The sequence below is a fragment of the Scyliorhinus canicula genome, chromosome 11 (assembly GCF_902713615.1).
Source record: "Scyliorhinus canicula chromosome 11, sScyCan1.1, whole genome shotgun sequence".
NCBI lineage: Eukaryota > Metazoa > Chordata > Chondrichthyes > Carcharhiniformes > Scyliorhinidae > Scyliorhinus > Scyliorhinus canicula.
This window is the reverse complement of record NC_052156.1, coordinates 82416315-82487923: the sequence shown is the minus strand read 5'-3', so window position 1 is coordinate 82487923 and position 71609 is coordinate 82416315. Positions and strand designations below refer to the sequence as shown.

At 47.8% G+C, this 71609-nt stretch overlaps 1 protein-coding gene across 3 annotated transcripts; it reads left to right on the top strand.

Annotated features, from left to right (window-relative positions):
• The first annotated feature begins 14016 nt into the window (after positions 1 to 14016).
• Positions 14017 to 52840, top strand: trh (thyrotropin-releasing hormone). Of its 3 annotated transcripts, none has more exons than XM_038812033.1 (3): positions 14017 to 14086; positions 49462 to 49694; positions 52058 to 52840. In XM_038812033.1, the coding sequence occupies exons 1-3, from the start codon at positions 14031 to 14033 to the stop codon at positions 52639 to 52641; spliced, it is 873 nt and encodes a 290-aa protein (XP_038667961.1). In that variant the 5' UTR covers positions 14017 to 14030; the 3' UTR covers positions 52642 to 52840. The 3 variants fall into 3 exon arrangements, with proteins under 3 accessions (XP_038667961.1, XP_038667963.1, XP_038667962.1); XM_038812035.1 differs by lacking the exon at positions 14017 to 14086 and adding an exon at positions 48707 to 48926; XM_038812034.1 differs by lacking the exon at positions 14017 to 14086 and adding an exon at positions 48708 to 48960.
• Positions 52841 to 71609: the final 18769 nt, after the last annotated feature.

Sequence of the window (71609 nt, the reverse complement as noted above, 5' to 3'; positions counted from 1 at the left end):
GTTGAGCGCCGATTCTCCGGCCCGGATGGGCGGTGCGGCCTGCCGAATCCGACAGGTTCACGCCGGCGCCAACCGCACCTGGTCGCTGCCGGCGTGAACATCGCGCGACCGCTGCGTGTGGGGCCTGTGGGGGTTGGAGTGAGGATCGAGCACCAGTGGCGTGCTCAGGAGGGGTCTGGCCCGCGATCGGTGCCCACCGATCGTCGAGCCTGCGTCTCTGAAAGATACACTCTTTTCCCTCCGCCGCCCCGCAAGATCAATCCTCCATGTCTTGCGGGGCAGCGGAGGGGAAGACGGCAACCGCACATGCGCGGGTTGGCGCCGGCCAACGTGCACATGCGCGGGTGACATAATTTAGGCGCGCCGGCCGTGTCATTCAGGTGGTGCCGCTTTGCCGCAAGCGTCAAGGCCCGGCGCGCAAGATTGATGCGCTGCCGCTCCTAGCCCCCCAGGGGGGGCGGGAGAATAGTGGGCGAGGAGCGGCCTCCGACGCCGCAGTGAAACACTCCGGTTTTCACTCCGGCGTCGCCACTTAGTCTCCCTTTGGGAGAATTTCGCCCAAGATCAAGGGCGGAATTCACCGCTCCTGGGAAAAATCGGTCGAGTTTCACGACGGCCTCGGAGGCCGCTCCTCTCACCGTATTCACCCCCATCCTGGGGGATAGGCGCGCCGAGAATGACGCGGCCGGCGCGCCTAAGTGACGTCAGCCGCGCATCCGCAGGACGGCCGGATCCAACCCGCGCAGGCGCGGCTGACGTCACGACGGCTAACGGCTCAAACCCGCGCATGCGCGGTGGCCGTCTTCCCCTCCGCTGCCCCACAAGACGTGGCAGCTTGATCTTGCTGGGCGACGGAGGGGAAAGAGTGCGTCGCCTTGAGACGCCGGCCTGACGATCGGGGGGCACCGATCACGGGCCAGTCCCCTCCCGAGCACGGCCGTGGTGCTCACTCCCCTCTCCGCCCCCCACAAGCTTCAAACGGGCCTTTGGCGCCCATGTTCACGACGGCAGCGACCAGATGTGTTTGCCGCCATCGTGAAACGGTCGCGATCGGCAGGCCGCTCGACCCATCCGGGTCGGAGAATTGCCGGTCACCGTGAAAAACGCCGAGCGGCGATTCTTCCGAGCAGGGGGTGGGGGAATCGCGGGGGGCGCCAGGGGTGTGTGAAATGAGTCGCCCGGCCCTCCCACGATTCTCCCACCCGGCGTGGGGAGCGGAGAATCGCGCCCCAAGTTAGTAAACAAAGGAAGCCAGTTTAGCTCAGTTCTCTGGACGAGAGTGAGAGTGGCCCGACCCACCGGTTCACGGAGAATCCCTCTCCTGATGTCTATTTTGGAAGAGCAATTAGTTACTCAAATCTGTAACCCCACTGTGGCCTTTTATCCATGTCAATATATGCACATGAAAGGTATTACTCCTTCCGAACAGTCTGAAGGGTAGAATAGGGAGAGACTGTTATTCTTCAAAGAACTGAATATCAGGGCTCAATTATAGAAAATGGCCAATTCATAGAAGTGCAGAAGGAGGTTATTGAGCCCACTGAATCTGCACTGACCCTCTGAAAGAGCACTCTACCTAGATGCGCCCCCACCCTATCCCCGTAACAAGGCTGCAATATCCCTCGACACTAAGTGGAAATTTAGCATGACCAACGGCATGGTGGCAGAGTGGTTAGCACTGATGCCTCACAGCGGCAGATACCCAGGTTTGATTCTGACCTCGGCTGACTGTGTGGAGTTTGCATGTTCCTCCCGTGTCTGCGTGGGTTTCCTCTGGGTGCTCCAGTTTCCTTTCACAGTCCACAAATGCACAGGTTAGGTGGATTGGCCATGCTAAATTGCCCCTAGGTGTGGTAAGGTGGATAAAGTGGGGGATTGGGCCTGGGTGGGCTGCTATTTTAGAGGGTTGATGCAGACCCGATTGGCCAAGTGGCCTCCTTCTGCACTGTACGGATTCTATGAATCCACCCAACCTGCACACTTGGGACTGTGGGAGGAAACTGGAGCAGCTGGAAAAAACCCACCCAGACACGGGGAGAATGTGCAAACTCCACACAGACAGGGTTTAGGGAGCTCAGTCCAAGATCTGCCGCAGACTGAAAGCCATGATTAACCCGCCCATCGTATCTAAGCGTGGGCCAATGTTGACTCACTAACATCCCACCTGGAATCTTTCTCGTTTTATTTTTTTCTGCTCCCCTGCTCCTTCCTTACCTTCTTATTTTGACGGGTTTTGCATTTTTATCTCCTTTCATACATAAATGTATTAAATAAACATTTAACTTCAAATTCAAAAAAATGCCTCTAACTCATACATAACGAATTTGTCAAATTACCATTGTGAGCGTCCTGCGCACAAAGCTCTGATTGCTGCATAATGAAATCTCAACACCACGAGCAGTCTGTCATCTCCAATACTGACATCTGTCAATACTACAGTAAAATGGGGATGCAGACATCATTCAAAGAAGCTTGTATGCTAAATCTGTATTTCTGCCTGGATGATGTGTCTGTAAAATACAATCCCTTCTATGCTTTGGATAAATGGAGCCACATGTTTCACTTGATTCACTAAAGTGAGACTATACATTACTTGGAAGGGAGATCAGGAACGGGTCCCAGGGACAGCCGGGGCAGCAGCTGCTCCGGAACTCCTCACAACATGGAATTGGCACAGAGAGAAAAGAAGAGAAGGAATGAAGATGATAACAGAAAATGCTGGCAGGTCTGGCAGGATCAGTGAAGAGAGCAACTGTGTGCAAAAACAAGGAACTAAATTGAATGACAGACAGAAATAAAACAGAGCAAGGAGAATAGGAAAGAATAACTGGTCAGAGGTCACTCACTCCCCAAGGCCTGAGGTCCCTCACTCCCCAGGCCTGAGGTCACTCACTCTCCAAGGCCTGAGATCACTCACTCCCCAAGGCCTGAGGTCACTCACTCACTGCCCTGTGAGGCTGCCTCACACTGGCCTGAGGTCACTCACTCCCCAAGGCCTGAGGTCGCTCACTCCCCAAGGCCTGAGGTCACTCACTCCCCAAGGCTTGAGGTCACTCACTCCCCAAGTCCTGAGGTCACTCACTCCCCAAGGCCTGAGGTCACTCACTCCCCAAGGCCCGAGGTCACTCACTCCCCAAGGCCTGTGGTCACTCACTCCCCAAGGCCTGAGATCACTCACTCCCCAAGGCCTGAGGTCACTCACTTCCCAAGGCCTGAGGTCCCTCACTCCCCAAGGTCTGAGGTCACTCACTTCCCAAGGCCTGAGGTCACTCACTCCCCAAGGCCTGTGGTCACTCAATCCCCAAGGCCCGAGGTCACTCACTCCCCAAGGCCTGAGGTCACTCACTCCCCAAGACCTGAGGTCACTCACTCCCCAAGGCCTGATGTCACTCACTCCCCAAGGCCTGAGGTCACTCACTCCCCAAGGCCTGAGGTCACTCACTCCCCAAGGCCTGAAGTCACTCACTCACTGCCCTGTGAGATTGCCTCACACTGGCCTGAGGTCACTCACTTCCCAAGGCCTGAGGTCACTCACTACCCAAGACCTGAGGTCCCTCACTCCCCAAGGCCTGAGGTCACTCACTCCCCAAGGCCTGAGGTCACTCACTCCCCAAGGCCTGTGGTCACTCACTCCCCAAGGCCTGAAGTCACTCACTCACTGCCCTGTGAGATTGCCTCACACTGGCCTGAGGTCACTCACTTCCCAAGGCCTGAGGTCACTCACTACCCAAGACCTGAGGTCCCTCACTCCCCAAGGCCTGAGGTCACTCACTCCCCAAGGCCTGAGGTCACTCACTCTCCAAGGCCTGAGGTCACTCACTCCCCAAGGCCTGTGGTCACTCACTCCCCAAGGCTTGAGGTCACTCACTCCACAAGGCCTGAGGTCACTCACTCCCCAAGGCCTGAGGTCTCTCACTCCCCAAGGCCTGTGGTCACTCACTTCCCAAGGCCTGAGGTCACTCACTTACCAAGGTCTGAGGTCACTCACTTCCCAGGGCCTGTGGTCACTCACTCCCCAAGGCCTGAAGTCACTCACTCACTGCCCTGTGAGATTGCCTCACACTGGCCTGAGGTCACTCACTACCAAAGGCCTGAGGTCACTCACTTCCCAAGGCCTGATGTCACTCACTCCCCAAGGCCTGTGGTCACTCACTCCCCAAGGCCTGAGGTCACTCACTCCCCAAGGCCTGTGGTCACTCACTCCCCAAGGCCTGAAGTCACTCACTCACTGCCCTGTGAGATTGCCTCACACTGGCCTGAGGTCACTCACTACCCAAGGCCTGAGGTCACTCACTACCCAAGACCTGAGGTCCCTCACTTCCCAAGGTCTGATGTCACTCACTTCCCAAGGCCTGAGGTCACTCACTCCCCAAGGTCTGAGGTCACTCACTCCCCAAGGCCTGAGGTCACTCACTCCCCAAGGTCTGAGGTCACTCACTTCCCAAGGCCTGTGGTCACTCACTCCCCAAGACCTGAGGTCTCTCACTCCCCAAGGCCTGAGGTCACTCACTCCCCAAGGCCTGAGGTCTCTCACTCCCCAAGGCCTGTGGTCACTCACTTCCCAAGGCCTGAGGTCACTCACTCCCCAAGGCCTGAGGTCACTCACTCCCCAAGGCCTGAGGTCTCTCACTCCCCAAGGCCTGTGGTCACTCACTTCCCAAGGCCTGAGGTCACTCACTCTCCAAGGCCTGAGGTCACTCACTCCCCAAGGCTTGTGGTCACTCACTCCCCAAGGCTTGAGGTCACTCACTCCACAAGGCCTGAGGTCACTCACTCCCCAAGGCCTGAGGTCTCTCACTCCCCAAGGCCTGAGGTCACTCACTTCCCAAGGCCTGAGGTCACTCACTTACCAAGGTCTGAGGTCACTCACTTCCCAAGGCCTGTGGTCACTCACTCCCCAAGGCCTGAAGTCACTCACTCACTGCCCTGTGAGATTGCCTCACACTGGCCTGAGGTCACTCACTACCCAAGGCCTGAGGTCACTCACTTCCCAAGGCCTGAGGTCACTCACTCCCCAAGGCCTGTGGTCACTCACTCCCCAAGGCCTGAGGTCACTCACTCCCCAAGGCCTGTGGTCACTCACTCCCCAAGGCCTGAAGTCACTCACTCACTGCCCTGTGAGATTGCCTCACACTGGCCTGAGGTCACTCACTACCCAAGGCCTGAGGTCACTCACTACCCAAGACCTGAGGTCCCTCACTTCCCAAGGTCTGATGTCACTCACTTCCCAAGGCCTGAGGTCACTCACTCCCCAAGGTCTGAGGTCACTCACTCCCCAAGGCCTGAGGTCACTCACTCCCCAAGGTCTGAGGTCACTCACTTCCCAAGGCCTGTGGTCACTCACTCCCCAAGACCTGAGGTCACTCACTCCCCAAGGCCTGAGGTCACTCACTCCCCAAGGCCTGAGGTCTCTCACTCCCCAAGGCCTGCGGTCACTCACTTCCCAAGGCCTGAGGTCACTCACTCCCCAAGGCCTGAGGTCACTCACTCCCCAAGGCCTGAGGTCTCTCACTCCCCAAGGCCTGTGGTCACTCACTTCCCAAGGCCTGAGGTCACTCACTTCCCAAGGTCTGAGGTCACTCACTTCCCAAGGCCTGTGGTCACTCACTCCCCAAGACCAGAGGTCACTCACTTCCCAAGGCCTGTGGTCACTCACTTCCCAAGGCCTGAGGTCACTCACTTCCCAAGGCCTGTGGTCACTCACTCCCCAAGGCCTGAGGCCACTCACTCGCTGCCCTGTGAGGTTGCCTCACACTGGCCTGAGGTCACTCACTCCCCAAGGCCTAAGGTCACTCACTCCCCAAGGCCTGAGGTCACTCACTTCCCAAGGCCTGAGGTCACTCACTCCCCAAGGCCTGAGGCCACTCACTCCCCAAGGCCTGAGGTCACTCACTCCCCAAGGCCTGAGGTCACTCACTCCCCAAGGCCTGAGGTCACTCACTTCCCAAGGCCTGAGGTCACGCACTTCCCAAGGCCTGTGGTCACTCACTCCCCAAGGCCTGAGGTCACTCACTCACTGCCCTGTGAGGTTGCCTCACACTGGCCTGAGGTCACTCACTCCCCAAGGCCTGAGGTCACTCACTCCCCAAGGCCTGAGGTCACTCACTTCCCAAGGCCTGAGGTCACTCACTCCACAAGGCCTGAGGTCACTCACTCCCCAAGGCCTGAGGTCACTCACTCCCCAAGGCCTGAGGTCACTCACTCACTGCCCTGTGAGATTGCCTCACACTGGCCTGAGGTCACTCACTACCCAAGGCCTGAGGTCACTCACTTCCCAAGGCCTGAGGTCACTCACTCCCCAAGGCCTGTGGTCACTCACTCCCCAAGGCCTAAGGTCACTCACTCCCCAAGGCCTGTGGTCACTCACTCCCCAAGGCCTGAAGTCACTCACTCACTGCCCTGTGAGATTGCCTCACACTGGCCTGAGGTCACTCACTACCCAAGGCCTGAGGTCACTCACTACCCAAGACCTGAGGTCCCTTACTTCCCAAGGTCTGATGTACTCACTTCCCTATGACCTGAGGTCACTCACTCCCCAAGGTCTGAGGTCACTCACTCCCCAAGGCCTGAGGTCACTCACTCCCCAAGGTCTGAGGTCACTCACTTCCCAAGGCCTGTGGTCACTCACTCCCCAAGACCTGAGGTCACTCACTCCCCAAGGCCTGAGGTCACTCACTCCCCAAGGCCTGAGGTCTCTCACTCCCCAAGGCCTGTGGTCACTCACTTCCCAAGGCCTGAGGTCACTCACTCCCCAAGGCCTGAGGTCACTCACTCCCCAAGGCCTGAGGTCTCTCACTCCCCAAGGCCTGTGGTCACTCACTTCCCAAGGCCTGAGGTCACTCACTTCCCAAGGCCTGAGGTCACTCACTCCCCAAGGCCTGAGGTCACTCACTTCCCAAGGCCTGAGGTCACTCACTCCCCAAGGCCTGAGGTCACTCACTCCCCAAGGCCTGAGGTCACTCACTCCCCAAGGCCTGAGGTCACTCACTCCCCAAGGCCTGAGGTCACTCACTTCCCAAGGCCTGAGGTCACGCACTTCCCAAGGCCTGTGGTCACTCACTCCCCAAGGCCTGAGGTCACTCACTCACTGCCCTGTGAGGTTGCCTCACACTGGTCTGAGGTCACTCACTCCCCAAGGCCTGAGGTCACTCACTCCCCAAGGCCTGAGGTCACTCACTTCCCAAGGCCTGAGGTCACTCACTCCCCAAGGCCTGAGGTCACTCACTCCCCAAGGCCTGAGGTCACTCACTCACTGCCCTGTGCGGTTGCCTCACACTGGCCTGTGGTCACTCACTCCCCAAGGCCTGTGGTCACTCACTCCCCAAGGCCTGAGGTCACTCACTCCCCAAGGCCTGAGGTCACTCACTCCCCAAGGTCTGAGGTCACTCACTCCCCAAGGCCTGAGGTCACTCACTCCCCAAGGCCTGAGGTCACTCACTCCCCAAGGCCTGAGGTCACTCACTCACTGTCCTGTGAGGCTGCCTCACATTGGACTGAGCTCACACCCTCTCCAAGACCTTTGGTTACTCAGTCACTGCCCTGTGAGGCTGTCTCACACTGGCCTGAGGTCACACTGAGCACACTACACCTCCGTCATTATATCTGCATTGGTATGTGGGTAATATAGAACAGTTGCACATTTAGTCGGATGGTGTTGAAGGGAACTGATCAAAACAAGTAATACTCAAAACAAGTAATACTCTGGAGCAGTAAAGACTGCAGCACTGACAGAGATAGGGGAGGTGGGCAGGCTGGGGCAGATTTGCACACCTTTTCCACACCCATGCCCTCATGCCATTTCATACAAGGACTGCACTGCTAGGCTGGTTAAGGTGGATGGAAGCTCCCATGGAGAAGGAGCACCATCATGGATCTATTGATCTGAATGGGCTGTTACTGGGAAGTAAAATGCAATATCTTTCTATGTCTATCCATGATTGTTACTTATGAATGAACAACTTTTCTAATTATTTTTGAGTCCTTACTTCTTGTTTCTAACTGCAGGAAAAGTGGTCGTGATCATCTATGATCAACCTATTGAAAATATATGGGCTAACAGTGCTGTGAAAATAATTGCCCGAGGAATGTTATTCAAGCTCACTTAGTGTTTACTCGCTACATTCAATAACAGTGGATTATAGCTTTGTACGTTAGATTGCTATTGTGTGCCTTGAGATTAAATTATAGCGTTCTTGACTTCCTTACTGTGCTCACTCAGTCTCTTCAACCAATGAGATCATTAGATTTCTGAATGGGGTATGATGCTGGAACTGCTTGAACAGTATAGACCAACAACAGTACCACGGATGTGCTCCAACAGCCACATCACATTTCATTCAGTGAAAGGTTACTCACTATTTAATCATGAAAGGTTCTGTTTCATTCCCAGCTGTGGCTCAATGGGCAGTGCTGTTCAAAGTCAGAAAGCGTTGGCTTCAAATCCCTCCTCAGGGTTTTGAGCATGCAGCCTAGGCTGACACTTGATTGGAGTGCTGCACTGCTGGAGGTGCCATTTTACTGATGAGGAGCTCAGCCCACGGACCCATCTACCTTCCTGGATGGAGGTAAAATCTCACGGGAAAGTATTTGAAAAAGAGCAGCAATGTTTTCCTCCATGTGACGGTCAATATTTATCTTTCGACCTTCATCATTAGTACAGAGAATCTGCCATTGATATCACTGCTGATTGTGGGTTCTCACTGTGTACAGAATTATAACATATTATAACAGGGACTATACAGCAAAAGTACCACATTGGCTGTGCAGAACTTTGGGATATCTTAAGGCTGTGAAAGGTGTTATACAGATGCAACCTTTTCTTCATATCATTTATTTCCATCTTTTCAATTGTTCCCAAAGGAAAAGAAGTATCTGGAAGATTGAAGAAAACCAATTCAGAAATCGATTAAATATTTGTGTTGTTCTGAGATTTATTATCCAAAAGTATTTTTAATTCCTATCGTTAGGATTTTTTTTGCTCCACTTTATCCGAATGTGGCAAACAAGAGAACTGAATCAGTAAATGGAAACATCTGTCTGCCTGCCTGCCTGTATGTGTGTATCAATGAATGTTTGTGCAGGTATGCATGTATTTATGTATATGTAAGTGTCTGTGTATCTGTACATGTACATATGTAACCACATACATGTTTCTGTCTGTGTATAAAGCTGTGTGCATGAATGTGTTTGCGTGCAACATATGCATGTTGGTGTATGCCTGAATGTATATGTTGGTGTATGACTACATGCATGTGCTGGTGCAAGTCCATCAGTGTGTTGTTGATATATCTAGTTATGTTTATATGTGCATATCTGTACCTTTGCTCACAAATGGATACAAGAATGTGTAAATGCATGTGTGCATGAGCAGATATATAGATGGGCAGCTATGTATAGATATCCACATGTGCGCATGTATCTGTAGCTATGTCTGTATGTGCAAGTATTTGTATAGTTATGTGTGCCTGTTTTTATGTAAATATTTATATCTTTCTGTGTCGTTCTCTCCTCTCTCCCTATATAAGCACGCGTGAGAGCTTGTATCAGTGTGCAAGCTCGTATTTGCACGTGAGCTGTATTCGTGTGTGAGCTTGTATCCTTGTGTGAGCTTGTATCCTTGTGTGAGCTTGTATCCTTGTGTGTGCTTGTATCCGTGTGTGAGCTTGTATCCTTGTGTGAGCTTGTATCCGTGTGCGAGCTTGTATCCTTGTGTGAGCTTGTATCCGTGTGCAAGCTTGTATATGCAATTGAGCTACGATCTGCGTGAGTTTGTATCTGTGTGTGAATTTAGACGATAGGATATAGGAGCAGAATTAGGTCATTTGACCCATCAAGTCTACTCTGCCATTCGATCATAGCTGATATGTTTCTCAACCCCATTCTCCTGCCTCCTCCCCGTGACCCCTGATCCCCTTATTAATGAAGAACCTATCTATTTCTGTCCGAAAGACACTCAGTGACTAGGCCTTCACAGCCTTCCACGGTAATGAATTTCACAGTATTAACACCTCTGGCTGAAGAAATTCCTCCTCATCTCAATTTTATTACAATCCCAGACCAGACCCCAACAGTGGCTAGGATGCTGGATCGAAACCCCAATATTTTATTTTGTAAGACTTTGCTCCAGGAGTAATTGCACAAAGAAATAGGGATTTAGTATTTTAAAACAAAACTTTATTGTTAACACAATATTAAACTCCTGAATAACAAACCGGTAAATTGGTTACAATTACCTCTTAACAATGCTACTCAATGCAATTAATACAATACCCTAAATTACTATCTCGAATTTTTCCAATTAAACAACAAGAAAGGAAAACACATACAGCTCTCTATCTATTCCATATCCCAATGACTCAGATTAATACTTGTTTTCCAAAACAGATTTGGCTCCTGTTAGATCCCCTGCAGACTCTGGCTGGATGTCTTCAAAAGGCTGTTTCAACTGGTTTGTTTCAGTTTTCCTCTTAGCCTCAGACAAGTCTGCTCTGCTTTAAATATTATTACTTTTTTAACTATCCTACTGTGGGAGCAAAAGACATTACTTGTGTTCTAAAAGGGTAGCCAGATTAGGACCCAAGTCAAAAGGATTTCTCAAAATGTGTGAACACCTTAATTCCACCAAGCAATGACAATCACCCTATGCTGAAAACAAATTAACTCCCCAGGCTGAAAACACATCATTACCTCTCCAGGGACGTCCCCATGTCCAACCACATTGCATTAGCCCAGGCTGTTTTCACTCCGGTCAATTTCACTTCTGGCTCCTAAAAGCTTTCTGGTTTTGCAAAACAAGATTATTTTTAAAAACAGGACTACTGCATTCAAACACACTCTAACCCAAGGCTTTTTAACCCTTAAATTTCCAAATGTTCATAATCATTCATCACAGTTTTAAAGGATCGTCCCTTCAGTCTGAGGCTGTGCCCTTGGGTTCTAGTCTCTCCCACTGGTGGAAGCATCTTCTCCACATCCACTCTATCCAGGCCTCTCAACATTCTGAACTCGGACTCCCAGGTCCCTTTGTGCTTCAGATCTTTGAAGCCTTTCCCCAATTAGAAAATAGTCTATACCTCTATTCTTCTTACCAAACTTTTCCACATTGCATTCCATTCATTATTTCTTTACCCACTTTCCTAGCCTGTCCAAATCATTCTGCAGCCTCCCTGATTCCTCAACATGACCTGTCCCTCTACATATCTTTGTAATATCTGCCAACTTAACAGCAATGCCCTCTGTTCCTTCTTCCAATTCGTGAATGTATATCGTGAATAGTTATAGTCCCTACGGAAAAATACTAGTCACCATGCCATCCTGCAAAAGACCCTTTATCCCCATTTTCTGCCTTCTGCCAGTCAGCCAATCCTCTATCCATGCCAATACCTTTCCCCCTAACACCATGGCCTCTTTTATTGAGCAGCCTCCTGTAAGGCACTTGTCAAAGGCATTTGGAAATCAGACAAAATCAGAATGGATTTACGAAAGGGAAATCATGCTTGACAAATCTACTAGGATTCTTTGAAGATGCAACCAGCAGAGTTGAATAGGGAGAATTGGTGAATGTGGTTTATTTGGACTTTCAGAAGGCTTTCGGCAAGGTCTCACATAGCAGCTTACTATGTAAAGTTAAAGCACATGGGATTACGGTTAGTGTTGTGAGATGGATAGAAAGCTGGTTAGCTGACAGGAAGCAAAATAATTTGAATAAATGGCTTTTTTCCAATTGGCAGGCAGTAACTAGTGAGGTACCACAGGGATGTGTGCTGGGACCCGAACTATTCTCATTACATATTAATGATTTGGACGAGGGAACTAAATGTATTATCTCCAAATTTGCAGATGATACAAAGTTGGGTAAAGCTGTGAAGAGGATGCAGAGATACTTCAGCAGGATTTGGACAGGATGAATGAGTGGGCACATGCATGACAGATGCAGTATAATGTGGATAAATGTGACGTTATCCGCTTTGGTAGAAAAAAATAGGAAAGCAGATTATTATTTGAATGGGCGTAAATTGAGAGAGTATGATACTCAGTGAGACCTTGGTGCCCTCGTGCATCAGGCGCTGAAATTAAGTGCAGAGGAACAACAGGCAGTAATGAGGCCAATGGTATGTTGGCCTTCAGAGCAAGAGGATTTGAGCATAGGATTAGGGATATTTTACTACAATTGTATGGGGCATTGGTGAGGCCATACGTGGAGTATTGTGTGCAATTTTGGTGTCCTTATCTGAGGAAGGATGTTCTTGCCATGGAGGGAGTGCAGCAAAGGTTTAGCAGGCTGATTTCTGGGATGGCGGGACTGTCAAATGAGAAGAGATTAAGTCAGTTAGGATTATATTCACTGGAGATTCGAAGATTGAAACTTATAAAATTCTAACAGGATTAGACAGGTAGACTCAGAAAGAATGTTCTTGATGGTGGGAGAGTCCATAATTAGGGGTCATAGTTTGAGGATAAGAGGTAAACCTTTTAGGGCTGAGGAGATGAGAAATATCTTCACCTAGAGAGTGGTGAAACAGTGGAATTCACGACCACAGAAAGTAGCTGAAGCTAAAACATTGTGTAATTTCAAGACGGAATTAGATATTGCTCTTGGGGTTAAAGGGATAAAGGGATATGGGGGGGAAGGCGGGATCAGGGTATTGAACTTGATGATCAGCCATTATCATAATGAATGGTGAACAGGCTCGAAGGGCCGAATGGCCTCCACCTGCTTCTATTTTACATGTATGTTTCTATGTAAATTATTATTATTTTTAAAAATATTCTTATTGGTATTTCAAGTAACAGTTACTGAACACAGTACAAAAAAAAAAGAAAAGGAGAGCTGGGTTTCACCAGTAGAGTGTCATACAACAACAAAGAAGAAAACTGTACATAGGTCTGAACAACCAGCCACAATCTCCTCGTTGTCACCATAGCCGTGACTGGGCCTCTAACGCTGGATAATATTTACATTTTTACATCAGTCTTGGTGAGCTGTGCTCTGTGCACTATCTGAGCTGTATCAGGCTTAGCCCGGCACAGGAGGAGGTGGTGTTGACTGTGCAGCGTCGCGATGCAGAGTCTGTTCCCTATCTCCCTGCTTAGTTTCTCGCCCCTCTTTCATCTGGTCATCCTGGCCTTTTCTATGAGTCTCCTGTATATGTTGCCGCACTCATCATGTCCTAACCAGTCCAGCCCATCTATCATGTCCAGGAATCTGTACGTGTATCTTTGGGGGAACTTTTTCATCGCCTTGCGGAGAAAGTTACACTCATTCTGAACTTGTTCCTTTCTGGAGTTGGAGCTTCTCTGTGAGTTCCGCCAGGGTTGCAAGTCTGTCATCCACATACATGTCCTCTACCATCAGTGTCCCTCTGTTCACCCCCCCCCCCCCCCCCCAGGTCCCAAAGGTAACATCCATTCCTGCTGTTTGCCAGTGCAAACTTGTGGTTATTGCAGATGGGGGCCCCAATGGACATCTTACCCAGTTCAAAATGGTGCCTGAACTGGTTCCACGTCCTCAGGGTGGCTACTATCTCTGGGCTCCTGGAGTGTGTATGGGGGGCTGACGCTCGGAGAGAAGTCCCTGTGCAGCAGGCCTCCTCCATTCGGATCCAGTCTGCCTCTGGCTCCCTTAGCCACCCCCTCACCCTCCCCGTGTTGGATAAACAGTGATAGAACAGAAGATTTGGTTGGGCCAGGCCTCCCACATGCCACCTTTGTTGTAAAATGGATTTCCGTATTCTAGGCTCTCCACCAAGGCTATAATTAATTTGTCAACCTTGATGAAGAAGGATTTGGGGATTGTTATAACCTTGCATGAGACTCATCCAGCTAGGGGCGTTTATTCCCTGGTGCTGATTGGGTTATGAGTTAACCAGCACTAGTGTAACAGGTCAGCCGCTGTAGCAGTTGACAGAAAGGAGTGAGGATCCTGAGATGTGTAACTGGGTCCTGTGTAAATACTGCTGTTATGCCGAATAAATGTCTTTCTTATGAACTCTTCAGACTTCCCTTTGCCGTTTACTTCATTGGTGAACAGGATGAACCTGAGCTGTCGGACGCCTTCCCGAAATTTTTTTGAAGAGTGTGGCCTGAGGTACGGACATTTGTTGCTGCGAGGCCTTTTTTTTTGGAACCTGTATTAAAATGGCAGGTGAGCACTGGGCCGAGGATTGATGATGGCTTGTGGAGCGTGTGTGTGCTGGGAGAGTTCGGGGGTCTGCTGTATCTGGCTGTACTGGAGGTGACGTTGACAGGGTAACTTCTAGTGTTGGTCGCACAACGTTTTTGTCTGTTTTCCATTTGCGGCCGTTTTGCGATGCTGGCTTGCTGTGGCAGAATGGCTTACTGGGGAGTCCTTATTGGAGTTGGCCGCTGCTCTTTTGGACTGTCATTAGGGTTTGTGAGTGTGGTGCTGATTTGAAAGACTGTTCCATGATGGTTGGGACTATGAGATGGACTGCAGCGGTATTTCACATAGCTACTGATGTTGCTGCATGGCTGCACGTTTTGTGCCTACAGACACTGTTGGGCTACGTGGACCCAATTTTTATTTGTGTGATGTGCCTGATTGAATCGATACTATATAAAGTCAGGAGCGAAAGCTCCCTGGGTGTTTGGTGGGCACAGTTAATTCCCCTTTTTTATCTGTACGCTGTGGCGAGTGTTTTATGGCGTATATGGGGTGTAGTGTTGCGTGTTGTCCCCTGGTCTCTTTGTGGCTGAAAGAGATGCGTTGCTGGTAAGGCCTTGGGTCGATGGGTCAGGCGCTATGGTGCGCGCTGTCCCCAGGCTTGGCTGTTAACAGCTTTGCCCTTTGTGTGGTTAGTAGGGATGTTGGGCCGGACATAACGTTCGGTGGAGTGCATCCCGGTCCATCCTGTTCCTCCAGTTTTTGTGGCACCCTGTTGAGTCCGTTAGGGTTTTTTTGTTGTTGTCGGCCGGCCATTACGGTTTTGTTGTGCTAGTTTTTTGTCCTTTTTGTTCTCCTCAAATTATTTTGGCCTCTTCTCCATGGTCATTTTGTGAGTTTTCGGACTTTCTGGGGGGTACGGGGGTTGTTATAACCCCGCATGGGACTCATCCAGCTGGGGATGATTGTTCCCTAGTGCAGATTGGGCTGTGAGTTAACCGGCACTAATATAACAGGTCAGCTGCTGTAGCAACTGACAGAAAGAAGTGAGGATCCTGAGATGTGTAACTGGGTCCTGTGTAAATACTGCTGTTATGCTGAATAAACGTCTTTCTTATGAACTCTTCAAACTTCCCTTTGCCGTTTACTTCGGGAGCGATTTATATACAAAGAGGAACCTCGGCAGCACATTCAATTTGAATGTCTACTCTTCCCGCGAGTGAAAGGGGGATCGAGTCCCATCTTTGCAGGTCCCTCTTCATCTCCTCAATCAGGCTGGAGAGGTTCCATTGGTGGAGCTTTCCCCAGGTGTGGGCCACTTGTATCCACAGGTACCTGAACTTGGTCTGGGTCACTTTAAATGGAAGTTACTCCAGCTCCGCTCCTCCACTTCGGGGGTTTTCTGGGGAGGATTTGCTCTTTCCCAGGTTGAGTTTGTAACCTGAGAAGGTGCCGATCTCCCTGAGGAGTTTGGTGATCTTTCCCATGCCGGCTTGGGGTTTCGACATGTAGCGGAGCAAGTCATCCATGTGGATGGGCGGCAGCATGGGAGCACAATGGTTAGCACTGCTGCTTCACAGTGCCAGGATCCCAGGTTTGATTCCCGGCTTTGGTCACCGTCTATGCGGAGTCTGCACATTCTCCCCGTGTCTGTGTGGGTCCCAAAAGACATGCTGTCAGGAGAATTGGACATTCTGAATTCTCCCTCTGTACCCGAACAGGCGCCGGAATGTGGCGACTCGGGGCTTTTCACAGTAACTTCAATGCAGTGTTAATATAAGCCTACTTGTGACAATAAAGATGATTATTATTAGAGTAAAACTCTATGCTCTCTGCGCCCTCTTTGGATGCCAATCTGCTGATCTAAGGGCGGTGGGCAGTAGTTCGATTGCCAGTGCGATCAGGAGCGGGGATAGTGAGCACCCCGGCCTCACTCCCCTGTGGAGCTGAAAGTATTCAGAGCTGGTGGCATTCATCTGTACGCTTGCCATAGGAGCACTGTACACCCACATGGTGAATCCTGCTGCGAACCCAAACCGTTCAAGCACCTTCATGAGGTACCTCAATTTTTCTTGATCAAAAGCTTTCCCAGCGTCCAGTGTCTCTCCCCCGATGGTCATTATTACATTCAGCAGGTGTCTGATGTTCACTGTTAGTTGTCTTCCCTTAACAAACCCATTCTGATCCTCGAGGATCACAGCTGGCAGGCAGCTCTCCAGTTGCCTCGCCAGAGCTTTCGCTACGATCTTCGTGTCAGTGTTTGAGAGAGAGATGGGTCTGTCTGATCCACACTCTATCGGGCCCTTGTCTTAGTTGGGGATCAGTGAGATTGAGGCCTGTGCCAGCATGGATGGCAGGGCCCTCTCAGTGAGCCATGGAACATCTTCCACAGGTGCGGGCCAGCGTTGCTGAGAACGTTTTTGTAAAAGTCTGCCAGGAACACATCTGGTCCCAGCGCTTGCGCTGATTGCATGGAGTTGATGCGTTTTATGATTTTGCCCAGCCCTAGTGGTGCTTCCAGTGCCTGTTTCTGTCCAGTCTGTCAAGGAACTGTTCCCTGATCGCCGGTATGTCCAGTCTGTCAAGGAACTGTTCCCCGATCACCGGAATGTCCAGTCTGTCAAGGAACTGTTCCCCAATCACCGGAATGTCCAGTCTGTCAAGGAACTGTTCCCCGATCACCGATATGTCCAGTCTGTCAAGGAACTGTTCCCCGATCACCGGTATGTCCAGTCTGTCAAGGAACTGTTCCCTGATCACCGGTTTGTCCAGTCTGTTAAGGAACTGTTCCCTGATCACCGGTATGTCCAGTCTGTCAAGGAACTGTTCTCCGATCACCAGAATGTCCAGTCTATCAAGGAACTGTTCCCCGATCACCGGTATGTCCAGTCTGTTATGGAACTGTTCCCAGATCACCGGAATGTCCAGTCTGTCAAGGAACTGTTCCCTGATCACCGGTTTGTCCAGTCTGTCAAGGAACTGTTCCCCGATCACCGGAATGTCCAGTCTGTTAAGGAACTGTTCCCTGATCACCGGTATGTCCAGTCTGTCAAGGAACTGTTCCCCGATCGCCGGTAGGTCGAGTCTATCAAGGAACGGTTCCATCTCTGAGGGTCCCTCCGGGGGTTCAGAAGTGTAGGCCCTCAGTAAAGTTTGTAAAGACCTCGTCAACCTCATTTGAATTTGCATTCATCCTACCGTTACTGTCCCTGATCTGAGCTATCTCTTTCGCGGCAGCCTATTTTCTTAGCTGATGTGCCAGCATTCGGCTGGCTTTGTCTCAGTACCTCTGTGTTCACGGGAAGGACCCAAATGCCTGGTGGAACTGGTGGACTACCTTCCATGTGGAGAGCAGGTCAAATTCCATTTGCAGTTTTTCCCATTCCGCCAGTAGTTGTATGGTTGGGGTCGTACAGGACTGTCGATCTACCTCCAGTATGGAGTCAATCAGCTGCTGCTTGGTTTCCCTCTCCTTCCAGTCCCTAAGGGCCCTATAAGCTATGATTTCACCCCTAATCACTGCCTTCAGTGCCTCCCAGAACTGCAAGGGTGAGACCTCCCAAATTTGGTGGGGAGGTGTTGGGCCCATCCCTTCACCAACTACACGTTGCTGCAATGTGGCGCATGGTTGGAGATTATTCCGCCATTGTTACTCCTGGAAGCACCCTCTTCCATACCACAAAAAAGTTTATCCGTGAGTAAGCACGTGGGAGAAAAGGAGAAAACTTTTTCCCCGAGTGGTGGAACCTCCACAGGTCTACCCCCACCTCCCCCAATCTGTTACATAAAGGTGCTCAGTTTGCGTGCCATGCCTGACACGTTACCTGCCCTGTGGTTGAATCTGTCTAATGTCAGGTCCTGTAAACAGTTAAAGTGCCCCCCCCCTCGCATGATTAATCAGTGGGTGTCCAAGTAAGGGATTTCAACCACCATTTTCTTGATGAACTCCCAGCTTGGGGCATATATATTCACCCTTCTAGGGTCCCGCTAACCATAACAAATCACCCACCTGGATCCGTTTCTGTGCCCGTCGCCGTGAATGAAACCATCCTGCTAACTAATATGCCCACCCGCCCACCCGCCGACCCCCCCCTCATCCTGGTATCGAAACATGAATGAGAACTTTGTCCCACTCAGCCCTTCCTAACACACTGTTGGTCCCTCTCTCTGTTTCCTGTAGGAACACTAAGTCCACCATCAGGCTCTTGAGATGGGTGAGGACTCTGGATCTTTTCACCAGCCCATTGAGGCGCCTCAGGTTCCACGTAACTATGTGAATGGGGGAGGGGGGGGGCATGCTGCGGCCTCCTCTTTCTGGGCTCCCATACACCTGTTTATTCGCTAGTGTAGTGGCTCCTCTGTTGATCTGCTTCCGCTATTTAATCCCCACTTGCCTTCCCCTGCCCTCTCTGCCCGCATTTGTACCCTGCCTTCTCGCCCATGTGCGCTCTTACTGTCTGCCCAGGCCGTAAACTTGGACAAGTATTTTGGCCATCTCAGTGGTGTTGAAGTAATGCTCCTTTGCCTGGTATGTGACCCATAACCTGGCAGGGTAGATAGAGCATGCCAAACTGCACTTCTCTCTTGTAGAGAGTGGATTTGGTGCTGTAAAATTCGACCCGTCGCTTGGTCAGGTCCACCTCAATGTCTTGGTCTAAGCGGATGGAGTCCCTCCTACTTGCACCCTTTCACACTTTTCGCCCATCTCAGGATCTGCTCCTTATCCTGATATTTGTGGATCTTCACAATCATCACTCGAGGAGGTTCCCCGGTTCTGGGCTGCTGCCGAAGCGACCTCTTGGCGCGATCCACCTATGGTGGCTTGGAGGATCCCTCTTTGCCGGAACAACTCCGAGACATATTCTGTGGGTTTTCTCTCCTCCATCCCTTCCGGCAGGCCATGATTTTTACGTTCTGGCAGCAAGACCTGTTCTCCTGGTCATCACCCTCTCTGGGTCTTGATCAGACCACCTCGGTCTCCAATGCTGCAGCTGTGATCCGGTCCTCTTGGTCTGTGGTGACTTTCTCCAGGTCTCTCATTTTCGATTCCTGGGCATCCAGCCGCCGCTCCATTTTGGCAATCGCCTCCCTCACGGGGACCGTCGTTGTCTCCACCGCTGTCTCAACAGCTGCCAGGAGACCCCTTTTCTGCTACTGTCTGTGCATCTGGAGCTTGGTGGTATTAAAGCCCATGAGCTTGTCCGTCAGTGTCTGGATCTGCGCAGAGAACGGTCCTTCCCATTTCCGTGCCACCTCGTGTGGCTGCCGGGAGAGAGGTCGAGGATTCCATTACCCCGTCCATGCTGGCTTTCCTGGTGGGCGGCTAGCTCTTTCCCATTCTCCTTGCTTCAAATTTATCTTCAATCTGGTCTGCACATTGTAGGCTGGGGGGGACGGGTGTGTGTGGATACTTTTGGTATCCTTTTGATGGGGTTATAAGGTAGTTTTCGCTGTTCTCATACGGGATCCACCTTGTGTGTGACCGCTTTGATCATGGCCGCCACCAGAAGCACATGCAAAGAATTCTAACAGATTTGTCACGAATGACCTCCCCTTGAGGAAGCCATGCTAACTCAGTCCTATTTTATCATGCTCTTCCAAGTACTCTGCAAGCTCATCTTTAATGATGGACTCTAAAATCTTACCAACGACTGAAGTCAGGCTGACCAGCCTATAATTTCCCGTCTTCTGCATCCTTCTTAAACAGGGGTGTTAGATTGGCCAATTTCCAGTCCTCTGGGACCCTCTCTGCCTCCAGTGATTCCTGAAAGATCACCACCAATGTCTCCACAATCTCCTCAGCTACTTCCATCAGAACCCAGGGTGTAGTCCATCTGGTCCAGGTGATTTATCCACCTTCAAACCTTTCAGCTTCCCCAGCACCTTCTTGTTCGTGATGGCCACTACACACACCTCTGCCCTCTGACTCTCTTGAAGTTCTGGTATGCCACTGGTGTCTTCCACCGTGAAGACTGATGCAAAGTACCTATTCAGTTCCTCTGCCATTTCTCTGTTCCCAATATTACTTCTCCAGCCACATTTTCCAGTGGTCCAATGACCATTCTTCCCTCTCTCATACCTTTTTAATAATCGAAAAATCTCTTGCAATCTTCTTTCTAATACTAGCTAGCTTACACTCATTTCATTTCCCTCCCCCCTTATTGCTACTTTTAGTTATCCTCTGCTTGCTTTTAAGGGCTTAATCTCCCCCACAATGTATGTATTTCTTTTGCTTTTCTGCTGTCCCTGACTTCTCTTATCAGTCATGGCTGCCTCATCCTCCTCTTAGCATGTTCCCTCTTCCTTGGGATGAATTTCAGTAGCGCCTCCCGAATAACCCCCAAAAACTCCTTCCATTGCTGTCACTGTATCCCCTGCTCGGCTCTTTTCCAATAAACTCTGGCCAGCCCCTAACTCAAGTCTTTGTAGTTACTTTTAGTCAATTGTAAAACCGTTACATCTGATTCCAGCTTCTCCACCACAAATTGCAGGGTAAATTCTACCATATTGTGGTCACTGCTCCTGAAGTTTCCTTCACCTTAATTTTCGAATCAAGTCTACTTCATTACACATCACCAAATCCAGAATTGCCTGTTCCCTGGAGACCCTACCAGAAGGTGCTCCAAAAAACCATCTCGTAGACATTCCACAAATTCCTTTTCTTGGGATCCTCTACTAACCTGATTTTCCCAGTCCACCTGCATATTGATATCCGGCATGATTATTGCAATATTGCCTTTCTTATAAGCCTTTTCCATCTCCTGATTTATTTACTGCCCCACATCCTGACTACAAATAGGGGGCCTGTACATAACTCCCATCAGGGTCTTTTTTCCTTTGCTATTCCTCAACTCTACCCACAAAGCACTGGGCTGGTTTAGCTCAGTGGGCTAGACAGCTGGTTTGTGTTGCAGAACAAGGCCAGCAGCGTGTGTTCAATTCCCGTACCAGCTGAGAATTCTGAATTCGCTCTCTGTGTACCAGAACAGGCGCCGAAATGTGGCGACTAGGGGCTTTTCACAGTAACTTCATTGCAGTGTTAATGTAAGCCTTCTTATGACAATAAAGATTTTTTTAATGTAAAGATTCTACCCCTTCCATAGAATTTACAGTGCAGAAGGAGGACATTCGGCCCATTAAGTCTGCACCGGCTCTTGGAAAGAGCACCCTACCCAGGGTCAACACCTCCACCCTATTCCCATAACCCAGGAACCCCACCCATCACTAAGGGCAATTTTGGACACTAAGGGAAATTTATCATGGCCAATCCACCTAACCTGCACATCTTTGGACTGTGGGAGGAAACCGGAGGACCCAGAGGAAACCCACGCACACACGGGGAGGATGTGCAGACTCTACACGGACAGTGACCCAAGCTAGAATCGAACCTGGGACCCTGGAGCTGTGAAGCATTTGTGCTATCCATAATGCTACCGTCTCCTCTACATCGGAGAGACCAAACTCAGACTCGGTGATCGCTTTGCTGAGCATCTTCAGTCTGTGCGCATTCAGGATCCTGACCTTCCTGTTGCTTGCCATTTTAACAAAAGACCCTGCTCCCATGCCCACATGTCTGTTCTTGGCCTGCTGGAATGTTCCAGTGAAGTGCAACGCAAACTGGAGGAACATCTCATCTTCCAGTTAGGCACGCTACAGCCTTCCAGCCTGAACATCGAATTCAACAATTTCAGATGATCAGCCCCACCTCGACCCATTTGTTTTCATTTCATTTTAACTGCCTTTTACCATTTCTTTCTTTCTTTCCCGCACCTTTCTCCTCTTTGCCTCCTCCTTCCCCTCTCCCCACACCTACAGTTCATCCTCTGATGTTAGTTTCCCTGCTGTTTGACCTTTCAAATCTTTTGTCCTCTCTGGGGACTGCCATTAACACTCTTTCACCTTGGTATCTGTGGCCATTAGCACTCGGTTTCCCTGGGTTTCTGTGGCTATGACTCATCTTTCATTCTCACTCCACGGTATAAATATTTCCCACTTTCTCTGTCTGTTAGCTTTGACAAAGAGTCATCGGACTCGAAACGTTAGCTCTTTTCTCTCCCTACAGATGCTGCCAGACTTGCTGAGATTTTCCAGCATTTTCACTTTCGAAACAGATTCCAGCATCCGCAGTAATTTGCTTTTATCCTGTCTCTCTGTGCACAGTTTTGGCCCCCTCATTTGAGGAAAGATATGTGGCATTGGAGGAGGTTCACTAGGTTGATTCCAGAGATGAGGGGTTTGTCATATGAAGATAGATTGAACAGTTTAGGCCTATACTCTCTCGACTTTAGAAGAATGAGGGGAGATCAAATTGAGGTATACAAGATGAGAAAAGGTTATATGTAAAGTAGACGTGGAACAAATGCTTTCTCTTGTGGGGCATATCTGTGTGTGTGTGTGTGTGTGTGTGAGAGTTTGTGTCTGTGTGTGTGAGTTTGTATTTCTGTGTGTATGTGTCTGTGTGTGTGTATGTGTGAGTTTGTATTTCTGTGTGTATGTGTCTGTGTGTGTGTATGTGTGAGTTTGTATTTCTGTGTGTATGTGTCTGTGTGTGTGTATGTGTGAGTTTGTATTTCTGTGTGTATGTGTCTGTGTGTGTGTATGTGTGAGTTTGTATTTCTGTGTGTATGTGTGTGTGTTTGTGGGCTGGATCCTCTGATTTTGAGACTAAGTGCTGACGGCGGTGAGGGAACAGTGGTGTTTTACTACAGGAAAAACGACGCAACAGCTGCACCGATTCAGCAACTCTAAATAGTCTAGCACCATTGCCATGTGGAACGCAACCGGTTCCATGTAAAACGGCGCATGATTCGCCGGGTCCGTGATTGGTGCATATGAGGCTCACACGCCGCACTGAAACTATCCATCCCCACACACACTGTCCCAGTCAACAAGATGGCTGGAAGGAGGGCAGTGCCACGGTTCAGGGACGCTGAGTTGGAGACCCTCTTGGATACCGTGGAGGAGAGAAGGATGACCTTGTACCCTGGCCTGGGAGGAAGGCCGTCATACGCCAACGTTCACTGTGCCTGGGCGTAGGTGGCAAATGGGGTCAGTGCCAGGGGCAACGTGGTCCGGACTGGCATGCAGTGTCGGAAGAAACTGCGCAATCTCCTCCGGGCGGCCAGGGTGGGTAGGCAGCGCTGTGCCCATGGTACTGCCCCTTCCCCTCGGGGGATGGCCAATCCCCACATGCCAGCACCCATGCCAGCTACAATAGACAGGTGCCCTGGCCACTGATGCCAACCCCTGGACTGCATGCATCGGAACGTCAAACAATGTCATTGTTTGTGTTTGCCCCCCTCCACCCCCCTCCCCAGGAGAAGGCTGTGCACAACCGCCGGGAACAGGAGAAGACTGGAGGGGGATCACCAGACCTGCGGCCCCTCACCATGCCCAAGCAGAGGCAACTGGACGTGGTCCGTGGCCCGAGGAAAGGGAGGTCACCGAGATGGAGGTCGGCGGCGGGCGAGCAAGTGAGACCCTGCGCAGTTGCAGATACCCATGACACTCGTGTTGACCCCCCTCCCCCTCCCCCCAGGCCCACTCTCTACCATATATGTCATCTTGTGTCTTACAGGACCTGCCAGAGATGGGGCCGGCCCATCCGGAGCCCCCCGACCCCAGCCAGTGCCAAAGCCAGTGCCCCCCCTGGCGGCCAAGCACTGACGAGGAGAGCAGCCCGGACACCAGCCCTCTGCCCGAGATTCAGGTCACCCCTGAGCTCGGGGCGGAGGATAACACCGACTTTCCGTCACTGCTGTCTCCTACATCATCCAGCATCCCAGAGACTATCACCTTGGTTGGGCACATTGGCGAAGAGGCTCCCAGAACACTATCTGGTGCGCACCACACATCGCATCCGGTACAGCAGGTGGAGGTAGGAGCAGCCAAGGGGCCAGACGGTCGGAGGGCAGGCCGGCCCCAGGAACCAGCTGCCATCCAGACGGGTCTCGAGTTCCTGGAACATCCCGTCCCACCCACAGTGCAGGTGCAGTCAGAGACCCAGGGACTCCTTATCCTCCTCCTCCAACACATCGCCCCTCTGCTGTGCGAGATTGTAGAGGATGTAGCCGGCCACCCACAATGAGGGCGACCCTCTCAGCCTCATGCTGGAGGAAGTGGGTAGCTGCCGGTTGGGCGGAGTATTCAGGGCCAGAAGGGGCGGAGCTGTGTGGCATGGGTTGTGGTGCGGGGGGGTGGGTGCACCCAAACGGCCGGTGCTACTGTGTAGAACCAGGGACCAGGATGGGTGGCCAGTGGGTGTTCAGCAATATGGCAGTCTGTGCCTGGGAACAGCCCCAGAGCCGTGGGGGGGGGGGGGGGGGGCACCCCAGCTGCTCGGTCCGCCCTGCCTCTCCCCGGCTCTGGCAGGGACCCCCCACGACAGCCAACATTGCCGGTGTCCGGGCCAGCAGCCTACTGTCACTCCCCGCCATTTTCTACCTCCTCTCACTCAGCATCCAGGACGCCAGACTCACGATTTTTAAAACCACAAGTAAATGACGCCGTCAGGAAATTGGCCCATCGGAGGCAGTGAATCGCTCGCAGAGGCACCGGAGCATAGGGTGTCAGGCCCGTTAATAATATGCCTATTGTACTTCGAGCCCGTGCGTTGGGCGTCGGAAACTATTCTCCGCCCAAATGCCTTTCGCTATTTCGGAATTGGCAAGTGGAGAGTCCCGACCGGTATCTGTGTGTGTGTGTTTGTGTGTGTGTGTGTGTTTGTGTGTGTGTGTGTGTCTTTGTGTGTGTGTGAGTTTGTATGTTTGTATCTGTGTGTGTGTGAGTTTGTATCTGTGTGTGTGTGTGTTTGTATCTGTGTGTGTGTGAATTTGTATGTTTCTATCTGTGTGTGTGTGTTTGTATCTGTGTGTGTGTGAGTTTGTATCTGTGTGTGTGTGTTTGTATCTGTGTGTGTTTGTATCTGTGTGCGTGAGTTTGTATCTGTGTGCGTGAGTTTGTATCTGTGCGTGTGTTTGTATCTGTGTGTGTGTTTGTATCTGTGTGTGTTTGTATCTGTGTGTGTTTGTGTGTGTGAGTTTGTATTTGTGTGTGTGTGTGTTTGTATCTGTGTGTGAGTTTGTATCTGTGTGTGTGAGTTTGTATCTGTGTGAGTGTTTGTATCTGTGAGTGTGTTTGTATCTGTGTGTGTGAGTTTGTATGTGTGTGTTTGTATCTGTGTGTGAGTTTGTATCTGTGTGTGTGCTTGTATCTCTGTGTGTGTGTTTGTATCTGTGTGTGTGTTTGTATCTGTGTGAGTTTGTATCTGTGTGTGTTTACATCTGTGTGTGTGTTTGTATCTGTGTGTGTGTTTGTATCTAGAACATAGAACATAGAACGATACAGCGCAGTACAGGCCCTTCGGCCCACGATGTTGCACTGACATGGGAAGTCAAAAACTAAAGGCCATCTAACCTACACTATGCCATTATCATCCATATGCTTATCCAATAAACTTTTAAATGCCCTCAATGTTGGCGAGTTCACTACTGTTGCAGGTAGGGCATTCCACGGTCTCACCACTCTTTGCGTAAAAAACCTACCTCTGACGTCTGTCCTATATCTATTACCCCTCAATTTAAGGCTATGTCCCCTCGTGTTAGCCACCTCCATCCGCGGGAGAAGGCTCTCACTGTCCACCCTATCTAACCCTCTGATCATTTTGTATGCCTCTATTAAGTCACCTCTTAACCTTCTTCTCTCTAACGAAAACAACCTCAAGTCCATCAGCCTTTCCTCATAAGATTTTCCCTCCATACCAGGCAACATCCTGGTAAATCTCCTCTGCACCCGTTCCAAAGCTTCCACGTCCTTCCTATAATGAGGCGACCAGAACTGTACGCAATACTCCAAATGCGGCCGTACTAGAGTTTTGTACAGCTGCAACATGACCTCATGGCTCCGGAACTCAATCCCTCTACCAATAAAGGCCAACACACCATAGGCCTTCTTCACAACACTATCAACCTGGGTGGCAACTTTCAGGGATCTATGTACATGGACACCGAGATCCCTCTGCTCATCCACACTGCTAAGAATTTTACCATTAGCCAAATATTCCGCATTCCTGTTATTCTTTCCAAAGTGAATCACCTCACACTTCTCTACATTAAACTCCATTTGCCACCTCTCAGCCCAGCTCTGCAGCTTATCTATGTCCCTCTGTAACCTGCAACATCCTTCCACACTGTCTACAACTCCACCGACTTTAGTGTCGTCTGCAAATTTACTCACCCAACCTTCTGTGTCCTCCTCTAGGTCATTTATAAAAATGACAAACAGCAACGGCCCCAGAACAGATCCTTGTGGTACGCCACTCGTAACTGAACTCCATTCTGAACATTTGCCATCAACCACCACCCTCTGTCTTCTTTCAACTAGCCAATTTCTGATCCACTGTGTGTTAGTTTATATCTGTGTGTGTGTTTACATCTGTATGTGAGTTTGTATCTGTGTGTTTGTATCTGTGAGTGTTTGTATCTGTGTGTGAGCTTGTATCTGTGAGTGTGAGTTTGTATCTGTGTGAGTGTTTGTATATGTGTGTGTTTGTATCTGTGTGTGAGTTTGTATCTGTGTGTGTGTTTGTATCTGTGTGTGAGTTTGTATCTGTGTGTGTGTTTGTATCTGTGTGTGTGAGTTTGTATCTGTGTGTGTGAGTTTGTATCTGTATGTGTGAGTTTGTATCTGTGTGATTTTGTATCTGTGTGTGTTTGTAACTGTGTGTGAGCTTGTATCTGTGTCATTTTGTATCTGTGTGTGTGAGTTTGTATCTGTGTGTTTGTATCTGTGTGTGAGTTTGTATCTGTGTGTGTGAGTTTGTATCTGTGTGTTTGTATCTGTGTGTGAGTTTGTATCTGTGTGTGTGAGTTTGTACCTGTGTGTGTGAGTTTGTATCTGTGTGTGAGTTTGTATCTGTGTGTGTGAGTTTGTATCTGTGTGTTTGTATCTGTGTGTGAGTTTGTATCTGTGTGTGTGAGTTTGTATCTGTGTGTGAGTTTGTATCTGTGTGTGTTTGTATCTGTGTGTGTAAGTTTGTATCTGTGTGTGTGTGTTTACATCTGTGTGTGAGTTTGTATCTGTGTGTGTATTTGTATCTGTGAGTGTGAGTTTGTATCTGTGTGTTTGTATCTGTGTGTGTGTTTGTATCTGTGTGTGTGAGTTTGTATCTGTGAGTGAGTTTGTATCTGTGAGCGTGAGTTTGTATCTGTGTATGTGTTTGTATCTGTGTGTGAGTTTGTATCTGTGAGTGAGTTTGTATCTGTGTGTGAGTTTGTATCTGTGTGTGAGTTTGTATTTGTGTGTGTGTTTGTATCTGTGTGTGTGAGTTTGTATCTGTGTGTGTGTTTGTATCTGTGTGTGTGAGTTTGTATCCGTTAGTGTGTTTGTATCTGTGTGTGAGTTTGTATCTGTGTGTGTGTTTATATCTGTGTGTGAGTTTATATCTGTGTGTGTGTTTGTATCTGTGTGTGTGTTTGTATCTGTGTGCGTATTTGTATCTGTGAGTGTGAGTTTGTATCTGTGTGTGAGTTTGTATCTGTGTGTGTGTTTGTATCTGTGAGTGAGTTTGTATCTGTGTGCGTGAGTTTGTATCTGTGTATGTGTTTGTATTTGTGTGAGTTTGTATCTGTGAGCGTGAGTTTGTATCTGTGTTTGTGTTTGTATCTGTGTGTGAGTTTGTATCTGTGTATGTGTTTGTATTTGTGTGAGTTTGTATCTGTGAGTGTGTTTGTATCTGTGTGTGTGAGTTTGCATCTGTGTGTGTGAGTTTGTATCTGTGAGTGAGTTTGTATCTGTGTGTGTGAGTTTGCATCTGTGTGTGTGAGTTTGTATCTGTGAGTGAGTTTGTATCTGTGTGTGTGAGTTTGCATCTGTGTGTGTGAGTTTGTATCTGTGAGTGAGTTTGTATCTGTGTGTATGTTTGTATCTGTGTGTGTGTTTGTATCTGTGAGTGTGTTTGTATCTGTGAGTGTGTTTGTATCTCTGTGAGTGTGTTTGTATCTCTGTGTGTGAGTTTATATCTGTGTGTGTGTGTGTGAGTTTATGGGCGGGATTCCCCCTTCCACGCCCGCCGGAAAACTTTTTCCTCGAAGGTCCGGGGTGTTTCTCTATTTTCCAGAGGGCGAGCAGAGCCCCGGCATGCATCCCCCAACTCTGGCTGCCGGAGGGGCCCTTCTAGCCAGACCGCGCGGCAACGCTTGCGCACGGCGCATTTGAATCTGTGTGTTTGTGTGAGCTTGTATCTGTGTGTGTGAGTTTGTGTCTGTGTGAGAGTTTATATCTGTGTGTGAGTTTATATCTGTGTGTGAGTTTGTATCTGTGTGTGTGTTTGTATCTGTGTGTGAGTTTGTATCTCTGTGTGAGTTTGTATCTGTGTGTGAGTTTGTATCTGTGTGCGTTTGTATCTGTGTGTGAGTTTGTATCTGTGTGATTTTGTATCTGTGTGTGTTTGTATCTGTGTGTGAGCTTGTATCTGTGTGATTTTGTATCTGTGTGTGAGTTTGTATCTGTGTGTTTGTATCTGTGTGTGAGCTTGTATCTGTGATTTTGTATCTGTGTGTGAGTTTGTATCTGTGTGTGTGAGTTTGTATCTGTGTGTGTGAGTTTGTATCTGTGTGACTTTGTATCTGTGTGTTTGTATCTGTGTGTGAGCTTGTATCTGTGTGATTTTGTATCTGTGTGTGAGTTTGTATCTGTGTTTGTATCTGTGTGTGAGCTTGTATCTGTGTGATTTTGTATGTGTGTGTGAGCTTGTATCTGTGTGTTTGTATCTGTGTGTGAGCTTGTATCTGTGTGATTTTGTATCTGTGTGTGAGTTTGTATCTGTGTGTGAGTTTGTATCGGTGTGTGTGAGTTTGTATCGGTGTGTGAGTTATGTGTGTGTGATTTTGTATCTGTGTGTGTGAGTTTGTATCTGTGTGTGAGTTTGTATCTGTGTGTGTGTTTGTATCTGTGTGTGTGTTTGTATCTGTGTGTGTGAGTTTGTATCTGTGTGTGAGGTTGTATCTGTGTGTGTTTGTATCTGTGTGTGTGAGTTTGTATATGTGTGTGAGTTTATATCTGTGTGTGAGTTTGTATCTGTGTGTGAGTTTGTATCTGTGTGTGTTTGTATCTGTGTGACAGTTTGTATCTGTGTGTGAGTTTGTATGTGTAAGTGTTTACATCTGTGTGTGTGTTTGTATCTGTGTGAGTGTTTCCATCTGTGTGTGTGTTTGTATCTGTGTGAGTGTTTGTATCTGTGTGAGTGTTTCCATCTGTGTGTGTGTTTGTATATGTGTGTGTGAGCTTGTATCTGTGTGTGAGTTTGTATCTGTGTGAGTTTATATCTGTGTGTGAGTTTATATCTGTGTGTGAGTTTGTATCTGTGTGAGTTTGTATCTGTGTGTGTGTTTGTATCTGTGTGTGTGTGAGAGCTTGTATCTGTGTGTTTCCATCTGTGTGTGTGTTTGTATATGTGTGTGAGTTTATATCTGTGTGTGAGTTTGTATCTGTGTGTGAGTTTATATCTGTGTGTGTTTGTATCTGTGTGTGAGTTTGTATCTGTGTGTGAGTTTATATCTGTGTGTGACTTTATATCTGTGTGTGAGTTTGTATCTGTGTGTGAGTTTCTATCTGTGTGTGAGTTGGTATCTGTGTTGGAGTTTGTACCTGTGTGTGTGTGAGTTTGTATCTGTGTGTGAGTTTCTATCTGTGTGTGAGTTGGTATCTGTGTTGGAGTTTGTACCTGTGTGTGTGTGAGTTTGTATCTGTGTGTGTGTTTACATCTGTGTGTGATTTTGTATCTGTGTGGGAGTTTGTATCTGTGTGTGTGTGAGTTTGTATCTGTGTGAGTGAGTTTTTACCTCTGTTGTTTGTATTTCTGTGTGTATTTGTATCTCTCTGTCTGTGAGTTTATATCTGTGTGTGTGAGTTTGTATCTCTCTGATTTTGTATTTATGTTTGCGTTTGTATCTGTGTGTGTGTGTTTGTATATGTGTGTGCATGTGAGTTTGTATCTGTGTGTGCATGTGAGTTTTGTCATATGAGAGTACCTTTAAGAAATGGGTGTTTATAAATGGGTGTGTATGTAAATATCTGCAGTGAGAGTACCTTTAAGAAATGAATGTTTACTACTGCAGTGATGTCAGAGAGTGGGTGGAGCTGGGCTGTCTGTCAGCTTTTTACTTTTGTTTTTGAGCAGGCTGCAGGGTGTGTTTTAGTTTTGATTTCAGTGCTGGAGCTAAAGCCAGACCAAGCAGGTGTACTGCTGTTCTCTCTGCTATCAAAAGACTATCTCTTGATCATCAGGTGATTTTAGAATTATAAATGTTTTCAGTAGTGACTTTAACCTGATGTGCTTCTGAAAAAGGTTTTGTTTTTAAGTCGTCTGGATGTTAAAAAGGAAAGCTTAAAGGTTTTCTTAGTGTTGTATTCTTTGGGGGTTTTATTTGAATTAATGGTTGCTAAGATATTCACTGTATGTTTTAAAAAGGTTAACTTGCGTTCATAGAATAAACATTGTTTTGCTTTGAAAAATATTTTTCCATTTCTGCTGTTCCACACCTGCAGAGTGGGCCATGTGCTCCCCATACCACAATCTATTAAAAGTTGTGGGTCAGGTGGACTCCATGATACACTTTGGGGTTCTCTAAACCCTGGCCCATAGCAAATTGGGGGCTCGTCTGGACTAAAAGTCTAACTATTGGATTGGTTTAGTGAACTTAAAGACAGTGAGGGGTGAGCATATTGTGGTTGCTTTTCAGGTGTGGTATTTTAGTTTAAGTAGGGACTATGTTGTGAACAATGGCTCTTTCAGAGGCTCCAAAGTTTTGGGGGTGGAGACAGTCACATGCAGTACCTTACGGATGGAGACTAAAAGCAGACTATTAGATTTGGCAAAAACATTGCAGTTAACATTACCTGACAAAATACAAAACGATGAGGTAATTATGGCAGTGGCTAAGCATTTAAACTGGCCTGAGATATAGTTTGACTCATTGGAAATGGCAAAAATTCAGTTGCAAACTAAACAAATGGAACTTGAGAAATTATTAAAGCAATGAAACAGAGAGCGGAAAAAGAAAGAGAAGCGATAGAGAGGAAAAAGCAAGAGAGAGAGAGGAAAAAGAAAAGGAGAGAGAAGAAAGGAGAAAAGAAAGAATAGCGCTAGCAGAACAAAAAGAAAGAGAAAGGGAGATACAGATCAGGGAAAAAGATAAATAGAGAGAGTTTGAACTTCAGAAAATGGCCATGAAACATGACTGTCAGTTAAAATTGGCAGACGTAAAGGAAAACGTACAGTTGGATGATTGTGATGAGGATAGTGAGAAAGAGTGTCAAAGTCGAAGGCTTGGTGGGGATCTATTTAAATATGTCCAAGGATTACCAAGGTTTGACGAGAAGGAATCCTTTTTCATTTCATTTGAGAAAGTAGCTAAACAAATGAAATGGCCACAGGACCTGTGGGTATTACTGATTCAAACAAAGCTGATATGTAGGGCCAGTGAAGTGTTTGCATCACGACCGGAGGAGGTATCTGAGAAGTATGTGGAGGTGAAAAATCCATCTTAGGTGCATATGAGCTAGTGCCTGAAGCCTACAGACAAATGTTTAGAAATTTAAGGAAAGAATTTGGTCAAAGATACATGGAGTTTGAAAGGATCAAGCAGAGTAATTTTGACAAGTGGATAAGGGCTTTGAAAATAGAACAAACGTATGAAGCTCTCAGAAAAAGTATACTTTTGGAGGAGTTTAAAAATTCAAATCCTGATGTAGTGAGAACTCATGTGGAAGAACAGAGGGTTAAAACTGCGATTTTAGCAGAAATGGCAGATGATTATGAATTAGTTCATAAATCAAAGCTTGTTTTCCGACATCAGTTTCAGCCTGTGAGGGATAGAAACTGGGGACATGAGAAATACTCACGTGGGAAAAGTAAAGGTGATCCGATGGGAGATAATAAGGAGAGTGTACCTCAGATTAAAAAAGAAATCCAGGAGGGTGGAAAAGAAATGAAAAGTTTCAAATGTTTTCACTGTAATAAACGAGGCCATGTAAAGTCACAGTGTTGGTGGTTGAAGAAAAGCACTGGGAAGGCTGATGTGGTAAAACAGGATAAGACAGTGGGGTTTGTTAAAGTGGTAAAGGAAAGCCCAAGTGAAGCGAAGGAGGGGCAAAATATTGTGCAGCCTGATCAAGAGGTGATTGATAAGAAGGTGTCAGATCTCTTGAAAGAATTTCCTTGCGTGGGTAAAGTTTACTCATGTGTATCAGACGGAGTAGGTAACAAAGTCACAATTTTAAGAGATGCGGCAGCTAGTCAATCTTTAATGGTAAGAGATGAGGACTTATGTAATTTGGGAAGAATGTTGCCAGAAAATGTGGTAATATGTGGAATTAAGGGTGAGAGGAGTAGCGTTCCATTATATAAGGTAAGGTTGGAAAGTCCAGTGAAGAGTGGTGAAGTGGTAGTAGGTGTAATAAAGGAACTAGCTTGTCCAGGAATACAGTTTATCTTGGGTAATGATATAGCTGGATCGCAGGTGGGAGTGATGTCTACTGTGGTTGATAAGCCAGTGGAAAATCAGACAACTGAAGTGTTGAAGGATGAATATCTTGGGATTTTTCCGGATTGTGTCGTGACAAGGTCACAAAGTTACAGGTTAAGACAAGAGGAGAAATCAAAGAGCGAAGATGACGTTGAAGTGCAATTATCAGAAATGATTTTTCATCAGGTGGTTGAAAAAGAACAAGAATAGGTGGAGGATGAGGTGGATATTTTTATTTCAGGAAAATTGGTGGAGTTACAACAAAAAGATGTAGAAATAAACCGGATGTATCAGAAAGCATACATGGAAGAGGAATCTGAGTGTATACCAGAATGTTATTACCGTAAAAGTGATGTCTTGATGAGAAAATGGAGACCTTTGCACATGCAGGCGGATGAAAAGTGGGTAGAAGTTCATCAAGTAGTATTGCCGTTGGGTATAGAAAGGAGGTGTTGCGAGTTGCACATGAGGTACTAGTGGGAGGACATTTGGGAATAAGGAACACTCAAGCTAAAATCCAGAAATTGTTTTGTTGGCCTGGACTACATAAAGATGTAGTTAAAAGCTAGGGTCAGCAGGAGTCGGCTGACTTACGGAAGTACAATGACTGGAGTTACGCAGCTAGAAAGGGGGCCCTAGCTTGGGGGGGGGGGGAGATGGGGAGGGTTGGGTGGGGGGAAGAGTGGGGGGATACCGGGTTGCTGCTGGAATGGCCAAGAAGGAGCTGGAGCGTGCAGAGGGGATCAGGATGGGGGTCTGTCTCTGTGGGGAACGGACTGAGCAGGGGGCGCGGGCACGTGGCGGACTACGGAAGGGTGATGGCTAGTCAACGGGGGAGGGGAGCAGGTAGCCCTCCGATCCGGCTGATCACCTGGAATGTGAGGGGACTGAATCGGCCGGTCAAACGGTCCCACGTGTTCGCGCACCTGAGGGGGCTGAAGGCGGATGTGGCCATGCTTCAGGAGATGCACCTGAAGGTGGCGGATCAGGTTAGGTTGAGGAAGGGGTGGGTGGGCCAATTGTTTCATTCGGGGCTGGATGCAAAAAAACAGGGGGGTGGCGATCCTGGTGGGGAAGAGGGTGTCGTTTGAGGCGTTGAGTGTGGTGGCAGACAGCGGCGGGAGTTACGTGATGGTGAGCGGCAAGCTGCAGGGGGAGCGGATGGTGCTGGTCAATGTATACGCCCCGAATTGGGATGATGCGGGTTTCATGCAGCGCATGTTGGGCCGGATTCCAGATTTGGAGGCGGGGGGCCTGATAATGGGGGGATATTTCAACACGGTGCTGGATCTGCCACTGGATCGATCCAGTTCCAGGACGGGTAGGAGGCCTGCGGCGGCTAAGGTGCTGAGGGGGTTTATGGACCAGATGGGAGGGGTGGATCCATGGAGGTTCGCGACGCCGAGGGCCAGGGAATTTTCATACTTCTCCCATGTGCATGAGGCCTACTCCCGGATCGACTTCTTTGTTTTGAGTAGGGTGCTGATTGCGGGGGTAGTAGACGCTGAGTACTCGGCGATAGCCATTTCTGACCACGCCCCGCACTGGGTGGACCTCGAGCTGGGGGGAGGAGAGGGACCAGCACCCGTTGTGGCGCTTGGAGGTGGGGCTGCTGGCGGACGAGGATGTGAGGGGGCAGGTTCGAGGATGCATCGAGAGGTACCTGGAGGCCAATGATAATGGGGAGGTCCGAGTGGGGATGGTCTGGGAGGCGCTGAAGGTGGTGGTTCGGGGGGAGTTGATCTCCATTCGGGCCCACAGGGAGCGAGGGGAGCAGAGAGAAAGGGAGAAATTGGTGGGGGAGATGGTGAGGGTGGACAGGAGGTACGCGGAGGCCCCGGAGGAGGGATTGCTGAGGGAGCGGCGCAGCCTTCATGCTGAGTTCGACTTGTTGACCACCAGAAAGGTGGAGGCTCAATGGAGAAAGGCTCAGGGTGCGGTGCACAAGTATGGGGAGAAGGCGAGTAGGATGCTGGCACACCAGCTCCGTAGGCGGGGTGCGGCTAGGGAGATTGGTGGAGTTAAGGACCGGGGAAGAAATGTGTTGAGGAGGGGGGTAGACATTAATGAGGTCTTCAGGGACTTTTATGAGAGACTATATCGGTCCGAACCTCCGGCGGAGAAGGGGGGGGGTGGGGCGCTTTTTGGACCGGCTGAGATTCCCGAAGGTGGAGGAGGGACGGGTGGAGGGCCTGGGGGCGCCAGTTGAGCTTGAGGAGCTGGTCAAAGGGATAGGGAACATGTAGTCGGGGAAGGCGCCGGGGCCGGATGGGTTCCCGGTTGAATTTTACAAGGCGTATGCAGACCTGCTGAGCCCCCTGTTGGTTAGGACCTTCAACGAGGCGGGGGGGGGGGGGGGGTGCTTTGCCCCTGACGATGTCTCGGGCGCTGCTCTCCTTGATCCTTAAGCGAGACAAGGATCCCCAGCAGTGTGGATCATACAGGCCGATCTCACTCCTGAATGTGGATGCCAAGTTGTTGGCAAAGATCTTAGCCACGAGGATAGAAGATTGTGTGCCGCAGGTTATCCACGAGGATCAAACGGGGTTTGTGAAGGGGAGGCAGCTGAACACTAATATACGGAGGCTCTTGAACGTTATTATGATGCCGGCGGTGGAAGGGGAGGCGGAGATAGTGGTGGCGCTAGATGCGGAGAAGTCCTTTGATAGGGTCGAGTGGGGGTACTTGTGGGAGGTGCTGGAAAGGTTCAGGTTTGGGGAGGGGTTTGTCAGTTGGGTGAGGCTGTTGTATGAGGCCCCGATGGCGAGTGTGGCAATGAATAAGAGGAGGTCGGAGTATTTTCGACTATACCGAGGGATGAGGCAGGGGTGTCCCCTGTCCCCCCTACTTTTTGGGTTGGCAATTGAACCCCTGGCTATGGCGTTGAGGGAGTCGGGGGATTGGAGGGGGCTGGTCCGGGGTGGGGAGGAGCACTGAGTGTCGCTCTATGCTGATGACCTATTGTTGCATGTGGTGGACCCGGTGGGGGGAATGCTGGCGGTGATGGGGATTCTCTGGGAATTTGGGGATTTCTCAGGGTATAAGCTTAACTTTGGGAAAAGCGAGCTGTTTGTGGTACACCCGGGGAACCAGGAGGGGGGGATTGGGAGGCTCCCACTGAAAAGGGCGGAGAGGAGCTTCAGGTACTTAGGGAGTTCAGGTAGCCAGGAGCTGGGGGGCCTTGCATAAGCTAAACCTCACAAGGCTGATGGAGCAAATGGAGGAGGAGTTTAAGAGGTGGGACATGCTGCCGCTGTCTTTGGCGGGTAGGGTGCAGTCAGTCAAGGTGACGGTGCTCCCGAGGTTTCTGTTCCTGTTCCAGTGCCTCCCCATCCTTATCCCGAAGGCCTTTTTGTCAGGCAGGTTAACAGGAGCATTACGGGATTTATGTGGGCACACGGGACTCCAAGGGTGAGACGGGTGTTCTTGGAGCAGGGCAGGGATCGGGGGGGGGGGGGGGTGGTGGCTGGCGTTGCCCAACCTCTGTGGGTATTATTGGGCTGCCAATGCAGCGATGGTGCGTAAGTGGGTAATGGATGGGGAGGGGGCGGCATGGAAGAGGCTGGAGATGGCATCCTGTGTGGGTACGAGCCTGGAAGCGCTTGCAACGGCGCCACTGCCGCTCCCTCCTACGAGGTATACCACGAGCCCAGTGGTGGCAGCTACCCTCAAGATTTGGGGGCAATGGAGGCGGCACAGGGGGGAGGTGGGGGCCTCGATGGGGTTCCCGATACGGGGGAACCACTGGTTTGTTCCGGGGAGAATTGATGGCGGGTTCCTGAGTTGGCACAGGGCAGATGTCAGGAGGCTGGGGGACCTGTTCATAGACGGGAAGTTTGCGAGCCTGGGTGAGCTGGAAGGGAAGTTCAGGCTCCCCCCGGGGAACACCTTTAGGTACATGCAAGTAAGGGCATTTGTCAGGCGGCAGGTGGCGGGGTTCCCCCTGCTGCTGCCACGTGGGGTCCAGGACAGGGTGCTCTCGGGGGTGTGGGTTGGAGAGGGGAGGATCTCGGAAGTGTACCAGGTGATGCAGGAGGTAGACGAGGCCTCAGTGGAGGAGCTGAAAGATAAATGAGAGGAGGAGCTGGGTGAGGAGATTGAGAGGGGATGTGGGCGGATGCCCTAGAAAGGGTGAACGCCTCCTCTTAGTGTGCGAGGCTTAGCCTCATACAGTTCAAGGTACTGCATAGGGCTCATATGACCGGGACAAGGATGAGCCGGTTTTTTGGGACCGAGGACAGGTGCATTAGGTGCTCAGGGAGCCCAGAAAACTATGTCACATGTTCTGGGCGTGCCCAGCGCTGGGGGAATTTTGGAAGGGTGTAGCCAGGACGGTATCGAGGGCGGTAGGAAACAGGGTCAATCCAGGCTGGGGACTCGCAATATTTGGGGTTGCAGTAGAGCCGGGAGTGCAGGAGGTGAAAGAGGCCGGTGTTCTGGCCTTTGCGTCCCTAGTAGCCCGCCGAAGGATTCTTCTTCAGTGGAAGGATGCGAGGCCCCCAAGCGTGGAGGCCTGGGTCAACGATATGGCGGGGTTTATTAAATTGGAGAGGGTGAAATTTGCCCTAAGAGGGTCAGTGCAGGGATTTTTCAGGAGATGGCAACCATTCCTAGATCTCCTGGCAGAACGGTAAAAACAAAAGGTCAGCAGCAGCAGCAACCGGAGGGGAGGGGGGGGGGGGGGGTTGTCTCTTTGTTTTTGTTTTGGGTTGAATATCTGTTTTTTGCCAATGACGGGCATGAATTTATTGTTTCTCTTTTGTATTTACGGGGGGGGGGGGGGGGGGGGGGGTTCTGTTTTTTTTTTGTTCTTAGAATTTTCTGTTATTGTTTTCTTTTTTGTGAAAATGTGAAAATTTTAATAAAAATTATTTAAAAAAAAAAGATGTAGTTAAATTTTGGCAATCCTTTCACACATGTCAAGTGATAGGGAAACCTTAAACAGTGTTAAAACCAGCGCCGTTCATACCCATTCCAGCATTTGAGGAACCTTTTACTAGGGTCCTAATGATTGCGTAGGACCGCTTCCTAAAACGAAAAGTGGGAATCAATACCTTTTGACTGTAATAGATGTGTTTACTAGGTTTCCAGAGGCCATTCCAGTACAGTAATATTATAGCTAAAAAGATTGTGGAGGAGTTACTTGAATTCTTTACTAGATATGGACTACCCACAGAAATACAATCGGATCAAGGATCAAATTTTATCTCAAGGTTATTCAAAGAAGTTATAGATAGCTCAGGAATAAAGCAATTTAAATCAACTGCATACCATCCAGAATCGCAGGGAGCGTTAGAAAGGTGGCATCAGACATTAAGTGGAGATGCTACAATACAGGGAAATCCATTGTCAACTTGTCAGACTACACCCTTCAACCAGACGAAATCGAAGTCCTCAGCAGAGGACTCAATTTCTGCACCACCACCAAAATGGACCCCATCAGTCTCGCGGCAGATACGGAGGAATTCATCAGGCGAATGAGGCTCCGGGAATTCTTCCACAGACCCCAAGAGGCCAACAGCGAACCCAGGGACACGACCAATGAACCGGAACAGCAGACCGCGAGATCTGCAGTGCAGCAACCGAAAAGGAAAGAGTCAAATTGGACCCCTCCGGAAGGCCGCTGCCCTAGACTCGACATGTATGCTCAAGCCGTCAGAAGTCGTGTCAATGCCAGATTCATCACTCGCAATCACAAGGCAGCCTCAAACGTCACCCAAGCACAACGCAACGCCATCCGCACTCTCAAGACCAACCGCAACATCGTCATCAAACCAGCAGACAAAGGAGGGGCCACCGTCATACTGAACAGAACAGACTACTGCAAAGAAGTATACCGACAACTCGACAACCAGGAACACTACAGGCAGTTACCCGCAGATCCAACCAAGGAACACATCCGCCAACTCAGCAGACTGATCAAGACCTTAGATCCAGACCTTCAGAACACCCTACATGCTCTCATCCCACGTAATCCCCGCATTGGAGATCTCTACTGCCTCCCGAAAATACACAAGGCCAACACACCAGGCCGTCCTATCGTTTCAGGCAATGGGACCCTGTGTGAGAACCTCTCTGGCCACATCGAGGGCATCTTGAAACCCATCGTACAAGGTACACCCAGCTTCTGTCGCGACACGACGGACTTCCTACAGAAACTCAGCACCCATGGACCAGTTGAACCAGGAACATTCCTCGTCACAATGGATGTCTCGGCACTCTACACCAGCATCCCCCATGACGACGGCATTGCTGCAACAGCCTCAGTCCTCAACACCGACAACTGCCAATCTCCAGACGCAATTCTGCAACTCATCCGTTTCATTCTAGACCACAACGTCTTCACCTTCGACAACAAATTCTTCATCCAGACGCACGGAACAGCCATGGGGACCAAATTTGCACCTCAATATGCCAACATCTTCATGCACAAGTTTGAACAGGACTTCCTCACCACACAGGACTTTCAACCGATGCTATACACCAGATACATCGATGACATTTTTTTCCTTTGGACCCACGGCGAGACATCACTGAAACGACTACACGATGACATCAATAAGTTCCATCCCACCATCAAACTCACCATGGACTATTCTCCAAATTCAGTTCCATTCTTGGACACACTCGTCTCCATCAAGGACGGTCACCTCAGCACCTCGCTTTACCGCAAGCCCACAGATAATCTCACGATGCTCCACTTCTCCAGCTTTCACCCGAAACACATTAAAGAAGCCATCCCCTATGGACAAGCCCTCCGTATACACAGGATCTGCTCAGACAAGGAGGAGCGCAACAGACACCTACAGATGCTGAAAGATGCCCTCGTACGAACGGGATATGGCGCTCGACTCATTGATCGACAGTTCCACCGCGCCACAGCAAAAAACCGCACCGACCTCCTCAGAAGACAAACACGGGACACCACTGACAGAGTACCCTTCGTCGTCCAGTACTTTCCTGGGGCGGAGAAACTATGACATCTTCTTCGCAGCCTCCAACACATCATCAGCGAGGATGGACATCTTGCCAAGGTCATCCCCACACCCCCACTACTGGCCTTCAAACAACCGCGCAACCTCAAACAAACCATTGTTTGCAGCAAATTACCCAGCCTTCAGAACAGCAACCACAACACCACAAAACCCTGCCAGGGTAATCTCTGCAAGACATGCCAGATCATCGACATGGACACCACCATTACACGTGGAAACACCACCCACCAGGTACGCGGCGCATACTCGTGCGACTCGACCAATGTAGTCTACCTCATACGCTGCAGGAAAGGATGTCCCGAAGCGTGGTACATTGGCGAGACCATGCAGACACTGCGACAACGAATAAACGGGCATCGTGCGACTATCAACAGGCAGGACTGTTCCCTTCCAGTTGGGGAACACTTCAGCAGTCAAGGACATTCAGCCTCTGATCTCCGGGTCAGCATTCTACAAGGAGGCCTTCAGGAGACGCGACAACGCAAAATTGCTGAGCAAAAACTTATAGCTAAGTTCCGCACGCATGAATGCGGACTCAACCGGGATCTGGGATTCATGTCGCATTACATTCGGCCCCGACCAACAAGCCTGGACTTGCAGAGGCCTACCGACTGAACTGGCTTGGGACAATTCACACCTCTTTAACCTGGAGTTACCTCTCTCTCTGCATCTTTGATGATTTGATTGCCTGCAGGTGCTCGCATTCCGGGGCATCTCTGACTGTGTCTATATAAACATTTCTGGAACAAGCCTTTCCATTCACCTGAAGAAGGAGCCGTGCTCCGAAAGCTCGTGTTTGAAACAAACCTGTTGGACTTTAACCTGGTGTTGTAAGACTTCTTACTATCAGACATTAAAGACAATGTTGAGGGCTTATTGTCAAGATTATCCAGAGGAACAGGGAGGGCGATGGAGCAGTTGAGAAAGGCGAGGGGGGCGATCTATGAACATGTGGAGAAGGCCAGCAGAATGCTTGCACAGCAGCTCAGGAAGAGGGAGGCAGCTAGGGAGATAGGGAAAGTAAAGGACGGTGAGGGGAACCTGGTTGGTGATTTGGTAGGGATGAATAAGGCGTTTAGAGATTTTTACAGCAGGCTGTACAGGTCAGAACCCCCTACAGGGCCGGAGGGGATGAGGTGCTTCTTGGAGGGGTTGAATTTCCCAACAGTGGACGGAGAGCGGGTAGAAGGGCTGGGGGCCGCCAATCGGGCTGGAGGAGATAGTGGAGGGCTTGAAGGCCATGCAGGTAGGTAAGGCCCCAGGTCCAGACGGGTACCCAGTGGAGTTCTATAAAAAGTTCTCGGGGACACTGGGGCCAGTGTTGTTGAGGATGTTCAATGAGGAAAGGGAAAGAGGGGTGCTGCCCCCGACAATGTTACAGGCAATGATTTTGCTGATTCTTAAGCGGGACAAGAACCCGGAGCTGTGTGGGTCCTACAGGCCGATCTCCCTGCTGAATGTGGATGCCAAGTTGCTGGCCAAAATCTTGTCCTCCAGGATTGAGGACCTTGTTCTGGACGTTATTGGGGAGGACCAGACGGGTTTGTTAAGGGTAGGCAGTTGGTGGCCAATGTAAGAAGGCTGTTAAATGTGATCATGACGCCCCCGGAAGGCCGGGAGGTGGAAGTAGTGATCACAATGGATGCAGAAAAGGCTTCTGATCGGGTAAAATGGGACTATCTAAGAGAGGTACTGGGATGGTTTGGATTTGGGCGGGGCTTTACTGACTGGGTCAAGTTACTGTATCAGGCTCCTGTGGCAAGTGTGCGGATGAACAGGACAACTTCGGACTATTTTAGACTGCACCAGGGGACGAGGCAGGGATGCCCCCTCTCCCCACTGTTGTTTCCGCTGGCTATAGAGCCGTTGGCAATCGCTCTGAGAGCTTCAAGTGGCTGGAGGGGACTGGTCGTGGTGGGGGGGGGGGGGGGGGGGGGGGGGGGGGGGGGGGGTGGAGCACAGGGTTTCGCTCCATGCGGATGATCTGCTTCTGAACTTTTCGGACCCAGTAGATGGGATGGAGGAAATCATGAAGATTTGAGGGGAATTCGGCGGTTTTCGGGGTATAAGCTAAACATGGATAAGAGTGAGATATTTGTGGTTCAGGCGAGGGGACAGGAGGGGCGACTGGGGAAGCTGCCTTTTAGGTCAGTAGGGGGTAGTTTTAGGTACCTGGGCATCCAAGTGGCGCGGGAATGGGACCGGCTGCATAAATTGAATCTGGCCTGGCTAGTGGACCAAATGAAGGACGATTTACGGAGATAGGGCATGCTCCCATTGTTGCTGGCCGGGAGGGTACAAATGGTGAAAATGATGGTCCTTCCGACGATCCTATTTGTATTTCAATGTCTCCCCATTTTTATTCCGCGGTCCTTTTTTTAAAGGTGATCATCTGGGCGGGCAAGACCCAATGGGTAAGGAAGGTAATGCTCGAGTGGAGCCAGGGAGAGCGCGGACTGGCACTGCCAAATTTTAGTAATTATTACTGGGCGGCTAACATAGCCATGATCAGGAAGTGGGTGGTGGCGAGGGGTCAGCATGGGTGTATATGGAGGCGGCATCCTGTAAGTGCACCAGTCTGGGGGCATAGGTAACTGTGCCTCTGCCACTCCCGCCAGCGTGGTACTCCACCAGCCCCGTGGTGGTGGCGGCCCTGAGAGTTTGGGGCCAGTGGAGGCGGCATGTGGGAGCATCGCTCTGGGTCCCAATTTGTGATAACCACCGGTTTGCCCCAGGGAGTATGGATGGGGGGGTTCTGGGTATGGCGGAGAGCGGGATTGAGAGGATGGGGGATGTGTTCATAGAGGGGAGCTTTCCGGGTATGAGGGCGCTGGAGGAAAAGTTTGGGCTGGTGAGGGGAAACAAATTCAGATACGTGCAGTTGTGGGACTTCCTTCGTAAATAGGTGGCAACCTTCCCACTCCTACTGCTGAGGGGGATTCAGGACAGGGTAATTTCCAGAGGGTGGGTAGGGGAGGGGAACGTTTTGGACATCTATAAGGAGCTTATGGGGTCTGAGGAGACGCAGACCGAGAGCTGAAGCGTAAGTGGGAGGAGGAGCTGGGCGGTGAGATAGAGGATGATTTATGGGCAGACACGTTGAGCAGAGTCAGCGCGTCTGCAACATGTGCCAGACTCAGCCTGATTCAATTCAAAGTCATTCATCGGGCTCACATGACAGTGGCCCGGATGAGCAGATTCTTTGGGGTGGAGGACAGGTGCACAAAATGTGCGGGAGGACCAGCGAACCATGTCCACATGTTTTGGACATGTCCAAAGCTTAGGGGATTTTGGCAGGGGTTTACGGACGTCATGTCCACGGTGTTAAAAACAAGGGTGGCGCTGAGTCCAGAGGTGGCGATTTTCGGGGTGTCAGAAGATCCGGGAATCCAGGAAGAGAAAGAGGCAGACGTAACTTCCCTGCTAGCTCAGAGATGGATACTATTTGCATGGAGGGACTCAAAGCCCCCGAAGTCAGAGACCTGGCTATCGGACATGGCTAGCTTTCTCTCTATGGATAAAATTAGGTTCGCCTTGAGAGGGTCACTTAGGGTTCACCCGGAGGTGGCAACCATTCTTCGGCTTCCCTGTGGAAAATTAATCGTCAGCAGACGGGGAGGGGGGGGGGGGGGGGAATCGTGGGAGTAGTTTAGGTTAGAGTAGGGGGGTAATAAGGGTGGGACCTGTACGAAAGGTAAACGGTTTTTGCACCAGGTTTATGGTTTCATGTATCTTGTCTATTTTGTAGTTGTTTCTATACCAAAAATACCTTAATAAAATGTTTATATTAAAAGAAGATTATCCAGAGGATTGGGACAAAGGAATTCCATTCGTACTGTTTGCAATTAGGGATTCACCTAATGAGTCAACCAAATTTAGTCCTTTTGAACTAATTTTTGGTCATGAGGTAAGAGGACCACTTAAATTGATAAAGGGAAAATTGATGAGTGAGAAATCAGAAATTACATTATTGGATTACGTGTTAAATTTTAGGGAACGATTAAATAGAGCAGGTGAATTGGCTTGCCAACAGTTAAAAGTTGCACAAAACGTGATGAAACGGGTATGGGACAAGAAATCCAAAGTTCGTAGTTTTGCCTGTGGAGATAAAGTTTTAGTATTGTTACCAGTGGTAGGTGAACCTTTAAAAGCAAGGTTTTGTGGACCTTATCAGATTGAAAGGAAATTAAGTGAGGTGAATTATGTGGTAAAAACACCAGATAGAAGGAAGACTCACCGAGTGTGTCATGTGAATGTGTTTAAAAGGTACTTTGAAAGGGAAGGAGAGAAAAAGGAGGAGGTTTTAATGATTCTAACTCAAAGTGATGAACCAAATCCAGATGACTGTGAATTTGACATACCTCAAATTAAATTAAATTGGGATAAATTGTTGAGTTACCTTCCAGAGGAAAAATGGACTGACCTGAAAGAGTTATTGATATCACATGGGCAAGTTTGTGGAGATAAATTGGGAAGCACTAAAATGGCTATACATGATGTAGATGTGGGAATTGCTGTCCAATCAAACAACATCCATATAGACTTAACCCTTTAAAATTGGCACAGATTAAGAAAGAGATTGAGAGTATGCTTAAAAATGGCATTAATGAAGTGGGTTGTAACCAATGGAGCTCACCCATAGTGATGGTACCTAAACCTAATGGTACCCAATGGTAGTGTGTGGACTATAGAAAGGTTAATGCAGTTACAAGAACGGACTCTTATCCTATACCACGTTTGAAGGATTGCATTGAGAAAGTGGGACAATCAGCTTTTATTTCCAAACTGGATTTACTTAAAGGTTACTGGCAGGTACGTTTATCCGAAAGGGCGAAGGAGATTTCAGCTTTTGTGACTCCAGATGGTATATACCAATTCAAAGTTATGCCATTTGGCATAAAAAACACCCCAGCCACATTTCAACGGTCAACCAATAAAATTGTTTCAGGATTACCCAATTGTGCGGTATACATCGACGATCTGGTCATTTTCAGCCAGACATGGACAGAACATTTGAAACATCTGATGGAGTTATTCGATCGACTTCAGGAGGCGAGTTTCGTGATAAACCTGGCCAAAAGTGAATTTGGAAAGGCCCAAGTCACTTTCCTTGGCCATACATTCAGACAGGGTCGAATGGTCCCACGGGATGTGAAAACAAAAGTTATTGGGAGTTTCCGATACCCTCGACACGACGTGAAATAATGCGATTTCTTGGTATGAGTGGATTTTACCGGAAATTTGTGCCAAATTTTAGCAGTCTGGTCGCTCTACTGACGGACTTGCTCAAGAAGCGTAACAAATTCCAGTGGACAGCGGAGTGTCAACAGGCATTTGACGGCCTGAAGGCTGTGTTAACCACTGCTCCTGTGTTAGCTGTCCCAAATTATACGAAACCATTCAAACTGGCGGTTGATGTGAGTGATGTGAGTGTAGGTGCAGTGCTTCTACAAGATGTCGATGAAGGGCTAGGGGCGGCCGATTGGTTATTTTTCAATGAAATTGTATTCTCACCAGAAAAAGTATTCCACGATTGAGAACGATACTTTGAGTTTGGTGCTGGCTTTGCAACATTTTCACATTTATGTGATCAGCAATCCATCTAACACCGTTATATATACTAATCATAATCCGGTGACGTATTTGGAGCGATTCCAGAATAACAATGCAAGGCTATTTCGCTGGAGCTTACTGTTGCAGCCATTTCATTTTAAAATAGTCCATGTGGCAGGACGCGAAAACGTCATAGCCGATGCTTTGTCACAAATGTGATGAATGGAAGCAATTTCAGTTCGAGGAAGAAAAACAAAAAAAATGGACTATATTATTATACCTATTTGCGTGTGTTATTTTCTGAAACGAAAAAGTATATTTACTGTGTGCATTTCTTAAAGGAAAGTGAAAAGGTGAAAAATGAAACCATCGTGAAGTTGATGGGTTTTTTTTTCTTTGGGGGAGGTGCCATGTGAGAGTACCTTTAAGAAAAGGGTGTTTATAAATGGGTGTGCATATAAATATCTGTAGTGAGAGTACCTTTAAGAAATGAGTGTTTACTACTGCAGTGATGTCAGAGAGTGGGTGGAGCTGGGCTGTCGATCAGCTTTTTACTTTTGTTTGTGAGCAGGCTGCAGGGTGTGTTTTAGTTTCATTTTCAGTGTTGGAGCTGAAGTCAGACCAAGCAGATATACTGCTGTTCTCTCTGCCATCAAAAGACTATCTCTTGATCATTTGGTGAAGTCAGAATTATAAATGTTTTCAGCAGTGACTTTAACCTAGTGTGCTTCTGACAAAGGTTTTGTTTTTAAGTCGTATGGATGTTAAAAAGGAAAGCTTAAAGGTTTACTTAGTGTTGTAGTCTTTGGGGGTTGTATTTGAATTAATGGTTGCTAAGATGTTCACTGTATGTTTTAAAAAGGCTAACTTGAGTTCATAGAATAAAGATTGTTTGCGTTAAAAAATACTTTTCCATTTCTGTAGAGTGGGCCGTGTGCTCCCCATACCACAATCTAGTAAAAGTTGTGGGTCAGGTGAACTCCATGATACACTTTGGGATTCACTAAACACTGGCCATAACAGTTTGTATCTGTGTGTGCGTGAATTTGTATCTCTCTGTGTGAGTTTGTATCTGTGAGTGTGTTTTTGTATGTGTGTGTGTGTGTGTTAGTACCTGTGTGTGTGTGTGTGTGTGTTTGTATCTGTGTGTGTGTGAGATTGTATCTGTCTGAAAATTTGTATGTATGTGTGAGTTTATATCTGTGCGAGTTTGTATATCTGTGTGAGTTTATATCTGAGTGTGTGTGAGTTTCTATCTGTGTGTGCGAGTTTATGTGTATGTGAGTTTATATCTCTGTGTGTGAATTTCTATCTGTGTGTGTGTTTGTATCTATGTGTGTGCGAGTTTGTATCTGTATGTGTGTGTGAGTTTGTATCTGTATGTGTGTGTGCAAGTTTGTATCTGTATGTGTGTGTGCGAGTTTCTATCTGTACGTGTGTGTATGTGAGTTTATATCCGTGTGTGTGTTTGTATTGTGTGTGTCCGAGTTTGTATCTGTATGTGTGTGTGAATTTTTATCTGTATGTGTATCTGTAGGGGCCTCACGGTAGCATGGTGGTTAGCATCAATGCTTCACAGCTCCAGGGTCCCAGGTTCGATTCCCAGCTGGGTCACTGTCTGTGTGGAGTCTGCATGTCCTCCCCGTGTGTGCGTGGGTTTCCTCCGGGTGCTCCGGTTTCCTCCCACAGTCCAAAGATGTGCGGGTTAGGTGGATTGGCCATGCTAAATTGCCCGTAGTGTAAGGTTAATGGGGGGATTGTTGGGTTACGGGTATACGGGTTACGTGGGTTTGAGTGGGGTGATCATTGCTCGGCACAACATCGAGGGCCGAAGGGCCTGTTCTGTGCTGTACTGTTCTATGTTCTGTGTTCTATGTGTGTGAGTTTGTATCTGTGTGTGTGTGTGAGTTTGTAGCTGTGTGTGAATTTATATCTGTGTCTGTGCGTGAGTTTGTATCTGTGTGAGTGTATTTGTATCTGTGTGTGTGGGGGACTTTGTATCTGTGTGTGTCTGAGTTTGTACCTGTGTGTGAGTTTATATCTGTGTGTGTGTGTGTGAGTTTGTATCTGAGTGAGTGTGTTTGTATCTGTGCGTGTGTGAGTTTGTACCTGTGTGTGTGAGTTTATATCTCTGTGTGTGAGTTTGTATCTGTGTGTGTGTGAGTTTGTGTGCATGTGAGTTTCTATCTGTGTGTGTGAGTTTGTATCTGTGTGTTTGTGTGCATGTGAGTTTATATCTGTGTGTGTGAATTTTTATCTGTGTCTGTTTGTATCTGTGTTTGTGTGTGAGAGTTTGCATCTGTGTGTGTGTGTATTTGTACCTGTGTGTGTGAGTTTATATCTGTGTGTGTGTGAGTTTGTATCTGTGTGTATGAGTTTGTATTTGTGTGTTAATGAGTTTGTATCTGTGTGTGTGTTTGTTCTGTGTGTGAGTTTATATATCTGTGTGTGTGTGTGAGTTTGTACCTGTGTGTGTGTGTTTGTATCTGTGTGTGTGTTTGTATCTGTGTGTGTGCATGAGTTTGTATCTGTGTGTGTTTGTTCTGTGTATGAGTTTATATATGTGTGTGTGTTTGTATCTGTGTGTGTGTGAGTTTGTATCTCTGTGTGCGTGTGTGAGTTTGTAAGTGTGTGTATGAGTCTGTATCTGTGTGTGAGTTTATATCTGTGTGTATGAATTTATATCCGTGTGTCTGTGAGTATGTATCTGTGCCTGTGTGAGTTTGTATTTGTGTGTGAGTTTATATCTGTATGTGTGTTTGTATCTCTTGTGTGTGTTTGTATCTCTGTGTGTGTGTGTGAAATTTTATCTGTGTGTGTGTGTGTTTATATCTGTGTGTGTGAGTTTGTATGTGTGTTTGTAAGAGATTATTTCTGTCTGTGTATGAGTTTGTGTGTGTGTTTATATCTGTGTATGAGTTTGTATCTGTGTGTGTGTGAGTTTGTATCTGTGAGTGTGTTTATATCTGTGTGTCTGAGTTTGTGTGTGTGTGTTTATGTCTGTATGAGTTTATATGTGTGCGTGAGTTTGTATCTGTGTGTGAGATTATTTCTGTGTGTGTGTGAGTTTATATGTGTGTATGAGTTTGTATCTGTGTGTGTGAGTTTATATCTGTGCCTGTGTGAGTTTGTATGTGTGCGAGTTTGTATTTGTGTGTGTGTGTGTGTGAGTTTATATCTGTGTGTGTAAGTTTCTATCTGTTTGTGAGTTTATATCTGTGTTTGTGTGTATGTGAGTTTATATCTGTATGTAAGTTTGTATCTGTGTGTGTGAGTTTATATCTGTGTGTGAGTTTATATCTGTGTGTGTAAGTTTGTATCTGTGTGTGTGAGTTTATATCTGTGTATAGGTGAGTTTCTGTGTGTGAGTTATAGTTGTGTGTGAGTTTGTGTGTATGTGAGTTTATATCTCTGTGAGTTTATATCTGTGCGTGTGTGAGTTTGTATCTGTGTGTGCGTGAGTTTATATCTGTGTGTGTGAGCGAGTGCGTATCTATGTGAGGTTGTACTTTCAAAAGAAATACGTTTAACCTACGACTCAATAAATTTGCATATCTGGGGGTGGGGGATCAGAAAGGGCTATAAATGGGCAGCCTTCGATCGTCAGAGGCAAACTGATCCAAGAACTATATCGGGAGTCCAATAGATCGAGGACAAGGACCGAGTAGCTGAGTGCTCTGCAGTCTGGCTCACAGAGTTGCTGAAGGGGACGGATCGCCGGAGACGGGATAGGTAACAGTACTCAGGTGGAATTCCGTGCAGCAAGGTGCTCATTGTTTGCCATTGATTCCAAATCTATTATTAATTTGTCAGTGAGTATGTGTGCATGTGTGCATTCATTTGTGGTAGTATGTATATGTGTGAGTGTGTGTCATTTTGGGTGTCTCTGTGTCTCTTTCTCCCTGTCCATCTTTTTGTGTATGTGTGCATGGATTTCTGTCTGTCTTTCTGTGTGTTTCTCTCTTAGTGTGTTTTTTTCTGTGTCTTGCCCTGTGTGTGTCTCTCGCTCTCACTATTTCTGTGTGTCTCTGTCTGTGTGTATGAATTTATCTGTGCCTTTCCTTGTGTGTCTCTGTCTTTCTCTCTTTCACTGTCTCTGTGTGTCTTTTTGTGTGTGCCTGTGCTTCTGTGTGTGTGTGAGAGAGAGATCAGTTCCGGATTATGCGGTTCTAAATTTGTTTTAAATTTCAGCACCGCGGACAGCGCACTGTGCCGCTTGATCTCAGCCTTTCCTCGAAGTAAACTTCAATTCTTGCTTCCCACACAGAGAGAGCTGTCCAAACTTTTTTTCCCCCTCCCTTTCTCGCACCGAGATGCGGTCGGCATGGTTCCTGCTGTTGGGTTACCTCACCCTTCACAAGTGTGTGACAGCGAGTCAGCACACGGCGGCGGCCGGAGCGGGGACAGAGGCAATCCCGCTGGAGGAGATGCTGCAGAGAGCGGAGACCATCCTCATTCGCTCCATGTTGATGAGAATGGCGGAGGAACGGGACAATAACGGTACATAGTCAGTCTGGAATGCACCCTTTAAACAACTTCCATCTCATAAAACAGCTCGGTAATTTCAGGAACTGTAGATTTTTTTAACTAACTTTTATCTTAGATCTATCAATTCCCAGCATTTCGTTATTTTTACAATTAGAGAACTGCTTGAAGAGTTAGAATCGAACTTTGGATGTTTACTGGGTTATTATTTATTCTCTAGTCCGCCCAGGATTAGAAACGAGGTTTAAAACAAGAATTTATGACATCCAACAATTTAAAAAAGGGTTCGAGTGTGGGAAAAGTTAGAAATGCAGAAATTAAACAGGGATGGGCAAGAAAGCGAGAGGCGTTTGGCCAGAGAAGGGGATTTTAGTAAGATTCTCTGTCGGTGATTTTTAGCAAAATAGAGCCAGAGGGTGAGGGGTGCGTGAGAGACCCGCCATCGGCTCTTACAGGGACTGGCCGGGAGAGTGGAAGGCACAACTTAGAAATGTGAATGACCACCGTCCCGTCCCCACCAGCAAACAGCCGTCTACTCCTCAGAGTTAGAACAACCGGTAGCGAGGAGAAGCCCGAGATTCAGGGGAAAGGTGAGTACTCAACACAAACTCGCACCTTTAAAGTGAGAGGGATAGTCCTTGAGCTAGGCTGGGCACAGATTGGGCACGGATTTTAGAGTGAGAGGGATTGTCCATGAGCTCGGCTGGGCACAGATCTTAGAGTGAGAGGGATTGTCCATGAGCTCGGCTGGGCACAGATCTTAGAGTGAGAGGGATTGTCCTTGAGCTCGGCTGGGCACAGATCTTAGAGTGAGAGGGATTGTCCTTGAGCTCGGCTGGGCACAGATTGGGCACAGATCTTAAAGTGAAAGGGATTGTCCTTGAGCTCGGCTGGGCACAGATTGGGCACAGATCTGTATCCATCAGAGGCAAAAAGAAGATAATTCAAAAGGCTTTGTATTTGGGAGAATGAAAAGCTAGACTCTTGGACACCAAGTAGATGGGAGGACTCTTACTTCTCTAATTAATCCGAATTACTAATCCACGGACCAAATGAATAAAAGAAATGGGAACAAATGAAATAAACCGGGAGGGCTGTTACGCGGCCCCTCTCGCCTGGGCTAGCTATTGACAGAAATATTCAATGCAGTCCATCATTCTTTGCCATTCCCCATGGCCCCGGCTAACGAACCTTTTTAAATGTTACTCCAATTCAATTGCGATAATTAATGATTGAATCCATTCCGCCGCACTTTCGGGTTCATAACCAGTGGCTGGGTAAAATAAAGCCTTCCCACTTCCGCACAGGTTGGATCGAAACACTTGTCTGTTATTAACAGTCGGTATTAACATACTGAAGAAGTTTGCAAGGGCCGGGTTGTCTTATTTGCCGGATTATTGGGTCAGGTAACATCTGCATCTGAAACAATTTCACAGGACAACAGCTGGGAGAGAGGCACAGAGGAGACATGAGTTTAATCTGCCCATGCGCACACACTCACTCACACATACTTGCATCAATGACATCTCATTGGGTTTCTGCAAAGCTGGTGGACTCCACTCAATAACATCGGCGGCTTAACTGTGAATGAGCGACACTCTCTCCACCCCCCACCCCCACAACCTGCACAGGAAGGGCAACTTTATCCACTTTCAACACCCACCCTCTTTGCAAATCCACCCCCGGAGACCGGCTAAAACGGGAAGATTGGAGTTAGATAGATACCCGCACCGTGATTCCCAGATTAATATCGTGTGTCTAGATGATGTGGAGATGCCGGCGTTGGATTGGGGTGGGCACAGGAAGAAGTATTACAACAGCAGGTTAAAGTCCAACAGGTTGGTTTCAAACACTAGCTTTCCGAGATCTGCTCCTTCACCTGATTCGAAACAAACCTGTTGGACTTTAACCCTCTGTTGGAAGACTTCTTACTGCCTGTACACATGGCATGGAGATTTCCAAAAGGCATTTCTGATCAAGGTGCCACAACAAAGATTATTATGGAAGCCCATATGACCAGGGGGCCAGATATTGGCCAGTGTGGGGGGTAGGGGATAGGGGGACAGTGCTGGCTGGATAGGGAGCAGAGTCGGCAGAAATGGCTCTTTTTCGTGGTGGCAAAATACATTAGAGACAAAAACACGGGTTTTAAAATTTCCAGGACCCACTGGCCATGAGCAAGGGGTGAATCAGTCATTGTTTTCTAGTCCCTCAAAACATGAGAATCAAAGTGGCGACTAAGTTTACCCCAGAGTTGAAGATATGAATAGTTGGTTGACACTTTATTTTAACTTGTACCTGGCTGAGATTCAGTGCGTCCAGGCAGTGTCGTCCCCGCCAGCTCCAGCATCTAATGCTTTTCCTGTTGCTCTCGCCAGCTTTAGATGCAGCCTCTCCGCCGGCAGGAGGGGACTTCAAGCGGCAACACCCAGGGAAACGGTCAGAGGAAGAATTTGAGAAGAGGCAGCACCCGGGCAAACGCGAGGAAGGGGCGTCCGAGGAGGGCGCTTACCTGGCGGCGGAGAAGAGGCAGCATCCGGGGAGAAGAGGGCTGGACGGGGCCGCCCTGGAGGTCGAGACAAGGCAGCACCCGGGGAGAAGGTCGCCCTTTGCCCAGGACTCGGGGGAGAACGCCTTCCTGGGCCAGCTCGCCGAGCCCCAGCGTCCCGCCGACAGGCTGTACGCCAAGCGCCAGCACCCTGGCCGGAGGAGCTGGGAGGGGGAGAGCGATTCCGGGGAGTGGCTGGAGAGAGGGCAGAGCCCAAGCAGACCGTACCCAGAGGCGGGCAGCAGCAGCACTGAGCTCTCCTCCCCCTGTGAACTGCAGGAGCCTGTCAGCTGCGGCAAACCCAGCTACCTGCTAGAGCTGCTCGCCAACGTGAACAAGAATTGGGCAGAGGTGAAGAGGCAACACCCCGGCAGGAGGCTGGCTCCCGATGGCCAGTTCCAGGGGCGAGTTTGAGATGTTTCAATCTGCGATTTCATACTGTGTACACAATGTTTCCTTTCATTAATCTAGGATGCCCTCGAAAGACCATCCGGCTCCGGTCCCTGGGCAGGAATTGGTTTGGGTCCAGTCTGCTGCTCGGTTCACCATCATTTACCCAACATGTTCCTCAATGCATGTCCCATCATCCGAGAGAATCGGTAGTAGAGGAGGATGGGGGGGGGGGGGGGGGGGGAGGGTGGAAAGTACAGGGAGAGAGGAAGGGGAGGACAGGCAAAGATGGGGACGAGAGAAGTGGGAAAAGGGGAGTAAGAGGGAGCTGGAGAGAGAATAGTGAGAGGGGAGGGCAAGGGAGATAATAGAGAGCGGGAAGGGGTAGGGAATAGAGAGAGGGAAGGTGCAGTGAGAGAAAAGAGAGGAAAGAGGAAGAAAGGGAATAAAGTGAAGGAAGGGGCAGAGGAGAGAAAGAATAGAGAGAGGGAAGGAAGGGGTGGAGAGAATGGAGAGAGGGAAGGAAGGGGTGGAGAGAATAGAGAGAGGGATGGGGAAGAGAGAATAGACAAACGGAAGGCGAAGAGAGAAAACAAGAGAAAATAGAGAGAGGGAAGGGGAGGGAAGAAGAGGAAGAATAGAGAGAGGGGAGGGGAAGATATAAAATAGAGAGAGGGAAGGGGAGGGAAGAAGAGGGAGAATAGAGAGAGGGGAGGGGAAGATATAAAATAGAGAGAGGGAAGGGGGATGAGATACAATAGAGAGAGGGAAGGGGAGGGGGTAGAGAGAGGGAAGGGGGGGTGGAAGATATAGAATAGAGAGAGGGGAGGGGCAAGAGAGAGATAGAGGGAGGGGAGGGAAGAGATATAATAGAAAGAGGGGAGGACAGGAAGAGAGAGAATAGAGGGAGGGAAGAGGGGGGTGGTACAATAAAGAGAGGGAAGGGGAGAGGTACAACAGAGAGAGGGAAGGGGAGAGGTACAATAGAAAGAGGGAAGAGGGGGTGGTACAAAAGAGAGAGGGAATAGGGGGGTGGTACAATAGAGAGGGAAGGGGAGAGGAGGTACAATAGAGAGAGGGAAGGGGAGAGGTACAATAGAGAGCGGGAAGGGGAGAGGTACAATAGAGAGAGATGGGGAGAGGAGGTACAATAGAGAGAGGGAAGGGGAGAGTTACAATAGAGAGAGGGAAAGGGAGAGGTACAATAGAGAGAGGGAAGGGAGAGGTACAATAGAGGGGAAGGGGAGAGGTACAATAGAGAGAGGGAAAGGGAGAGGTACAATAGAGAGAGGGAAGGGGAGAGGTACAATAGAGAGAGGGGAGGGGGAAGGGGAGAGGTACAATAGAGAGAGGGAAAGGGAGAGGTACAATAGAGAGAGGGAAGGGGGTACAGCAGAGAGGGAAGGGGAGAGATGTGCGAGGGAGGAAGGATTTCTCAAGAGGAAAAAATACAAACATTTTAGAAAAGAAAATAATGAATATGTTGGGTGGGATAATATAAAATAACAGGGGTGTTGTAAGTTTAATTTCCATTGTACTCGGTTATTAACAAATCATTGCCTGGGAATCATACATCTTTGTTTATGTGGTCTGAAATTGCAGGAAATTTGCTGAAATGTGCATTGACAAACACCGTCAACTTTCAAGCTCTGTAAGATACCAGCTTGATCTGAGTTCTAATAAAACGCATGTCGAAATTATTTTTCTACACGAAACCTCAAGTGTCACATTGTCCAAAGGAATGAATGTTTCTTGACTCTGTCGCTGTTTAAATGGGGAGATTGCTATGTGATGTTTGATCCATCCAGTTCTGGATCTGATCTCAATGTGCAGAACCCATTCAAACCACATTAATTTATCACAGGAAAATAAAATACCTTCTTCCCTTCCCTCCCCTTTCTGATCCATCTTTCCTTATTTCTTGTGACAGCTCAAAGCACTCAAGGTATGACTGAAGTCACAAGAGAATAAATGATAGCCTGGGGAATGTAGCTCTGACCCAGTCGAGGCCTCTATTTCTGGTCCTCATGCTCCTGTATCGAAGGGCTGAATGGCCTACTCTGTCCTTATGCTCCTATTCCTCTCTGTCCAATTGCGCCAAGTTCACCGCCAGCCATGGTCTCATTTTCCACCCAATAACGTGCACATTGCAGGGTGGAATCCTATGTGACTGAAACTGATTTCTGTGAAACCGATCAGATGAAGATCGCTCAGAAGGATCACTGACTGGGGTGACGGGGTGGGGAGTGTACTGAGGGTGGGAATGGCGCTGGTGGAAATCAAATTATCGTTTACTGTAATTAAGTGAATCACACAAACGCTACAAAAAGACAATGTTTTTAAAAAATTTTATTACGGGATGGGTGGGCCAGCATTTGTTCCCCATCCCTAATTGCCCTTGAACTGAGTGGCTTGCGTGGACATTTCAGAGGGGAGTGAAGAGTCAACCACCTTGCTGTGGGTCTGGAGTCACATGTAGGCCAGACCGAGTAAGGGTGGCAGATTTCCTTCCCTAAAGGACATTAGTGAATCCAATGGGCTTTTTTATTATGACAATTGACAATGGTTTCATGATCATCATTAGCTGACCACACAGCTCACACTCCAATCCAGCACTGCCAACCACATAAATCTGAGCTTAAATTTTAAAAAGCAGGGCTGAAATCAAAACATTTGTCAAGATCTGAAAATTGATGGAGGGGGTGGAAGGAGGTGGATAAACCTTGCTTGGAGGTCTGTGCTCTGCTGTTGTTTACTATCTTACTCCCAATAAACTGGACTCTGCCTCACACAAGCTGAAGGAGGATCAAATGTGTTACTTAGTCCCAGGTATCACCCTGCAACTCAGTTATCATCCCAATGTCCTTATACCAAGCCAGCAAATAATCACCACCTCAGTGACAGTTGCCAGGGCAGCACCGAGCTACACAGCTGCTGTTGTATTACCAGCTCAATACCCAAAGTCCTGTTCAGTTCCCATTCATTAAGAGGTATAGGGCATTCTCCTGCATCCAAGCCAACATTCATCCAAAACCATCTCTGTTAATTTGCCTAGTTGCCTGTGGGGCCTTAATCCACACAGATTGGCTTTTGTGTTTGCCTACATTATAACAGCAACCACATTTTAGCAGGAAGTCACTGGCTGGGAAAAGTCACCGAATCAGGATCACAAAATTTGTTACAGTACAGAAGGAGGCCAATTAGCCCATCAGGTCTGTACCAGCTCTCTGAATGAGCAATTCACTCATGCCATTCCTCCGCCTTCTCCCCTTATCTCTACTTGTTCTTCCTCTTCAGATAACTGTCTAATTCCTTTCTGAAAGCCTCAATTGAATCTGCCTCTACCGCACTCTCAGGCAGCCCATTCCAGAATCGCACTGTGTGATAATGTTTTCCCTCGAGTCGCCATTGCTCCCTTTGACAATTATTTTAAATCCTTGCCTGCTTTATCAAGAACAAATGGGAATGGTTTCTCCTTACTGACTCTGCCCAGATCCTTCGTGATTTTAAATACTCTATCAGATCTCCTCTCAGTCACATTTACTCCCAAGGAGAGCATTCCCAACTTCTCCAATCTGAAGTTCATACAGCTGAAGTTCCTCACCTCTGGAACCATTCTGAAAAAGAACTCCAGGATGTCCTGAGGTCACTTGTATAAATGTAAATGTTGAGTCAGAGACACAGCATCCAGTTACCCACTGAGACAGCAATGATCAGCTTAAACCTAAGTTACCGACTCAAGAATCCAGTTCCAGTTACAAAGTCAACTCCCCTACCCTGTCACCCGAGCTAGCAATTCACTTCCCTTTCAATGTGCCACTATCAGCACCTTTCTCAGACATTATCACCACTATTTACATTCCCTTTGTCTTTCTGTCCACAACATCGTTGTCAATCTCCACCTATCGCTGGCTCCCTTTTCAGCCCCACTGCTCCACCCCCCCCCCCCCCCCCCCCCCCCACAGCAATATAAATATCACACTATTTCCAGTTCTCTCCAGCTTTGACAAAGTGTCATCCAGACTCGAAACGTTAGTTCCCTTTTCTCTCCACAGATGCTGTCCGACCTGCTGAGATTGTCCAGCATTTTCTGCTTTTGTTTCAGAATTTGCAGTACTCTTGGTTCACTTCCCTTGCTGATATTCATTTATGATTCCTTGTCATTAAACATCGATCTCATTGGTTCCCAGTCAGAGTTCAAAGTGACTAAAATAAACCCGAGAGATTCCAGCCATGTGGAGATGAACCTCTCACAACCAACAAACATCCTGCAAGAGCTATCAGAACAGTGAGGACCTGGAAGATCTGTACAGAAACATGATCCAGTTCCAAATCGATTAATAAAAACTCATCCTTATTGTAAATGCCAAAGAAAAGTAAACGCTGATCTTCCTAGTAACCTTCTGGCATGGTCTTTGTTAAAGGAAAAGTGAATGGTCCTTTGACACATACACACTCAGTGACTGAATGAAGCTCACTATGGGATCTGTATGCAATTAGGGGGAAGAAATTTGTATCTATTCCCGCCACAGCCATTAACATCAACAGCATTTTAATGAACACTGAAGCTCTTAGAATTTGTTCACTGGAGCATGTGTCAGTGCCTGTGACATTAAAAGGGAACATTGCCTAACCTGGGCTCTCAAATAGGAAGGAAAGATGAAATTCTCCTTGATACACTGATTCAATTGTGTCACCAGTTTCAACATCTGCTAGAAGTGTTTAACATTAAGGGGCATGTTTTGCCAACTGAAACGAAGAAGACTGGTCAAAGTTGGAACGAAGACTGCAAATGTGACACAGGAATGCTGACAGATTTGCTGCTATGTGCGCTAATTGAGGAGAAAGAGAGCCTGCTCCTGATTGATTCCCGCATGTCAAGTGCCTATTGGCAAAGACGATGGTGGGAGGCATTTTGTGTTTGTGTCATAGGCATGTTAAATAGACAGAGACTCTCCTCAGTGTTTAACACTGAGTTGTTGCATGTCCTGTCAGTTTGCCCTGCACTATTCCAGTTACATTCCCATCTTGAACACATATGGTTCAGCACACGTCTGCTAAACTTCTGACTGCCAGTTGATGAAGGAAGAAATCAGGACTTCATCTTTACTCAGGTTTACCTTTAGTCACACAGTGAAGCATTACAGGGGTGTAACTCCTAACCCTATTCAAACCTGAGAGTCAGTAAGTTTCTCTTTATATGTGCTCAAGTTTTGAATGTACCCTTACCCTTACTTTATATAATTAACAATGCTCTCCTGGACAAGTGACTCCCCGCTTACATTATTGAAAAGAATCCGTCCATATTGCAGGTTAACTCAGCATCTATTTCCTGTTGCAGTGTTTGTGGGAGGACTGGGTTGTTGCAGGAGTTGTGAAAAGTTGGTTGAGTCAACAGGAAGTCGTGCTGGTTGCTGAGAAGACATTAATGTGCTTCCTAACAGCCTCGGAGTGCACCATTTTCACACAATCATGTGGCGTACAGTTGCCTTTTCCGTTTAGTTCCCAGATAAATTTGCAACACACCCGTAACAAATTCTGGGCCTTGAACTGCTTCACCTTGCCACAGGCGGCACAGCAATCTGAACTGATTGAGAGGCATTTTGAGGGGACCTGGTGGAGTGGCGGTTCTGGGAGTACAAATGCTGTCACCCTGAGAGAGGGCAGCAGCTTCATGCTCTATGGAACCACTTTCTGGGATGGTGCTTCAGCAATCTGCAGGACAGCAGGTTGCAAGGCGGCTGTGAGGCCTTGCAAGCCATTTTGAGCACTGGTAGGCGCAGCTGTGAAGAGAAGAGGCTGAGACGGCATCACGGCAAGGTGTGCTTGCATGGCAACGTGCAGAGATTTTGGCATTTCACTCCGAGCTTCCATTGCAGCACTGAGTGGATTTTGCTTGTGCTGCAATGGAAGCTGAGACATTGGCCAACAGGCACGATTGGGTCTGCAAATGTTCTCATACGATTGATCACTCTACATACGGGAGAGGAAGGGCGCCAAGCTCTGAGAGATGCCCTGTGCCAGGTTGGAGCCAGACCCCTCCATATTCCTTGACAGTGACTGCAGGTTTTCTGTCAGGCCAATCACTGCCCCGAACATTTCCATGTGCATTGGCTGTCGGCCTTTTCCTGTACACGGCCCAATCGATGACCTCATCTGAGCTCCAGCAGTTGAGCTGGCCAGAAGCTCTGCCATCACTATGGCAATGATGGCCTGCACCCGTCTCCTCCGAGGGGGTGAGGACACACAGCTATGCCTATCCCCCACTATTTTGTTGCTGCTCCCTTTTCTTGTGTGTCAGAGAGTGGGAAGAGTGTCAGTGTGTTGCAATTCGTTTGGGTGATGTGCCTGCAGTAGCCGAATAGCTGAAAGCATGCACAAGCTTTTTGATGTGAGTATGAGGTTGGCAACAATGCTTTGTGTGTGAGGATGTGGTAAAGCATGTTGGGCTTGATTCCAGATTGATAGAGATTGTTGGTAGGCCATTCATTGGGTTTTGGTTGCGATGGCTTTTAGTGGGATACTGCACTTGAAGGTTCATTGGTGAGCTTGACCACTCCATCCAGGTATTTGGGATTAGACTCTGGGTTTTGATCTTCATGTCCATCCACTTCCACAGCTATTGCAATGTCTGTCTGGGGGGGGGGGGGTCTCCTGGAACCCTCTCATCTCCATTCTATCTCCCATGTTAGGAAAGAGTTAATGTTCGCCAGTGCTGAAGTTAAAGTTGGATATATATAAAAGGGATACAAGTGGCACTGTGGAGTTTGAAGAGAAGTGAGTACAGAGTTGTTGGAGTCCCAGTGCAAAATTAGTTGGAGGAGAAGTGATTGTGGAACACAATAAAATTGGAGGTGAAGAAGTCAAGACTTGCTTTCCAGTTCTTCTTACAGAAACATTTTGAGTACAAGAGTTGGCAGGTCATGTTACAGTTGTATATGACTTTGGTTAGGCCACATTTGGAATAGTGCGTGCATTTCTGGTCGCCACATTACCAGAAGGATGTGGATGCTTTAGAGAGGGTGCTGAGGAGGTTCACCAGGATGCAGCCTGGTATGAAGGGTGCTAGCTGTGAAGAAAGGTTGAGTAGATTAGGATTATTTTCGTTGGAAAGACGGAGGTTGAGGGGGGACCTGATTGAGGTCTACAAAATTATGAGAGGTATGGACAGGGTGGATAGCAACAAGCTTTTTCCAAGGGTGGGGGTGTCAATTACAAGGGGTCACGATTTCAAGGTGAGAAGGGGAAAGTTTAAGGGATGTGCGTGGAAATTTTTTACGCAGAGGGTAGTGGGTGCCTGGAACGCTTTGCCAGCGGAGGTGGTAGAGGCGGGCGCGATAGCATCATTTAAGATGCACCTGGACAGATATATGAACGGGAGGGGAACAGAGGGAAGTAGATCATGGAAAATAGGCGACAGGTTTAGATAAAGGATCTGAATCGGCGCAGGCTGGGAGGGCCGAAGGGCCTGTTCCTGTGCTGTAATTTTCGTTGTTCTTTGTTCTTCTTTGAAATACCATCGGAGCTTGAAAATGGGATGAGTTAAAGGAGAAGTTGTTGAGAGATAGAACGAGTGCATTCAGGACCCTGACCTTCCTGTTGCTTGCCATTTTAACAAAAGACCCTGCTCCCATGCCCACATGTCTGTCGTTGGCCTGCTGCAATGTTCCAGTGAAGCTCAATGCAAACTGGAGGAACAAGATCTCATCTTCTGTTTAGGCACACTACAGCCTTCCGTTCTCAACATCAAATTCAACGACTTCAGATGATTAGCTCTACCCCACTTAGACCCATTTGTTTACATCCCATTTCATTTTAACTGTCCTTTACCATTTCTTTCTCTCTTGTCTTTCTTTATATATATTTAACTCCACCCCCATCTTACCCACCTTTTCTTACCCTATCTCCCCTTGGCTTCCCCCTTCCCCTCCCCCCACATCTCCATCTGTCACAGTGTACCCTCTGATGTTAGATTCTCTGCTGTTTGGCCCATCACACCTTTTGTCCTCTCTGGGGACTGCCATTAACACTCTTTCCCCATAGTTTCTGTGACTATTAGCACCCGGTTTCCCTGGGTTTCTGTGGCTATGACTCATCTTTCATTCTCACTCCACAGTATAAATATTTCCCGCTTTCTCTGTGTTTTAGCTTTGACAAAGGGTCATCTGGACTTGAAACATTAGCTCTTTTCTCTCCCTATCGATGCTGCCAGACCTGCTGAGATTTTCCAGCATTTTCTCTTTGGTTTCAGATTCCAGCATCCGCAGTAATTTGTTTTTACCATCGGCGCTTGACATCCTGCGCTAAGGCGTGCAGCGCTGCATAATTACTCAGGTGTCTTCCTGCTCTGTGTGTTTCCCAGCCAGCTGAATGAGCTGCCGCAGTCAGAATGCCCTTCCCCTTTCAGATGTCAAGGCTGGTTTTAAGTAGTGCAGGCTAACTTTAATCTGTGCGACCTGCACATAATAATAATAATCTCTATTGTCATAAGTAGGCTTACATTAACACTGCAGTGAAGTTACTGTGAAAATCCCTTTGTCGCCACACTACGGCACCTGTTCGGGTACACAAAAGGAGAATTCAGAATGTCCAGTTCACCTATCAGCACGTCTTTTGGGACTTGTGGGAGGAAACCCACACAGACAAAGGAAGGATGTGCAGACACCGCACAGACAGGCCCAAGCTGGGAATCAAACCCGGGTCCCTGACGCTTTGAAGCAACAGTGCTAACCACTGTGCTACCGTGCCACCCATGAGCTCTGGCACGCTGCTGAACATTCAGCCACTCAACAGCACCTTGGGTTGCATGCCACCATCATTATTTGGTGTTGGTGTGAAATTTGAATTTAATTAATCAATCTGGAAACATAAAGCTAATCTAAATAATGGTCATCATAAAACTATCAGTTGTTGTAAAAACCCATCTGGTTGACTAATGTATTTTGGGGAAGGAAATCTGCCATGCTTACCTGGCCTGGCCAATCTGTGACTCAAGATCCACAGCAATGTGGTTGACTCTTAACTGCCCTCTGAAATGGCCGAGCAAGCCACTCAGTTCAAGGGTCATTGAGGATGGGCGACAGTGACTGGCCCAGCCAGCGACACCCACATCCCATGCAAGGATTATTTTTAAAAGGATGCATTGCAAACCCTGTGCCTGTTATCTGTCCTTACTAAACATTAAGCCCAAATTAAACTTTTCCAATATTATTGTGAATCCAAATCTTACTCCCAGAAAAAAGTGGGCTAGAGAAAATGAATGAAGGAAAAACAACAAGTAGAACAAATCCAAATATATTTTAGAAGTGATCAGACCCACTTTCAAAACAGAAGACAGGAGTCAGGCAGAAGGGGTACGTTCCTGCTATTCAGAATTAGTTTGAGGTAAAAGTGCCCAAGTCAAGGTGCGAATTGCATCACAAATTGAGAAGCAATGCACCTGGAACCGTGTTCTATGATAGTGTGAGATTGCCACATTTGGGGTTGAGGTCAAACTGGTCATAACTATGTGTGTGGAGTTTGGCCAGTTCAATGGCACCACTCAAGTTGCCAAGCTGCGTGTACCTGCACTCATGTACAAAAATAAAATAAGAACTTAAACATGATTACAATGCTGCAAAATACTTCACTGCAGAATCAGACCATTCAGCCCAACATATGTGCAATGTCGATATTTCTGCTCCAGCCTTCTCTTACCCCTTTTCATCTAACCATATCTGCATCCCTTCTCTACCTTTCTCTGACATGTTTACCTAACTTGCCCTTCAATGTTTTTACGCTATTTGCCAACTCCTTGAGGTAATTACTTGCACATTCTAAGTTCTCTCTGGGTAAGCACATTTCTCCGAACTCTTTATCGGGTTTATCAGTGAATATCTTGTACTTATGACCCCTCGTTCTGGTCTGGCCAAGAAGCACTCCATATCCGACCCCCCACCATCAAACCCTTTCATAGGCTGGGATTTTGCAGCTGCACTGAGGCGGGGGTGGGGCAGTAATATGCAGCAAGCCATTGAAAAGTCCATTGACCTTGGCAGGACCATAAAATCCTGCCGACGTAAGATTCCACTCATAATCTTGATGACCTCCACCTGGTCACTTCATAATTGTCCCTTTCCCAGTGGTAGGCACCCCAACCTCTTCAATCTACCTTGATTAGCACAACCACTCATTTCTCATATCATTCCAGTCAACCTTTTTTGCACCTTCTCCAGTGACTTGGCATATTTTTCATAATATGGAGACCAGGATTGCATAAGAATTCTAACTGGGGTCTAATCAAGGTTCTTTATAAGTTTAATATAACCTCTTTACTTTTAGACCATAAGACATAGGAACAAAATTAGGCCATTCGGCCCATCGAGTCTACTCTGCCATTCAATCAAGGCTCATATGTTTCTCATCCCCATTCTCCTGCTTCTCCCCATAACCCTTTCCAATTCTATTGCCCTGGAAATGAAGCCCAGTTGTTTTTCGCATGGGTCTATGATCCTATGTTACTACTTTACTCTTCTGTATATTTGTACCCCCAATCCTGCTGCTCCTCCCCCTCATCTGGTCACTTGTTTTCCAAGGAATATGCATTCCTATCAGAATATACCAGTTACTTATCTATATTGTTAATTGGACACACATTCGGGGTGTTTATTAATGTCTTCCTGTATTTTGTCACAGTCGTCCTCTATATTTATTACATCCCCCAATTTAGTGTCATCTGAAAATGTTGAAATTGGACTTCCAATTCCTGAGCCTAATTAATTTCTAAGGATGGTGAACAGCAGGGCTTCCAGAAACTGGGAAACTTCAAGCGCAGAATTTTACTTTCCCCTACTGGTGGGGGTGGGGGGGGGGGGGGGGGGGGGGGGGGGGGGGGGGGGGGGGGGGGGGGGCGGGGGGGGGGGGGGGGTTATCTCGAGGGGGCCTTCTCCTCGACCTCTCTGCAATTTTACACTTGGATGAGCGACGCATAGGCTGTTCAAATTAATGACCACTTAAGGGTTGTTTCCCGCCTAGCCTCAATTTTCAGGCTGGTGGGGGAGGTTCAGGGGCAGGTGGGAAGTCTGAAAAGTGACCCTGCTCAGGCCTCAGGGGGTTTGGCGGTGTTTGGCCGGTGCTTCCATCAGCAGCCTCCTTTTAACATCACAAGCCCAGCCTACACTCCACAAAAGCTATGACCCCTGCAGGTGCACCCTTCCCCCGCCACCACCTGACCTCTCCACCAACACCCCCACTCCCCTCAGCCCGTTCCCCTCAGCCTCACTTCCATACCTCACCCTGATTCCCCACACTTGCCTGGTCCTGGACTCCCAGTACCTAAGACTTTGTGGGCTGCTTGCAGTCCCTGTATTGTCCACTGCAGATACTGGCGCTGCTGGGACAATCAGAATGGCGACAGCTCTTTGAGGCTGGACCCCCTCCAGAGTGAGGGGCATAAATCCTGCCTCCAGATATTTAGCGCTCCTTGGAGCATGAAATGGCTATGGGGTAGCCAGTATCAGCAGCAATACATTACCTGCCAACTCGTTGGATGCCGGGATGTGAAACTCTACAATCTTAAAAATCTTTGCCCACTTCCTAACATTTGCCAGTCTTAGTAACAACCTTTAAGCCCTGTTTTATATTTTTCTATCCATTCTGCTACTTGCTGCTTGGCTCCACATATCCAACCTTCATCAAGAGTCCAGCCACTGAAACCATAGTGGAGGCTTCTTGGTTGTACCTACTGCATTAACCACACTTACACTCTCTAGTAATCCTTCACGCATTCAATAAAGCTGGTAGATTATGACCGGACATTTTGGAATCCATGCTGACTACTCTTTACTATGCCATAACTTTCAAAGTGTCTTCCATCCCATCTTCGAGTGAGAATTTCAAATTTGTTCTATCTCCCATTTTAAGGAATCACATTAGCTATCCACCACTTCTCTGCCATTATTGCTTTCCCTAATGATGTTTGATATATGTAATATCTTTACCCCAATTTGCACAGCTGCAATCCATCTGCAATAAGAGTTTTTACTTTCTCTAAGTTTTATTAGTTTATTAATGATCTCACCCCCATTTCAATATAAAATGTCTTGATTTTTTTTTGAATTTTTCTCCTGTCATGTCCACCATATTTATTTCCCTGATTAATTAATAATGGCCATAAATTAGGAGAGCGGAATGTGCAATGAGTCCTGGCAAATGTATGCTGGCGTTTATAGCAAGAGGATTCGAGTACAGGAGCATGGATGTCTTGCTGCAGTTATACAGGGTCATGGTGAGACCACACTGAGAATATTGTGAGCAGTTTTGGTCTCCTTATCTGAGGAAGGATGCTCTTGCTGTAGAAGGAGTGCAGTTGAGGTGTACCAGACTGATTCCTGGGAAGGGAGGACTGATGTATGAGGTGAGATTGAGTCAGTCAGGATTATATTCGCTGGAGTTCAGAAGAATGAGGGGGGGGGGGGGGGGGGGGAATCTCATAAAAAACAATAGAATTCTAACAGAGTAGATGCAGGATGGATGTTCCCGATGATGGGGGTGTCCAGGACCAGGGACCACAGTGTGAAGATATGGGGTCGCGCATTGAGGACAGAGATGAGGAGACATTTCTTCACCCAGAGATTGGTGAACCTGTGGATTTCGCTGCCTCAGAAAGTAGTTGAGGCCAAAATATTTATGTTTTCAAGAAGCAGTGAGATGGAGCACTTAGGGTGAAGGGGATCAAAGGATATGAGTGGAAGGCAGGATTAGGCTATTGAGTTGGATTATCAGCCATGGTCATAACGAATGGTGGAGCAGGCTCAAAGGGCCAAATAGTCTTCTCCTGCTCCTATTTTCTACATTTCTATGTAAATCCCAAGGCAAGGTTGCTATTATGGGTGGCACATTAGCACAGTGGTTAGCACTGTTGCTTCGCAGTGCCAGGGACTCGGGTTCAATTCCTTGCTTGGGTCACTGTCTGTGTAAGGTCTGCTCATTCTCCCTGTGTCTGCGTGGGTTTCCTCCGGGTGCTCCGGTTTCCTCCCACAAGTCCTGAAAGACGTGCTGTTAGATGATTTGGACATTTTGAGTTCTCCCTCAGTGTACCCGAACAGACGCCGAAGTGTGGCGACCAGGTGATTTTCAACTTCATTGCAGTGTTAATGTAAGCCTACTTGTGACAAAAAATGATCATTATTATTGTTCCTGCCATTTCTTTTGACGTTAGCATGGTTTTAATTTTGTTATTTTAGCACACTACAACCAATGAAGTACATCTGGCGTGAAGTCACTGTTGTATTGCAGCACATGCAGGAAGTAATTTGTTTACAGCAAGATCCCACAAACAGTAATGAAATAAATGACCAGATAATCTACTTAGTAAGGGGAGATGGGTCCAGACTGAGGTAGGGCAATTCAAAAGTATTGGAGGGTGGGTCACAGGATCGAAGGATGATGCAGAGCGGGTCTAGGATCCGAGGAGGACTCTCGATGGTGTGGGGGTAGACGTGGGGCAGGGGAAGAGATAGTATGCACACTTGTGTGTTGACAGTGTCATGGGTGATAGAAGGCTGTTCAAGGGTTACAGAGTGAAGGTGCACAGTGAAGTTTTGAGGGTCGAGGGTGATGTGAACCAAGTCAAAGGTGACATTGGAAGGTTACGGATTGCAATTTGAGGGTCATTCGCACAATGTTACTGGCCATGACCAAAAGGATGCTTCTGACTTCCAGGAGTGCACGTGACAGTGGGAGGAGGCCGATGTAGGTGGAGTTTTGAATGTAGAAAATGAGAGTCCGGGAAAGTCACACTGCTCAGCAGCTGAATGGATGAAACCTACGCACATGCAGATTCTTAAATCCCTGTCTGCCTTTCTCACACACTTCACTTTTGGAGTACCTGTGGGCCTCACACACCCAATATTCCGACAATCTAGGGAGCATCAGCAAAGGATGTGATAAAAGAGGACTGTCACTGAGCGACAATAGAGGCTGCAAGGTCAGCAGCAGGCAGCACAGGCGAGGGAGGCTGTCACCTGACAGCGGGATCCTCCAATGGAAACCCAGCTCTAACATACACTCGCACACTTTCAACGGGCTTGAGCGCCAGAACCACAAATGCGGAATGGTTCCCTCTTCTGGTTCCATCATCCGGAATGGCGTGCCACAGATTAAATTCCACCTGTTGTATGGTTAAAGCAAAGCTGGGACCAGGAAAATGGCAGAGCAGCCACGTTTAAGTACCTGTCACTTATGGAGAAGGTGACCTTGGTCAGGTTGGGCTATGGATCCATTACATAGATAATAAGGGTGAATCAGGAGTCAAGGTACTACCACCCAGTCAGAACCGTCCATTTATTTATTCCCCTGCCCACACTGATTCCCATTCTACATCATCATAACAAGAGCTAACGTCACCCATCAGCTGCTGGGACAATCCTTGTTTCTGTTTGAAGGCCTACATTGGGATTACATCATCACTCATTTCCTACAAATCCCTCCCAAGAGAGCGGAGATGAACAAGTGGCCATCGGGACCATTGCTACTCACTGCCAAATGTGCCAAGCATGCCACACTGTCCCAAATATGAACACAGATTCGAGCAGCCAGCAGGATGTCGATAGAGAGTTTGAGAAAGAGCCTTTTGCCAGTTACAATGATGTACCAGCCTTGACTCAGGCATAGCAATCTCTTCTCAATTAGAAGGTCACAAGTTCCATTTTAGAGACCCAATCTAGGTTATATTTCAGTGCCTAGTCATGAAGGAGCGCTGCATTGTCCGAGATGGCTTTTTCAGAGAAGATGTAAAAGATCCCATGGCACTAGGCAGGGTATAGAGCAGGTTGGGAGCGCTGTTGGTGTTCCTCAAACTAGCAATCACAAAATCAGATTATCTCGTAATTCATCTTGTCGCTGTGCACAAACTGGCTGCTGTGTTTCTCTACATGATAACGGCGACTAAACTTCAAAAGCACCTCATTGGTCGTGTGGTGTGTTGGAACCTTGCTGTGCTGCACTACTACATTGTAACAAGGAATGAAAGCTGCAGTGTTTAGCTCGCAGGAACCTTTGTAGGAATCTATTATGCACAAACAATTTTCATATCCTAGCACAGCAGGCACCAACTTTTTAATTAACAAAACCTAGAACTCTCCAACAATACAACAATGTCATAGGTAATTCTAATTAGTTTCATGAAAAAAAACAACATCTGAATCTAGATATTTCAACTGAGTTACGAAATGTAGTTCTCATATACCTGGCACACCCTGAATGTTGAATAATACACTTGTTGATTGAAACATATGAAAGAATCAAAAACGTGAAAGACTCACTGATGCTACAATGCCTTGATAATGGTTTGATCGCACCATTATTTCTGAGACTAAGCTGAAGTACCCTGAACTAGTAAATTAATATTTATTTCTTTTAAAGTACTGCAAAGAATCTGAAAGAAAGCAGAAAAGAAAGAAACTTGCATTTATACAGGGCCTTTCACAATCACAAGACATCCCAAAATGTTCTTGTTACGTAACTGGGAATGCATTCTTGCTGGTTCTGTGTCACATGATGTGTTTACACCAGTTTTGAGCACCAACTTGATTGGATGAGCAACACCCTTAATAAACCTCTCATTGTGTTTTACAAGAATCCTCCATACGGCACCTCCATATCTTTGCTCTTTGCGGCTACAAAGAAATATAACAGGAGCGAAAATTGGCGATGAGGATTGAGGCAGAAAAATCCGTGGAAAGAAGCTTTTGGTGGGCTAATTGTGGCATTGCATCGAGAGCAATGGAAGATTCTCGGGATCCAACTCATCGGGCGAAGCATTGCCACTGGTGTGAAGGTGTAAAAAAAGTTTTGACACCAGCTGTCAGTAAGAAGGCCGACAGCTGGGGAAACCTTGCTTGCGTTGAAGTGAGTCGGGTCTGGGCTGCTGCGACCACGCATGTGGTGAAGCTACATGGGTTGCAGGGAACAAGATATTTTGAAGTCTGCCGACTCTGCATGAGCCAATCCTTGAGGGAAATTTCGAAAGACTCAGGCAAATAGGGGAAAGATTTCCAAGTTGCTTGTTCAAGGGATTGTTTGGGGCATACTTTCCAATACAGTTCTAGGAGCCAGGATACAAAAATGGCTGGAAAAACAGGCGCCATGGATGCACTTGATTCCAATTGATTTTAATAGCTAATCAGGCACCTAGGAACTTAAAGGTCACTGTGGTGATATAACCACTGTAGTGATGTGTACTTGCAGTAGGGGATGTATGCCTATACCTGTAATACAGGTTCCTCCGGTAAGCCCCTGCCGGCTAGCTCCGCCCACAGGGAACTTGTGTATAAATATGCGTGTGAGTCACTCAGACCCTAGTCTACAGTTGCAGATGGAGGAATAGCATTGCACAGCAATAAAGCCTCTATTGTACATGTCTCTCGTCTTTGAGTATAATTGTTAGCGCTACAATTTATTACTGTGCGATTTTCCATTCACCATGGACATCAGAATCAAGCCTGACCGTCTGTAGCTGGATCCGCAGTCGCCTCGCGCCAGAAAAGACTTTGTTCACTGGCTGGCAGTCTTCGAGACCTACATCTCTTCAGCGGACCCTCCCCCGACGGAGGCTCAGAAAAAGCAACTCCTATACTCCAAACTTAGCTCCAGTGTCTTTCCGCTAATTCAAGATGCGACTGACTTCACCACAGCTACGGAACTGCTCAAGGAGAACTATGCACAGTCGGCGAACACCCTGTTTGCGAGGCATCAACTCTCTACCACTGTAGTGATGTGTACTTGCAGTAGGGGGATGTATGCCTGTACCTGTAATACAGGTTCCTCCGGTAAGCCCCTGCCGGCTAGCTCCGCCCACAGGGAGCTTGTGTATAAATATACGTATGAGTCACTCAGACCCTAGTCTACAGTTGCAGATGGAGGAATAGCATCGCACAGCAATAAAGCCTCTATTGTACATGTCTCTCGTCTTTGAGTATAATTGTTAGCGCTACAGTCACAACATTTCTCAGCTCAATTGGTTGTAAAGCGTTTATGCTGCTGCTCCCATTGTACAAAGGTCTGTTTTGTTACAGAAGGCATCCTTTTGGAATAGCATCCACGGCTGCTCTTTTTCAAAAATCAATGGATAAAATTGTGAGTGGGTTGGATGGAGTGCAAAGTTATTTCAATGGACTATCCATCACCAGTTCAAATGAACAGGAATACTTGGAGAATTTGGAAGCTACCCTGAAGCAATTACAGAACCACAACCTGAGAGTTAAGTAAGAAAAGTGTGACTTTGCCAAGTAACCAATAAATTCCCTTGTTCATATCAAAGATGGTTTACATAAAGAACCAAAGAAAATGCCAGCAATCTTAGTAGCACTGCGGCATCAAAATGTGACACAATTACGGTCGTTTTAGGACTGATCAATTACTGTGATAAATTCGTACCGAACTTAGCAACATGATTGTACGTAGCCTTACACACTTTGCTATGTATAAATCAGGTTTGGCACTGGTCAGAAAAATGTGAAAATGCATACAATGAAGTGAAAGAAACTTTACTAAAATCAGAGCTGTTGGTTCATTAGAATCCAAAAATGAAGTTGCAATTAGCCTGCGATTCCTCACCCTTTGGGGTTGGTGCTGTTGCCTCACACATTGTGCATTCAGGAGAGAAAAGACCGACAGCATTTGCTTCAGGCACTCTTATTAGCGCAGAAATTAATTACACTCGTCTAGTAAAAGAAGCTTTGAGCATCATTTCGGTGTAAAAGGCTCCACCGTTACCTTCATGGGAGTCATTTTACTCTTTTGATAGCTCATCGACCCTTGACTACAATCTTTGGGCCATATAAAAGGATACCTATTTTGGCAATTAGTAGATTGCAAATATGGTCATTGATATTGTCAGCCGTTCCCATGGGTGTAATGGTTGTAATGGTGGAGTGTTACGATATCCAGTATCACAAACTGAGCAGCATGCAAATGCTTTATCATGATTGCCGTTACAAGTCAAGCATGACCCTGAAGAACATTTAGTCAATATTTTGTATTTCTCCCTCGTGGATAGTGTACCTGTGACTTCATCTCAAGTTCAAAGATATACAAGAACCGATTCAGTGATGGGGAAGGTGATGGACTTAGTCCATAAAGGAACGTTGTCAGACATTCATAGGAAAAATCCAGACATCAAGCCCTACATCATCCGAAGATTTGAGTTGATGTTACAGAATGGAGCTCTGTTGTCCGTGTGATTATTCCTCCGTGCTGACATAGTAGAATCTTTGACCAACTGCATGAGGGACATCCTGGTGTGGTAAGGATGAAGGAATTGCCATGCAGTTATGTTTGGTGACCAGGATTCAATACTCAAATTGAAGAGAAAGTTGGGCAATGCCAATCTTGAGCGATCGAAGGAACACGGCATCATTATGACCATTACATCCATGGAATGGCCAACTCAGCCATGGCAGAGAGTACACACTGATTGCACTGGTCCACTGGATGATTGTGGATGCCCACTCGAAATGACCAGAAGCGGGATAATGAAGTCAACGGTGACTGATCAGACCATTGAGAAACTAGACAAAATGTTCACAAGATTTGGAACAGGGGAGCAGATTGTCAGTGATAATGGGGCACAGTTTACTTTGAGGGAGTTGAGGACTAATTGAAAGGGAACGGTATACATCACATCGAGTCAGCTTTTTATCATTCAGCATTGACTGGATTTGCTGAACGTTTTGAGCAATCATTCTACCAAAGCATCGAAGGACCAGGGGACATTATCAAGAAAAGTAAACAAATTCCTAATATCTTACGGGAACACTGTACATGCTACCATGTAAAATTTACTGGCAATGTTGTGGTTCAAGAGGAAACTATGAACACAGTTTGATTTATTAACACCACCTGATATTTCAGAGATTGTCAAACGACAGCAACAAGCACAAATTGCTCAGAGAGAGAAAATCTCTAAAAATGAGCATTCAACCAGGGAGAGAGAGTGCTAACTGGGAGTTACA

Coding starts and splice junctions, on each gene's coding strand:
- trh (XM_038812033.1), top strand. CDS start 14,031: ATGAACCTGAGCTGTCGGACGCCTTCCCGAAATTTTTTTGAAGAGTGT. Junction 14,087..49,461: donor TTTGAAGAGTGTGGCCTGAG/GTACGGACATTT, acceptor CTTCCCACACAG/AGAGAGCTGTCCAAACTTTT. Junction 49,695..52,057: donor GGAGGAACGGGACAATAACG/GTACATAGTCAG, acceptor TGCTCTCGCCAG/CTTTAGATGCAGCCTCTCCG.